At 31.6% G+C, this 55,092-nt stretch overlaps 4 protein-coding genes and 2 pseudogenes across 5 annotated transcripts; 2 read left to right on the top strand and 4 right to left on the bottom strand.

The window, feature by feature from the left end:
- Positions 1–794: 794 nt before the first annotated feature.
- Positions 795–2,650, top strand: LOC140826731 (probable aspartic proteinase GIP2; annotated as a pseudogene).
- A 5,287-nt stretch (positions 2,651–7,937) lies between these two features.
- LOC140826206 (transcription factor DIVARICATA-like) lies at positions 7,938–9,975 on the top strand. Its single transcript, XM_073188392.1, has 2 exons — positions 7,938–8,876; positions 8,965–9,975. Exons 1-2 carry the CDS (start codon positions 8,467–8,469, stop codon positions 9,389–9,391), a joined length of 837 nt encoding a protein of 278 aa, XP_073044493.1. The 5' UTR covers positions 7,938–8,466; the 3' UTR covers positions 9,392–9,975.
- Positions 9,976–12,958: 2,983 nt separating this feature from the next.
- Positions 12,959–14,870, bottom strand: LOC140828207 (cation-dependent phenylpropanoid and flavonoid 8-O-methyltransferase 1-like). Of its 2 annotated transcripts, none has more exons than XM_073191189.1 (6): positions 14,732–14,870; positions 14,495–14,566; positions 14,306–14,385; positions 14,071–14,215; positions 13,580–13,711; positions 12,959–13,480 (listed from the first exon to the last, which is right to left on the bottom strand). In XM_073191189.1, the coding sequence occupies exons 2-6, from the start codon at positions 14,552–14,554 to the stop codon at positions 13,193–13,195; spliced, it is 705 nt and encodes a 234-aa protein (XP_073047290.1). In that variant the 5' UTR covers positions 14,555–14,566; positions 14,732–14,870; the 3' UTR covers positions 12,959–13,192. The 2 variants fall into 2 exon arrangements, with proteins under 2 accessions (XP_073047290.1, XP_073047289.1); XM_073191188.1 differs by having other exon boundaries at positions 14,495–14,585.
- Positions 14,871–23,630: 8,760 nt separating this feature from the next.
- LOC140826207 (protein NRT1/ PTR FAMILY 5.5-like) lies at positions 23,631–25,994 on the bottom strand. Its single transcript, XM_073188394.1, has 4 exons — positions 25,730–25,994; positions 25,410–25,624; positions 24,785–25,320; positions 23,631–24,703 (listed from the first exon to the last, which is right to left on the bottom strand). The coding sequence occupies exons 1-4, from the start codon at positions 25,752–25,754 to the stop codon at positions 23,803–23,805; spliced, it is 1,677 nt and encodes a 558-aa protein (XP_073044495.1). The 5' UTR covers positions 25,755–25,994; the 3' UTR covers positions 23,631–23,802.
- Positions 25,995–29,299: 3,305 nt separating this feature from the next.
- LOC140826732 (protein NRT1/ PTR FAMILY 5.5-like) lies at positions 29,300–30,781 on the bottom strand (annotated as a pseudogene).
- A 1,216-nt stretch (positions 30,782–31,997) lies between these two features.
- On the bottom strand, positions 31,998–33,839 carry LOC140826208 (glycerol-3-phosphate 2-O-acyltransferase 6-like). Its single transcript, XM_073188395.1, has 2 exons — positions 33,103–33,839; positions 31,998–33,031 (listed from the first exon to the last, which is right to left on the bottom strand). Exons 1-2 carry the CDS (start codon positions 33,721–33,723, stop codon positions 32,147–32,149), a joined length of 1,506 nt encoding a protein of 501 aa, XP_073044496.1. The 5' UTR covers positions 33,724–33,839; the 3' UTR covers positions 31,998–32,146.
- Positions 33,840–55,092: the final 21,253 nt, after the last annotated feature.

The raw sequence follows: 55,092 nt of genomic DNA on the forward strand, positions 1-55,092 counted from the left end.
ATAATATTATTTTGGGAAAAAAATCAAATTTACACAAACTAAAATTAAAGCATCAATGCATGAGATTTAAATTAGGACACTCAGTTAATAAAATAAACTGACTAATTTACCGTGTGAGAAATTTATAACACAAGGTATTTCAAATTTTCTTTTATTACTTCCGATTTTACGCAAGTTTTTCTTTCGAATCATAGAAACTATGTTCTATGTTGATGATGATTTCAAGCTACAAGTTTGAGAAATTATGAAGCGTGAAGATACCTTGACCGACTCATATATTGATCATTTGGATATTATTATTAAAAGTTAAGAGTATGAATATTCCATACATAATTTAATTTTAGCAACAGTACATATTAATAAATTATTTAATTAAATCTTTGAAAAAAAAATTAATACATAAAAAATGACAATTGGACGAATGGAACCCACGTTATAAAGGTTATTAATTGTTTGGCCTAGGTAGGTGATGACCAATAATAAATATAGTCATGCCCCGTATATTTTTTTATATTTTGGATCCAGAATCCAGAACTATAGAAAAATTGATATGATTTGCAAGATGTTTCGTTTAGTCCGAAAATTCATTCAAGGCAAGGTCCAAGGATGGCGACCGCCAGTTCCGGCAAAAAAAAAATAAAGCCAGCTAAGTACTTTTTGGTGAAGCAGCCACATACGACCCTCAACTTTTATCTCAAAAATTATTACATTCTAAAAACTCTATAAATTCTCGGTCCCACAGTCACTTGACTCACTTCTCGTCCAAAAAACACAATCCAATTTTGTTATATATAATGGGTTCTCTCCATTACTCATTTCTTGTCGTGCTCGCCTTTCTCGTTTCTTCTACAAATGCTCAAAATGGCCTACACCTTCCCGTTCGGAAGGACTCGAAAACGCTGCAACACTACACCACCTTCCAAATGGGCAGCAATCGGGCCGATATAAACAAGGTCATCGACCAGGCGCCGAGTTCTTGTGGTTCGGGTGCGACAATTACACCTCGAACTCGTACTCCCCGATCCCTTGTTACTCGAGCAAATGCGAGCTGGCCAAGGGGTTAGGATGCATAGTCGAGTTCTATCGTTCAGACCCGAGCCCGGGCTGCACCAACGACACTTGTAGCTCCTCCAATTCCAACCCATTCGAGGACACGATCTCCGGCTAGGGATACTATGAGGACACATTGTATACTAAGGATAATGGACAAGTGCCGCACTTCATCTTCTCTTGTTCGAGCAAGTATTACTTGCGCGGCCTGGCGAGTGGTACTATTGGCATGGTGGTCACGCCAGGGGATTATTTCATCCTACCCGCACTGTCTGCAGGGGTACATCCAAAGGCCAGAATTTTTTGTGACCCAATTTTATTTTTTTTTAATTTTTTTTTTCCCCATGAGATGGAATCTCAACCACTTTGGTGTGGACACTGCCCACACACCCATAATCGAACTAACCCACGCCAGGACCCAAATTTCTATGCATAAACAGGTTCCAGGGAAGCTGAATTTGACTGATAAGTTCTCTCTTTGCCTCCCCTCGTCGGGACTGGGTAAATTGTCCATAGGGGACGTTTCCTCGTCGAGTAAATCTGCCATATCCCCTTTGATCAAGTCCACGCCTCTGATCATAAACCAAAACAGCACGTTGCCGGTTTACGCTGTTCGGTGATGCTTCGGTAGAATTTTTATCGACGTGAAATCCATTAGGGTAAATGGAGAGACCCTGTCCGTAAAAGATTCTTATAACTTCTCCTTCGACAAAAACGGAAATGGTGGCACTAAAATCAGCACAATACAAAACTACACCTCTCTTCACACGTCTATTTACAAACCCTAAACGCGTGCTTTCGTCAAAGCTATCTCGGACATGAAGATCAGAAGCGTGGCTGCCGTGGCGCCGTTCAGAGCTTGTTTCAGCTCGAGCTCTATTCCTATGACAGCAGCAGGGCCTGCGGTTCCCTCAATCGACCTGGGTTTGCCCGGAACTGCTCCCGCATTTAAGAGTACAAAACATTATCTATCATGCATGTTCTGTTGTTATTTATTTCAAAACAATAATTGAATATGTAATATCAGTATGTTCAAAATTTAATAAAGGACTTTTGTTTTATTAAGAAAAACGAATCCAAAAGGTTTTTTGGTCGATTTGGTTGCTGATTAAATTTAATCGTGCAATACTTTTAATAAACCAGAATTTGTTTTCGAGCAAACCGAATTGGCATATCAGGTTCGCTTTTGGCATCCCTAAGCTTAGATGAAGCTACGATCAAACATTTCTCTCGAATCGCAAACCAAGTAGAACATGAATTGGTTAGAAAAAGCTTACAATCTTGATAAAACTTTGTTTTTCAATGTGATTCTTTTCTCTCTCAGTTTTTTTTTAAAACAATGATTTGTTGGTTATTTAATGATATTGGTTTATATTCAAAAAAGGGAAAAAAATACATCGCATATATTTTATTCTCTTGCTTTCAATTAATTAACTTTTTTTATTCATTATATATAAATTTATATAACTTTTAAATATCAACTAATTATAATCTATTGTCCTAATAATTTTTTTTTCAGTTATATAACAATATATGTGATTTGTATAATTTCTATTATTTTTGTTGGAATGGGCAGGCCAATGGTAATGGACCTGTTTGAAGGAGTTGGCCCATATTATAGACCAATGTGAGTGCTATCCGTTCATACAAATATTAATAAGATTCAAACGCTGAGTTTCGTTTTTAGGATTAGGTAGGTTTATTTTTTTTAAACCTATCTAATCACTTGTTTGATTCGTTTTTTATTTAATCAAGCCAATCCCTTCTATGAATGATTAGGTTATATTAGATAGGTTAAAATAATATCTCCTCACCCTCTAGGATTATTTATCCCACTCTTAATACATCCTATTTTTCCAATTTTACCCTTTTCCTAAATTCAAACTCACCACCACTTCTTTCTACCGACCGCCCACCGACAACCCCGCCAAAAGCCGACCACCGCCCGGCCACCGGCCGACCACCGTCGGCCATCTCCGTCGGCTACCGGTCGCTGACCACCGCCGTTTCCGACAACCACCTCTGCTTCCGACCGACCACCGTCGGCATCTCCCGTCGGCCGCCGGCCGTCGCTTTCGGCCGACCGCCGCCTCTGCCGGATTGGCGTCGTCGGAGTGGAAGAAAGAAAAAAAGAGGAAAAGACAATTTACTACTTTCATCAAAAAATTTAAAATTATCCCACACTTAAAAATTTTACCAAACAAAATACTATTTTACATCATATATTAAATTTCTACGACAATCATTTTCTTTATCATTTACATACTAATCATTAGTTTATTTTATCTTCTAAACCAAACGCTGCCAAAGAGTGTTATCGAGAATTACGATTAATTTATTTAGAGTTTATTTGGCTGCTTTAAACTATATTTAATAGTTCTAAGATTATTAATTATTTATAAGATATATGAAAGTGAGGAAGATTTCTTTAAGAAAATAAAGATCTTATAATATTTAAAAATAAGCTACTAAGGTATTTCCAAAAAAAAAAAGTAACATCATTCCAATTTGTTTTCAAGATCTCACAATGCTTATCCAAATAAAGAAAATAATCCAACACTCTACCATTTTTCCTCACTGTTTTCATAATATTTTGATAATTTAATTTATTAATCTCATATCTCTGTTTCTTTTAGTATTAATGAGAAAATATACAATAGAATCAAGTCTTTGTCATTTTTATTAAAAGTTATAAATATTGATATTAAAGTACCAACAATTTTTGAAATCATACATTAACTCAAGAATTACGTGTCGATCAATAATTCTACCGATGACAAATAGTGCTGTGAAATGAACCGACCCGTCCCACCAGCCTACGCCAGAGAGAAAATGGCATGAGGCGGGCCACCAACGTGGCGGTTTGAAAAAACCTCAACCCAACCCGTCATGGGTTGTGTGTGAGGAGGATCAACCCACCAACAAAAATAAAAAAAAAAAAAAAAACTTCATTTTTTTAAAAAAAATAATTATAATAAATTATTATAAATAACATTAATCTTTCAATATTAATCAATAGATAATCCTACATAAACCATTATAAATCTTTCAAATTTGATCAAATATAATAAAACATTATAAATAACATTTTAAAAACTATCTACCATAGAATCTGGCAGGACGGGCAGGTCCAATAGGCCTGATATGTTTGATGGCTATACAGGAAATTACTGAATTTCTCTTCTAATAATTATACTTTTGATAATAATGAGAATAAAAAATGTGATATTGAATTCTTGATTAAACGTTTATAACTAGTGATAATGATACATTTCAAGTCTTTCAAACCATAAAGTAGCTCGTATCAATATCTCAGAAAGTGAATGATTGCACCCATCATATATTAACCAAACATTTGGAGTGTCAGGCATCGACAAATATAATGTCCTCACTGAGTTGTTGAGAGCAGGACCATACAAGAAATCAATTTTAATAATTTCAATAGAGAGATAGAGATATTAGATTTTGGATGGATATATATTTTGTTAAATAACAGAACAATTTTCAAAAACTAAACGGACCATTCCCAGCTTAATTAATATTGATGCATATGTTTAATTGGAAAAGTTGGAAATAACATAAAACTACCTCGTAAACCACTTACAAAAACTGTCCGAAACAATAGGCCAGCGCACAACGGCTTTCCACTTTTTTTGACAATAATTTTTCCACTTTTGGAAAGTGCGAGTCAATTAAATATTATTTGAAATGTTACTAATTACCATCCACCAAAGACGAACAGACACGAGAAACTCTTCAACTCTCTTGGGTGGGCCCATAAATTTTTATCGTTATTTAAATGTCCGCGTAATTATTGAATTTTTTGCGATTAATAAATATTCATATAATAATATGAAAAACGAGTTTTAATAAAATTCTCTGAATAATTTCAACAACAATTTAAAAGTTTAATCATCAACATGATAAATATAATATCAAGAAAGGAATAGAATATGAATAAAGCTAGATTCGAGACGTAAAGAGCTCAAAGTTTTTGAATAAATCTCAAGTTCCGAGTCTTATAATATATTCAACCGGACCCCGATTCATTCATGCCTAGTATGGATGTATGGTCTCATATCAAGAATCGATAAATCTAGAAATTAAATGATCAATACATATTACATTATGCATCCATCGTCAGAATTTCAATCATAACTCATAAAATATTATAATAAAATTGAACAATACAAGCATCTAAAAGAACAGACAAGTAATAATAATAATAATTCAAATATGCCACTCTCATATAATATAAATATATATATATATATATACACACTTATACGCACCTTCAATAATTGAGCGATTCTTTAGTTCACATTCATGCATGCACACACAGTACACGAAGTTATAAAATCGTCCAATTATTCTGACTTTTGCGTCGTACAAATAAGTGCATTGAACCTTTCATCACGAATTTAAATTGTTCTAATAATTTGGTTACAAATATAATATATTTAGTGAAATTATGGAAAAGGATAGGACTTTAGAGAAATAATAGTTGGAGTTATCATACTTCAAAATCATTGATGTCTCTTTACGCATTCGGACAAGCCAAATATGTACAAAACAACACGTACTGTTCACTATCCACGATTATGCATAATAGTGTCTTAACTTTTTATCAAGAGTTTTTGAATCATATTAATATATAAAGGTGAATCTATCATAAAATCGCATGATTTAAAGTTTCTGATATCACGAGGTGAATTAAACTCTACGAAGGATAATCTAAAGAAGCATGATAACAGATATGACATCACACACCAGGGTCCAAAATGCATAATAGGAACTAATTTAAGTGTTTTTATATGAATATATTATAGTTAAATCTTGTTTGGCAGTACTAATCCTTAATTAATTGGCATGATAAAAAAGGACTATTCAAAATTTGCAATTTTTGGCTCTGTATATTTGTTTACGTTGATTTTGATAATTTTCGGTTTCCATTTTCACTATAAGTCATGCATTTTTTAATTTTAACAATTTCAATAATTGTTCTGTAAGAGTGTTGATGTAACCATGTACATGTCGAGGTTGTCTCAAAGTCGCATCTTCGTTATATCATAAATTTGACTAAATAAAAGCAGACTAAAATATAAATTTTCAATATATTGAGGACCATTAATGTGACACTTGAGGTTGACAAGAAGTTGTACAGACAGAGAGTGACTTCTGACAGAGTAGTAGGAAGAAAAAACATGAATGAACCAATCTCACACTCGAATTGAGTGAGATTCCAAAACTGTGCATATATGATATTGTACAATGAACATGGCTCAAAAGACTAAAAAACTATAAAGTCGAGCGCACTTGACTCCGAACAATTCTGATATGAGTGATCAGGGACGGAGCCACGTTAAAGGCTGTGGTGGGCTTCAGCCCAGGCTAGAATTTAGGATTAGCGACGGTTTTACCGCTTCCGTCGCTACAATTTTTGAATCTGTTAAAAATTTTAGCCCATAGCCCACTACAAAAAACGGATGGATTAGCGACAGTTTTTCTACATCCGTCGCTAAAATTACGACGGTTTTGTTCTAACCGTCGCTATATAGCGACGGTTTTGTACAAACCGTCGCTGATTTGCGACGAATTAATAAAATCCGTCGCCGATTAAGATCGGCGACGGTGTTTTGAAGAGCCGTCGCTAGTAGGGCTATCATTCAGCCCAGTCTCCGTTTAATTCCTGGCTACGTCCCTGTGAGTGATCATTTGAGAAGTTTCTCATAGTACGTTTTAGTGAATATGATGTACACGCCGGAAAAGATTTACAAATATTAACACTTTTGTATCGGGACATTACAAATTAAGAGACGAATTGGAATGAATAATTAGGTATATATATTTGTGTGGAGTTAGTCTATCTTCCAACGAGAGTTATTATTTCAATAACCTAAAATGATTAGATTATGTAAGTTCTCCTATGTAAAAAAGAAATAGTTGCCATTTACTTGTTAATCAATTATTTCTTTTAAAGGACTTCGTTAATTGATTTTGATTTAAAATAACAAATAAATGAGTTTCTCATGTGATGTAATTAGGGTGACCAAAATTAACTAATAATTCATATTAGAGAAATTATATTATTAAGTACATATACTATTAATTTTTTTAAAAAAATATTAATTTATTAGATTTCTTTATACAATTTGTATATATATCAAATTGAATTACAAAAAATCGACTATACAATTTTTCTTAACAAAATCGAATCCATAAATATTTTTTTGAAATTTAAACAAACCGAAAAATCGGTTATTTTGATCTATATTCAAAATTAACTATTATTCTTAGAAAAATATCGAAATAATAAAGAAAAAGCATATGGAATTAGAAAATAAACCAAATTTGAATTACATCTCTAATAACAATTTCTTAAAAAAATTTGAATGTTGGTTATACACATTTTTCAATATTTCTGAAAATTCCTTTATAAAACTTTTTTTGGTGATTTTTTTTTTAATTCGCTTTAACATTTTTTTAAAAATTTTCCAAAGATAAGTCTAGTGATTTAATATGGATATATCTAATTTTTTTTAAAAAAATTATGTTTTCCATAATTACAACGATAGATAATCATATCACTAAAGAGCATCTCCAAACACACAAACACACACACACACACACACACATATATACACAAACTTACACATACATATGAAAAATTTTATGATACACAAATAAAATGAAATAGTACAATTAAATAGTTGAATTACATAAAAAAATGTATTCTAAAAAACAAAAATTACATAAAATAATAAAAATAAAAATTGTTCAAATAAAATATATAAATTTTCACATGACATGTATAGGCACAGTTGTCCTTTTCTTCATTTGATTGGCCACCACTTTCTGTTTCCATCTCTTCTCAAAAACAATATAATAAATAAAATCAAGTCAGCTGCGGCCCCTCCTCCACCGCTCTGTCCAATCATTCACCAACACCGTTCATCTCTCTTCTTCTACAAGAAACCATTAATCACTGTGTTTTCCACACTGAAAAATCCCAACTTTCCCGAAAGTTCAAGTGTTCCCGGTTTTCTTTCTCGGTTTAAATTCCGAATCTGGATTATAAGTGTGTCTTATTGTCCAATTTTTTTTCCATTTTCTTTCAATTTCCTCCATTGTTGAGCAGACAAAATGACAGCTTTATACAGAGTTTTGTAGTAGGTTGGTTATCTGTGTGTCTCTTATACTTGGTAATCATCAATGTTTTTCTGCCTTGTGTTAATTCCCAAGCAATATCTGCCTTTTTTCAACAACTCTCTTGCAAAATCTTCTTGGGTTTTGCAAAGTTAGAGGGGGTCTTCTCCTTTCGCAGATTCCTACAAAAAGAATCCCTCTATATATCTCCCTTCACCTCTGAACTCTGTTTCCCTACTTTGATCGACCCTTTTGGAAAAACCAGAAGAGATGAACAGGGAATTGGCAATCATGTCTCCTGCACCGAATATCAAGAACTCAAGCTGGTTATTTGAGGAAAACAAGGTAATCCAGTACTGGACCCCTGAGGAGAACAAGAAATTCGAGGATGCCCTTGCGATATACGACAGAGATACGCCGGACCGGTGGGACAATGTTGCGGCCATGATCCCTGGGAAAACAGTGAACGATGTGATTAAACAGTACAAGGAATTGGTGGAAGATGTCAGCGATATAGAAGCGGGCTTGATTCCAGTTCCGGGATACTGCGCCAATTCATTCACATTGGAATGGGTCGGTAAACAAATGTATTCCCCTGTCGGGAAAAGGAACGCCGCCGGGATTCGGTGTTCCGTCCATGAAAGAAAGAAAGGGGTGCCCTGGACTGAGGAAGAACACAGGTAAACTAAATCTTGTTCTGAACTTTGTACTGATCTTGAGCTCGGGAATTATTAAATTTTTAATTAAGTTCTTGTTTTTTATCCACAGGCAGTTTCTTTTGGGACTGAAGAAGTATGGTAAAGGGGATTGGAGGAATATTTCTCGCAATTTCGTGACAACCAGGACTCCGACACAGGTCGCTAGCCATGCGCAAAAGTATTTCATCAGGCAACTTTCGGGAGGGAAAGACAAGAGAAGGTCGAGTATACACGATATCACGACTGTGAATCTTCAAGAAACTAATCAATCGGATTCACCGGGAAAAGATACGTGCGGTTCACCGGAGAATTCGACCTCGACGAAACAACAGCAATTTAGTTCGGGCATGAATCCAGGAGCAATGATGCGTTTTCAAGGGGCTCCTTCTTTTGGACTGAATCTGCAAGAACATAGTATACAGATGAGTAAATTGCCGGGAATCGGGTTGGAACATCACGGTACAATGTTTCATATGCAGTCCACCCGGTATTGTTAGATCCAGGGGCGGATCTAGGATCTTGGGATTGGGGGGGCCGATTAGTATATTTTGCGACGGTTTTCTCAAAAACCGTCGCTATATTTTGCGACGGTTTTATCTAAAACCGTCGCTAAAAAATGTTTTAAAATTTTTGGGGGGGCCGTGGCTGCCATATAGCGACGGTTGTTGATAAAACCGTCGCAGATTTTGCGACGGTTTCCGTCACAACCGTCGCTAAAATTTTTTTTTAAATTTTTTGGGGGGGCCGTGGCCCCCGTTCGCCCTACACTAAATCCGCCCCTGGTTAGATCGAGCATGCTAACGAGGTCTTGAATTTCTTGGACTTCCAGCATTTCAATGCTTGATGCCGAAGAAGCTAGCTAGTATGCCATTCATCTGTTACAGTTTTTCTAAAACTTGGCACGAAACGATGGAAGCATCAAAGATTGACAGAGAGAGCAAGAAAATTGTTCTTTCCAGTTGATAGGGCGATCACGATTCTTGAGATGCTAGTTTAGACCATTGGAAATGTGTAATGCTTGTGGATACTATTCTTTTCCTCTTAAATTTCGAGTAAATAAATGAATTCTAAATTTTATGAATCATATATTTCAATAAAGTATGATTTTGCCTTGATTAAAAATTTTCTAACTTAAACAATCTCCACGGTAATAAAAAATCTTTGCTATGCCAGCATCGTGTGTTGCTCAAATGAAATCGTGGGCACAAGAAAAGCTTGTCCTTATATCTGATTCAACTGCTTGTTCCATTATCTGATAAGCTCCTTTCTCTGATTCTTTTCCAATTTGTAATAAACTTTATTCTATGTTGCACACGGTGAATTTCTCCTTTAGCTCAAGAGTTGACCCTCAAAAAATATAGGGGCCTACACAATCTAATTGGTCGATGCCATTCGATGTAAAATTCTGGGTGTAGCATATCATATATATATATTTTAATAAAAAAACTCATCTCGGCTTACAAAGAAATGTTTATGGAATTAAATACCAAGGGAAATTGACATTCAACAAGATCTCTCAAAATTTTCCCCTTAATAAAGTGGGATATGGACATGTACGTCTAATAATTAAATAATTAATTACATCTGTACAAAATAACGCTATTGTTTAACATGTCATGTTCGTAAATTTAATGACACTATCTTTGAACTTAGTCAGTGTATCTAATAGAATCATTTCAATTCAATCTAATGTGGGCCAAGAGTATTTACGAGCATCTAGAAATTCAAGACGTTACTCTTCAAGTTTAGATAAGAATTTCTTGATGTTTCATTAATTGTTGCTTATTCGGCTCTCCTTTTCGTCAGTCAAGGGAGTCGAGCTCACTACTTGATGCTCCAAAAATGGGGTACTCAAAACTACTGGAATCAAGTTCAAGCTCAAATCGTTCAACTTCGAGTTTTTTCTCTCGAACGTGACTAAATAAGCCATTGCCCAGCCATGCTAATTCTAGACTAAATCTTGAAAAGTTTATACAGTTGATAAAAAAAACCTTTTTGAATATGTTAAGGTCACCCCCCACCGCACCCACTAGACAACAAAAGATCAGAATAACCATTTCAACGAGCCCTTTTGGTGGAATGACAAACTAACCCCACTCCTGTCAAAAAAGGATTCGAATTTTTGCAAGCTTGACCATTAAAAAAGTTTATTACTTTATTCTGATGTGACCATATTACCCTCGGTATATTTAGACCATAAACCTAATCTCACAACCTATATACTTTTTAAAAAAATTTAGATGGTGCTGTATCGATGAATTTGAAATTCTTTTATCTTGTTTGGATAGACCAGATTCAAGTGCACTTAAATAAACTTTATATGAAATTACGTAATTTAAACATTAATTGTAATTGAGTTCGAACATATCTTAGATGAATGTCATTTGAAATTCATCTCTGAATCACTCTATAAATCAAGTCTTTCATTCCAAATCAAATTTATCAATCCAAGCGTGACCATAATGTTAGTGTTATTTATTTATTCTAGTTGTCATTTGATTCAGATACCTTGCTTCATAATGATCTAAAAATTGATTCAAACATTAATGATGATTAAAAAAGAAGGAATGAAGAAAGCACCCTGAATAGATCCTGTGGCATAAAGTAATATCTCTCAATCGTGGTTCTTCAAGGTACCCCACGAAAGATATATGCACCAGCTAGCAACAAAATTTGGTAAGAAAAAAATAAAGAAATGATGACGACCCACTAAATCATTGAGCTATTGGTTATATTTATATAAGGTGGGTGTGGCTTGAATGTGAGAAGGAAAATGTGCAAGAACAAGAGCCTAATCTTCATGGCGTTCTTAGAATTGTGTTCAGATCGAAGATTTGAATTTGAGATATTATTTTAGAGGATGATTTTAAATGTCTCCATGTCATCGCAATGAATCGAAAAATAATTATTTAAGCTTTGAAATATATTATTTCCAACTAGATTTTTCCGAACAAACCAATGAATTTGTTATTATAGATTTGAAATTCCTAACTTCAAATCCATCCGTCGTAATATAATCTAAGATTTTCTTATCTATATATAGTTTTTGGTTATTTATCAATAATGCAGTGCCGGAAAGTTGTCAAGAGACCTACTATCATATTATATATGGCGAATAGAGAAAATAATAAACATATAAAACTAATGTGAGCCAAATAGCTAATCAATCGATATATCATACTGGTTCGATAAATCTATATTATATAAAGTTAATTTCGAATTCGTTCGATTTTAACTTATAACTTATATTTTTAGAAAAAATCAAAATCCAATTTCTCTTATTCATTGTTTGAATCGATATAATTGTTTAAATGATGCACGAAACTTTTGTTTTTTATTGATGTCCATCTTATTCATTGATATTTGTCAATGTCTAAATCTATGCATTAATTTTTTTTAAATTGTTGGCCTTAAAAAATAATGTGAATCGATTTTGTATTTGACATGAATGATTCCTTATAGTTAAAAAAGTTGAAAACTTTGGACTCAAAATAAGGACAAATACAATTCAGCCTAAGAGTGATCAAAATATCACTTTCAACAAAAATAATCAGTTGAACTGGATTAATTTGAAAAATTAGTTCGATTTATTTTGAAGTTCAATTTTAGTTTTTTAAAACATCGATTAGTTCAATTCGGTTCGGTTTCGGATTTTAATATAAAACTTCGCTTAACATAACAATCAAACTTTTATAAAAAAAATTTAATATATTGTTAAATAAGATATACATATTATAAATTTCTAATAAAATTTTATATATAATAGAACTAGACTTAAAAATATATATTTTTAATAAATAAAAATTAATTTATTTAATTTGATTTTTATATTGATTATTTGAAAAACTTGATTTTAAAAAAAAATAATCTTAACAGTTCAGTTAATGTAGTTATCAACCAACATAACCATTTTTTGGTTTCGTTTATTCGATTTTCGTAGTAAAGTACGTTCAATTTGGTTTGTCGAAAAAATTTCAATTAATTTGATTTTAGAAAATTCGGTATCATTTTAACCGAAAAACTAAAAGAGACCAACAAAGACGACGATATTATTACGTAAAATGTATCGTTTGTCAATTTCTTACTAAACCAAAGAGTCATCCTGCCAACTATAGAAATATAAAACGCTACCAACATTTTGATAGCTTACGAAACAAAGCAAACATCCAATGTTTAAAACATAAAATGTGGTACCAACAAATTGATACCTTATTGTGAAAATGGTAGGAACCTCACTTTATTTGCGCTTGAATGTATAAAATTATCCATATGAAATTAGGATCATGCGCCAGAATGATTTAGAGACGCCGGCAAATAGTAACCCCATCACCTACAGGAACTTGAGAAATCTGCACACGAGTATCTGCTGCCAAAAGTTCATTAAACTCGATGGCGTATTTTCTCATTCCTATCCTGTTCGCTGTGACGGAATCCTCGGCCATGGCCACCGATCCGCCCCAAAGCGTGTTATCGTATATGACTATGGCACCGGGTTTCAAAAGCTTCAACAACTTTTCATGGTAATTTGTATAATTGTTTTTATCAGCATCTACGAAGGCGAAGTCGAAAGCCTCATGATTCTCAGGCTGCATAAAAGAAGACGAGAAGTCAATGAAGGAAGAAATTTTCCGATTAAGCGTTTGTCATAAAAAACTAACATGTTTCCAGGTAAATAAGACCCTTACGTCTTGTAACAACTTATCAAGAACTGGAAGAGCTTCGGACTCGATATAATTTATCTTGTGCTCCACGCCAGCCTTTTGAATAACAGGCAATCCCATCTCGTAAGTGCTCCGGTTGTGGTCAATGGCTATGATCTGCATCACCACTTTTAATTATCGAACACGATAAACGGCTATACTAAAAGTAGGTAAAATGATTTTTTTAGACCATTAACTTGTCTAAATTTTGGGTTTTGTTCAATAAAGTTTTCAAGGTTTGATTTTATTACATTGACTTTTAATTTTCAACTATTTTGTTCAAATTGATATTGCTGACATGACATTTTAACAAGTCAACACTATCGGCGTCGCATCAACATTTTCAATGTCATATTAACAATTGTACGGAAATAGCTTAAAATCAAAAGTTATTGTAAATAAAATGAACACCCGTCAATGGAAAAAAAAAAAAAAAAAAAACTCTTTTCCCCTAAAATTATACAGAAACACTTGACCTTTCCATCCTCAGGAATGTTGAGTGCAGTTAGAAGCGCAGAATACCCGGTGAAGACGCCAATTTCAATCGTCTTTTTCGGGTTAATCAGCTTTAAGATCAAAGTCATCAACTGTCCTACATCCGGTGATGTGCCCATGATGGCCCTGATACGGTAAAAACCGAGGCTGTATAAGGTGCAGCTCATATATTGCAAATTTGCAATAGAGCGTACAAAATTGGCAGTGTAGATATACCTTGGAAGAGTAGAAGTGATGGTCCTTATCTGTTTGAGTGAATCCGGTTCGCGTGGATACACACTAGTCTTCAGTAAATACTTTAATTCCGTGCAAGAAAATATCCAAAGTGGTTCATTAATATGGTAAAAATTGCGAAAAAAGACAATGTTAATCTAAATTTATAAGCGTTGAAATGAAGGATACTACCTGGTACAAATCACCGGTTTGCAACAAACCTCTGTGTACAACATTTCCATGGCTTTCCATCACTAAAGAGCTCTGAACAAACAACTGGAATCTTGAGAATGCAATAGGAAAATGGTTATAATTTAATGTGCAGTAAAGAGCGATCAAAATTCCAGAAGAACTAGATGATATCGAGGCGAAAAGATGACTAGAATTGCTAAAGAAACAACGACGAAAATCAAAATGAGATCAACTTACTGGCTTTGAAGAGACGAGCCTGTGAATTGTGGTGAGAGGGATATTGGACTGCGTGGCTTATATAGAGCCTTTTTATAAATATCAGATACAAGATTTTAGATGCATGTAGCCACTTCCAAATTCAAACGGCATTCATTGCTGCGTTCTTCATTCGGTGCAAGAATAATGCAAATTCTAAGAGGCATGCTGCACCATGCCTCCTATATATATCGATTGCACTAGAATATATATAGTCAATTAACATGTTAATGATATTTATGTAATTTGTTCATTTTGAATTTTGGTCTATTAAAATTTCAAAGTTTAGTTTCGATACACTAATTTTAAATTTAATTATATTTTTGTCAAGTTGCTGACGTGCATCAGAAAATACTGACTGACACTTAAAAATGTTGGCGTACCATCGAAATTTGTTGATTTATCAGACGTGTGTCAGGAATTAGATAAAAATACACGAAAAATAACAAATGAAAAGGAATAGATCTTTTAAGAGTTGGTCTCATAGATCTACATTTATGAGACGAGTCGACCTTGTCTATACATACAATAAAAAGTAATATTTTTAAAATAAAAATTAAATTTTTCATTTGTTGGATTGGGTTGGGTTAGTTTAGTAGGATCTGAGATCCGTCTCACAAGATTTAAGATAATTTTACATGAGTTTTTGTGAATGAAAAATTTAAAATTTACCCATATTACACAAATTTAACATATAATTTTCTCATTAGTCATTAATTATATTAAAAACAATAAAAGTTACGAAGTGTGCTGTTCAACAAAATACTATTTTTTTCCATAAAAATGGGAAAATTGCAAAATTAGCTCCAGAGTTGAGTTATTTTGATTTTTAGTCAAGTAACTTGTAAAAAATTAGCTTTGATGTTCTAATTTGGATTTTTTTTTTTTTTTTTTTATCCTTTTTAGCTGGGTGCTTAGTTTCCATTGAAGCATGCTTAATGACACTAAAAGTGGAGGTGATCATAGGTCTAAGTGGATGCCAAGTGTCCATGGACATTGTATTATATATTTTATATTTTCGTCTTATAACTTGTTAAATTTTGAATTTTGGTCTATTAAAATTTCAATGTTTAGTTTCGATACACTAAATTTAAATTTAATTATATTTTGGTGAAGTTGCTGACATGACATCAGAAAATACTGACGTGATACTGAAAAATGTTGGTATACCATCGAAATTTGTTGATTTTTCAAACGCATGTCAGGAATTAGATAAAAATATACGAAAAATAACAAATGAAAAGGAATAGATTTCTTGCGAGTTGGTCTCATTAATCTACATTTATGAGACGAGTCGACCTTATCCATACATATTTTTATTTTTTTGCCACAATATCCTCTACAGTGAGGATATTTATAGTAGAGGATCCATTTCTGGTAGGCTATTTCCCAGCAGGATTTGGTCCAAACTTTAATTACTAGCCTATTTAAGTTTGTGGGTTCTAACAATTTAATATTCTTCAAAATTTCAGGCTAATTGTTTGACTTAACACAATTCACTAACCATACTCATTCGAAATCTTTTGTAATTTGATATATTAAACCTAAAATAAAAAATTCCATGCAACTCAACTATTTGGGCGTGATAATTGCCCCAAATGGTAGCGATCGACATATGGTAGTTTGATTGACATACAATTTTAAAGATTAGAAATCATATAATAGTAAAAAGATTAATAAGAAGGTTGCAAATTCTAAACGGGTGAGTCTACAAATGGAGTGAGTCTCATGTGAGACCGTCTCACGGATCATAATCTGTGAGATGAGTCAACAATACACATATTCAGAATAAAAAATAGTACTCTTAGCATAAAAGTAATACTCTTTTATGGGTGACCCAAATAAGAGATCCGTCTCACAAATAATACCCGTGAGACCGTCTCACATAAGTTTTTGTCCTACAGATGTTATTGAACGTAGTACAAATTTAAAAATTGCAGATGTTAAACAGACTTAGTATGAACTTGTATCTATCTAAATATAATCAGTTAGTTCCTGCGTTTGGGATTTTATTTTAACAACTTCTGTTCACAGGAATTCTTTCAAAAACAATTATCGTTAAAATGATTGAATTTGTTTTTTGTTTTTATCAATTTATTATTATTGGAATATAATTCATTGTTCTTTTTATAGAATTTTTAGTATGATCGTGCCTAAATACATATAGGAAAAATAATTTTTTTTACCTTTAAATTTTTTTTATTTTAATTTGATCTATTAAATTTTCAAAATTTGTTTTTTGATGCACTAACTTAATTTGAAGTTTTTTTTTTTGGGTCTCAGTCCTACTTCGTCAGAGTGCTGACGTAACACTGGAAAACATTGATGTGATACAATAAAATATTGACGTGATATCGAAAATTACTAATTTGTTTGATAACACGTAATCAATTGGATTAAAATAGTCAGAAATTAAAAGTTACTGTACCAAAGTCAAAATTTAAAAATTAGTGAAATTATCAAAAATTGGACAAGTTAATGTACTAAAAATATTGTTTCACATATAACTATATAAACTTGTACTGGAAATTTTTTAAAATGCAAAAATATTTATCGTAACCCCAAAATTAGGATTTGATATATTATATGTCCACATTATTATAATGTTATATATCCAACTCAATATCTTAACTGACTCTATAGTTGAATATCAAGAGATCTTGACTTATGAGTTTTTGCAACCTCAAAAAAAATTATTATTCGTTTTTCTTTCACAATTTTGTTAATGAAAAATCAATAATCATGATTTTTAAAGTTGCAAACGCTCCTAAAGAAACCATTCAATTTGAAATACTCGAGATCCTGAGTTGGAATAGCTGACCAGTTTCAAAACTTTAAAGATTTTAAAGTTTTTTGATACATTTTTTTTCTATTTTGTTGAACTTTTGAGCAAAGCTGCAATCGCTCTGTTTTTTCCAAATGTTCAAATTAGATTAATAGATTGAGTTAAATTGCGAACTATATGGAAGTACCCAAATTAATCACTCAAATAAAAGTAACAAATTTCACGTAGTTAAATATGAACTAGTCATTTTATTTTATATATGTACAAATATATATCTTGTATATGTTGCAATGTTGTCAAAGATTGTAAAAACTGTTCTGTGTACTTCTTTTGGTAAAGATTAATACAACAAATGTTATTCGTACATTAGTTGATCAAGTTGTAAACAGAAATCATGATAAAAGGTCCCGGTCTTGGAAGAGACGCTGCATTACGTGCTATTCGTCGGGCCTTTGTTGCAGCCGGTGTTAGTAAATCAGCTTTATTTTTATTTATTTTTTTACCAACAATTAAGAATTATTTTCCCTGCTGCATCACAAATAAGGAATGAAAGGTTTACGTACAGAAGTTTGAAGGTCACTTTGGTTGATACTTGTGCTAATTTTTTCTCGGTCGAAGAATTTCACTAAGTAATCTTTGATACAACCCAATATGTCATTTCCTAAATTACAAGAATAGTACAATTTTGGATTTCTTCTATGCAGATATAAGTTTTCATCTCGCAATATTTTTCGTTAAGAAATAAATTAAACACTACCAATTCGTTGATAAGATGAAATATCAAAATCTTAGTCATGCACTAGTAAATTTTGAAAACAAACATGTGGCGTGTGTAGGATCGATTGTTTGTCTTTTTATAAAAATTATAGTCGATGATAATAATGCAACTTAAATATTTTAAATCGTACAAAAGTCAACACACAACAGTTCGATCGCTTACCTCATTGTAATTAATAAGAATACAACTCGTGATATTGGCTTTGATATCAATTATAAGACTGAAGGTTTTTCGTTTTACCAAAATTTATTTCTAATAATAACAATGCAAATCAAGTTTTTTTAACTTTGCAACAGTCCAAACAACAAGGTTTAATCGCTCTCTTAGCAGAGACGATTATTACACCTCAACAATCGTCATTTCAATAATTACAATTCTTACGATCCAACCAATATATAAAATTACAATTATCATTAAAATGATTGAGTTTGAAATAAAACACAAATCTACTAAACTTTATGCAATTAATGAGATGACATATTAATGAATAATTGCACTGATTTGGGGATGTGTATACCACTATTTATAGATGTTATCTAACCATCATATATAAACTGGTTTATTTCATCCTACCTATGCGGGCATTGCCCCCATAATAGGATGGATGGTCAAGATTTGTCCATGCATATGTAGGACCCACTTTTTTTTTCATATAAACTAGAGATTTGACAACTTCATCACAGATATGATAAATCAAATATAAAGATATTTATCTTATTAATCCAGTTATTATTCTTAATTTATTTATCTTATTTCATATTTAAATTAATGAAATATATTGATCATAATTAAATTATTTACAAACTTAAATAAAATAAAATAATCTAACATGGTTCTTATGTATAAGACAATATATGTGTTCTAATTTGATATTATATCGTGTACTCTTTTACAAATTATATAGAGTAAGTCTCATGTGAGACCGTCTCACGGATCATAATCTATGAGACGGGTCAACCCTACTCATATTCACAATAAAAAGTAATACTCTTAGGGTGTGTTTGGTTGAGTGGATTAAATAAGGATAGATTAATAGTCAAATATATATCGTTAAAATTTTAAGATGTTTTAATAATCATTTTAACTCGGTTTAAGATCCAATTTTATTAATCAAATAGTTATCCATAAAATTGAATCTTAAACCGGGTCAAAATGATTATTAAAACAACTTAAAATTTTAACGATAAATATTGGACTATTAATCTATCCTTATTTAATCCACTCAACCAAACACACCTTAGCATAAAAAGTAATACTTTTTCATGGGTGACCCAAATAAAAGATCCGTCTAACAAATACGACCCGTGAGACCGTCTCACACAAATTTTTGTCAATTATATATATAAAATCCTTTATAAGATCCCATATGCTTTGACTGTCTGATTTAAAACACGATCAAACTATTTACGGGAGTTTCCCAAGTTAATTATCGAGGCAAGAGTGCCCGAGAAGAGACGTGTTGGAGAAAACCAAATTCAGGGAGTAAGGACTTTGTGAAGATTAGGGTCAATGGTTTTTTCATATTTTATAAAGTCAATGACGCGTAACAATTATGCCATTAATCAACTATGATCCTTTTTTTAATTGTTTCAAAGTCGTTTATTATTGTTATTAGTGTGCCAAAAAGTAGGGATGTAAATGATCCAAACCAAGTCGAACAATATCAGGCTTGAGCTTGGCTCGGTTAAGATTAATTCAAGCTCAAGCTCGAACTCGAGCTTGATTCGAGTTTTTATCATCTGGCTTGAGTTTGGTTCGTTTAAGATTGATAGAGCTCGAGCTTTATTCGAGCTTTTATCATCAGGCTATAATTCGACTTGTCTTGAAATTTCTAAGCTTGTGAAAAGCTCGAGTTCGAGCTCGCGAGCCTATTAACGAACATATTTGCGAGCTCACGAGTCAAATACGCTTAGGCTTGAGCTTGGTTTGATTAAGTTGTCGAGCTCAAAATCGAGCTTGAGCTTGGTTTGATATGATTAACAAACGAACTCAAACAAGCTTTTTATCGAGCCGAGCTCCGAATAGTTCGCGAACAGTTTGGTCTGTTTACATCCCTACCAAAAAGTCTTTTATTATAATTCTAATTAATTTTTTTTAAAAGAAACTGCAGACAAACAACATTTGAACCAGTAGAAAGCTCGTTTCAAATTCAATGCACAATAATATTTATAAAAATTTAATATTAACTAAATAATAAAATAATAATTCATACCTCACAGAAATTGAACGCCCGTAACAAAAAAATATTTAAAATTTACTCTTGATAAGGGATCCATTTTATTATACCCAAGCTTCAAATTTGATAATTTTTCACCTTCTGTATAATATCTTGAATACCATTTCCGTACGAAAAAGTTCGTTTTAACAACTTATATTTATAAGAACTCTTTAAAAAATAATTTAAACATATATTTATTGAAATTCTTAAAAAAAAAAATTTCAACTTTTCACATTCAAAAGCTTTTCACAACATAATTATGGAACATTTATGCTCTGTTACCACTTCTGCCATACCTAGAGAGGGGAAAAAATACCAAAATATCGAAATACCGTACCGAAAAAAATACCGAACTTACCAAAAAAATCGGTATACCGAACATTTCGGTACGGTATCATACCGTACCGAAATTTTCGGTATCGATATCGGTACGAAATATTTTTTTTTCGGTATTTGCTATATCGGTATATACCGAAAATAATTTTTTATTATTATTTTTAAAAATTTAAGTTCGGTATACCGAAATATACCGACATTTTTTCGATATACCGACAAAATTTTCGATGTCGGTACGGTACCGGTACGAACTTTTTCCATACCGAAAATTCGGTATACCGAATTTTAGGTATAGATATCGGTATGGAAAAATTTCATACCGATATTTTCGGTATCGTAGTTCGGTACAGTATACCGTACCGTACCCACCCCTAGCCATACCCCATGACCAAAAATATAGAATATGTAGAGATGAGAAAACCGAGTCCAATATTTTAGCAAACAATTAAACAACATTCCTAAATAGTAATTATGATTGATTTCCATGTAAAATACTTACATATAAACATTTCTTCAAAATACTACCATTTGATTATTAAAATAATTGAATGGCCTTTTCAAAAAAAAAAAAAAAAAAATTGAACGGCCCAAAAAAATATAATCGAATTTTATAGTTATAAATTTAAGAAAAAAAAGGAATGATTAATTGGGTAATGATGTTTTTATATATATTAGTTACTATGCACGCATGATGCGTGTGTACAATCTTTTTTGTCATTATCGATGGATTATAGTGAAATTTGAAAAATTATGGAGGGACTAAATTGATATTTGAATTGTTGAAATAAAAATAAAAAATAAAAGTGCGTTGAAATTTTTTTAAAAACAAATAAAAAAAATATAATATTAGTATCATATAAGGGTAAAGTTGGAAGAAAAAATCGGTGTCCTTCCTAGGTGGTTACTATCACAGCCTCAACTTTAATAAAATAAAGACAAAAACTTGTGTGAGACGGTCTCATGGGTTGTATTTGTGAGATGTATATATTATTTGGGTTATCCATGAAAAAGTATTATTTTTTATGCTAAGAGTATTACTTTTTATTGTGAATATTGGTAGGGTTGACATGTCTTACAGATTAAGATCCGTTAGACGGTCTCACATGAGACTCACTATAAAATAAAATAGATATATATTTAAACTAATTATTGGAAATATTGATATGACTTTTAGATATCAACCAATTGTCGGAAGATTAAGATGATAATTTGAGTTGAAGTATTAAAAAAGTTTTTCAAGAGAATAAAAAATGTGAAACTTAAGAAATCGGGAGTTGTTTGGAAGTTACGATATTTTTTAGTAGTTTATATTTTAAGACAAATATAAATGAAGAATATACTATTTTATCATTATTAAATTAAAATCATCAAATTATGCGGCGTGGTCAGTGAATTTTTTTCCCCAAATTGCCACCAAACCACTATGCACGATACGATTAAAAAACCAACTTCTCTATCTTTTGATAGAACTTGACCACCTTTTCATATAGATGGACCTCCATAAATTTTAATTAGTAATATAGATTCAAATTATTTTGGTAATTTTTTTTACAAAAACTAAATATCATTCTACGAAATAACGTATTTCTATGTAAAATTTTTAGAGTTTTATATAAAAAAATTATATTTAAATAATTTTATAAGGTAGTTGAGAGAATTTTATGTTTTTCCTGATAATTATTGTTTTTTTTCCTATTTGTTAATATATCTTTATTGAAAGATAATCAATTCTCTGTATTAGCAAAGGAAATATTTTTGGGGAGCGATGAGCTATTTGTTTACGTCCGTTATTAAACTTTGATAATATATATATTATCTATTTTTGAGTCAGACAAGAATTTATTATAATTAGGAATGTACACGTGCGATGCACGTAGGTGACACATAATAAAAAATATAATAACGGGAATTAGATAATGTTTAAAACCGTTTGAATAACATTATGTTTATAAGTATTTATCATTCTAAATATATCGAAACACAATACATAAAAATACATCATGACAATAAATCATATATATTCACTTTTTATTTGATATTTTTCAATCCGCGATATCATACAGCTCTCTTAAATGATAAATCAGCAAAAATATTTTTCATTCAAATATCATTCAAAATGAAAAAAAAAACAATAAAAATAAAATTAACAGAATAGTGAATTTTACCAAAATCAAAACTAAAATTTACTTAAATAGAGTACACATAGACAAACGTCAAATAAAATGATCTTAATTTACTAAATTATCATAATAATGTTAAAATAAAATCATTAAACTTGTTATTAAGTTAAATATCAATTTTACTTTTGTTAACTTTTAACACATTGCGGATTTTATTTAATTTCTATGTTTTTTTAGAATAACAAAAATTGAATAAGATGAACAATGAATTACAAAAAAAAAAAAAAAAAAAAAAACTCTTAAGATAACCTAATAATTTAATTGGCCAACTAAAATAAGGAAGGACATATAAGAAAATTCACAATTGAATTGATATATTTATATGTAAAATAATAATAATGTTAGATTATGTCCAAATTCATTTAAGATGGACAATGAATTAAAAAAAAAAACCTTTAAGATAATATAATAATTTAATTGGCCAACTTAAATAAAGAAGGACATATAAGAAAATTTATAATTGAAGTGATATATTTATATGTAATAAAATAGACACTTTACGTACTTGAAACATAATATATGTCAAATGAAGTCATCAAAATCACATTGATTTTGTGGAAATAATGGAATTTGATATCCAACACAGGAATTTAGTAGAGCCAAAATATACAAGTTGGTTCTACATTTACATTGTTCACCTTCATCAAATCATGAGAAAAAAAACACAGAACTTTACTTACAAGAAATAAGGTAAGAAAAATCAATGTTTTATTTAATTTTCGAATTCCTTTTTTTTTTAAATAAAACCATGAAAATTTAACAGCAGCAGCACCAACATCTGGAGTTGTCATCATAAGGCTCCTCAATCCCACCGAACTCCGGAGCCTCTCGTTCTTCTTCCAGCTCCGACTCCTTGTACCGATAGAACAACGCAACCACTATATACACCACAAGATTTATACCCATCAGCCAAGCCAATGTCCAGTAATACTTATCGACTCTACTTGCATTCAGATTCTTCTGAAACCAGTTCATTTTCCCACCCCTTTCACTCACTTTTCCCACCAAAAAAACAGAAAGAACACTGCCAAGAATCCCCACACCGAACACGGCGCTAATGAATACGGGCAAGTATCTTTGCGTCGAAACGGGGGACTGATCGACAAAGAAGGTAATTGCGCTGCAGTTGAAGATACCTTCAAAGAGTCCAAGAAGAACAAACTGCGGAAGCAACCAGAACATGGTCATTGGGATTCTTTCGTCTGGTTTGTCGACTAAACCATGCTTTTGAACCACTTCGAGCCTATGTTTCTCCACTTTTGCCGCGGTTATGCAGCAGAGTATTGCTATTATCATCGATATGGCAATCCCGATGAAAGGAGTAAACTTTCCTAGCCCTGATTTGGCTAAGTAGTTTGCGAATTTGATATAGAATTTGGCTAACTGATTCTGAGCTTGTTCGAAAAACCATAAGAGAACTACAGTGGGGACTTTGAGACGTCCCACTTTCGGATTGAGGTGCTCCAATTGCGCGATGAAGAAGGTGAATCCGAGGGCTGAGACAACGCCACATAAGATGAAAGTCATCCAGACAGGGATCATACGTATGATGACTTTTGTCTCTTCGATTTCTGTCACAGTGCAAAGTCTCCATATGTTGTTTTCTTGTTCCACTCGAGGTTGTGTTGGTATCACAATGGCTGCCTTATCCAAGCACCTGCATTTATGTCAAGAATCAGTCTGATGAACTACATGGTTTTAACAGATGAGTACTTATGTATGGCAAAAAGAGAGAAACCTTAAACTTCTTGTATGAGGAGCATTGTACAATCTTGGATCATGAATCTCATACAGGTTCCCCGGATCTTTCGGGGATCGATGAAATAGTTTCAAAGTTGCAGCAACAAACACTCGGAAGAACATTGTTATCGGGCTTCCCTGCGGCCTAAAGTATGAATAAGAACACGAACCACTAAAAAACAGGATAGTGGCGACCAGAGTACATATGGCTGGAATCCCAAATCGAAGCGACCACGGCTTGATATAAGGGAATCCCAGTACTGCAACAAAGGTGACGATTATAACCGCTAAAACACTGAAAAAGAATCTCCAAAAGGTGCTCTCATCTAAACCGTTCTCGTCTCCCGCCATTTGTTCGGCTAAAAATGTATTAAAAGAAGTCAAATGGCCAGCCATTCCAAAAGCAATCAAAGACATTGCCGTGTAGAACAGCACTTCTTGGCCATGGCCGACGCACTCAGGCTTGTATTCTTTGCAGTTGCCCAGAGAATTCGCCAGCACTGGCGGCGTGGACATCGTCAATAGTCCCAATCCCTGAATTCAATAATCATGCACAATTCCTTTCAAATGAATCCCCAAAAAAAAAAAAACGCAAAGATTTGATTGAAATATATTATACTTACCACACTGTAAGCAACGCTGGAGGTCAAAAGCATCCAGTAATTTCCCAATATGGTGTCAACTATGAATGTCAAAAACAATGGCGATACCGTAACTAAACCCCAAAATATGTTCACAATTGCCGCGGCTTTGGTGAAGCTAATATCCCAAACGTTGGTTAAATACGCCATCATTACGTACATCGCGTACATGGCTAAAATATCCACCCATAACAGAACTGTAAATCATGGAAGCAATTAACCAATATCAGATCAAGTAGAAAGAAAGAAAGAATTATAGAGCAAAAACTGGGTTCTGATTTTTAGAATGAGCTTGTTCCTACCTATTACTCTCCCAACTGTAGCCATTGAGATGGCCTCCAAGATTTGTGTAACTCGGCGCTTCTGTAAAGTGTATGTATGAACTTTGTATCTATTTCTTCTTGCTGAATGAATGATATTCAAATGAAAAGAAAGCTCGAGGATTCTTAATATAGAACAGTTTCTGGATTTGGTGAATCTGGCTAATTCAGTTAGGTGCAGAGTTTGGGATTTTATAAGCAAAATGGATGCCGTATAGAACTCATTGCTGCGCGTAAACCAGAGACTGCCGAAAACACGTTGAATTTCATGAATTTGGCCAGTTTTTAATTTGTTTCGAGTCAACTCCAACAGGAGACGTAAACAAAGCCAAAATCGGCCATCAATTTGGTTTTATTCTATTTAGAACAAGAAAGAAAAACAAATTAACATTTTTTTCAATATTGGGTTCGAAATTACGCAGCACTAGTAACTTTTGTGTAATTATCCACACATATAATATTTTTTTTTTTATTTGTAATAAGAGATATCTTATCCGTATATTATTGTCATATCATACATTATGAGTTACGTAAATACTTTATCCTATTTAGTTGGGTGATAAATTTAAGAATTTGATTTTGGATGACAGCCATAACTATTAGATTTGTATCTCAATAGGCGGGTCACGGATTAGCCAAAGATGGATGATCGTCCCCCACTTTAGAAAAAATATATATTCAATTCTAGCTTGATAATTATATTGTTGCACCCCTCTTGAAAACTATAAAATAATTAATCAAACATTTTAGTACTGAACAAGTTCTCAAATCTAAGATAATACTCGAACTCGACTCGAGATAGTAGTACTTTAACTACTTGGATTGGATCAATGGCGAACTCAATCATATAGTATGAAAGTGTTTTATGAAAGTACCAAAAATAACGTTACTATCTCTTCATTAGCTAGCTAATTGATCAGTAGCACGCCCCTGATTTAACACGCCTCTCTTAGGTCAACTCTTTAGGCAAGTGTGTCGGAATATTAACATTCTTGGTGAAAAGCGTGGGAAATTAGTCGATATTAATATTTATACGATTAATAATATCTTTGATTTTGTGAAATATGGTTTGTGTCCTCTCATTATTTTCTTCCCAACCTTAATTTTACAAAATTTATCTGTCATAATCGTTTGATTTAAAAATTGGAAAGGGAAAAAATTACTTTTAAATGATAAAATAGTGTAATTGCATTTTTAATTTTGAAGGGAGAAAGTGATATTTACTTTCCAAGCAACCAAAATATTCAAGGTTTTTGTATATATAATTAAAAGTTTGATGCTCATAAAATCACATAGGAAGCGGCGACGTTGACTTGCAAGTCTTTTACGCGTTGCGATAAAAATATATGCTGCCGCCGACTTCGCAATAAGTCTTCTTCAACATGCTTTGTTGCATGCGATTCGATTTTCTCTAAAATATAAAATGTACCAAGCAAATTATTGTGTAAATAAATAATTGGTGTAACGGGAAATTGTTTCTTTTTTCACTTAGGATTATTAGACAATAAATTTTTAGCATTAAATCAATTGTTATATCACCAAATACTCATCTGAGATCGGACGAATCATCCAGCTAGCCGCCGACGGTTGGTTCAAGAAAGTAACCTTGTACGTGGGCCTATAATTCTTGAAAACAAAGTACCGGTCCAACAACTTGTGCCCACGAGATTGGATCCATTAAACACGCTTTGTTTAGTGTCGATCGCCGCAGGCACGATTCTATCGCTCAGTTCACCAAAAAAAAAAAAAAAAGGCGCGCTAAACCTCAACAAGAAACCCTTCCTACAAGTAGTCAAGTAAGAACTTTTATATTTTCTGCATCCTTTTTCTCTTTCTCTTGTTAAAGCAATGGATTTTATGGGAGAAATTAACTCCGAATATTTATTTATGCTATATTTGGCAACATATATAACGTATTTTCCGGCCAAGACAATAGGGTCGAGGACTGTTTGGTGGTTGCAGATGAAGTGGACCGAGGTGGCGGTGGAGGAGCGCCCTTTCGAGTTTGTTTCTTAACGAACTGAACCCTATAGCCCGTCCTGAGTTCGTCACTTCCCGAAAACCTTATCCACACCCAAATGATTATTGACAAAATGTTCCAATCCTAAGTCACTATATATCTCTTGCCACACGATTTGAACACTTCCTCTTAGAATCTAGGCAGCTTGGACCTAGAAACGATTCCGTTTCAATTTTCACTTTTTATTAAAACTGAAACTAATCGAATTTTTAAAATGTGATCAAACGATTGACTTTAAATACAAGAACTGGCTAAGAATTAAAACCACATCAAATTTGAATGTGATAGGATAAACGTGTTTTAATATTTTATAAATCTAGCGATGTAATAGTTTTAAGTATTTTCTTCATGTCACGCAACAATTATACCATATTTGAAGTATGATCCTTTAATATTGTTTAAAAGTCTTCTTTGTTTAATTTTTTTAACTAAAAAAATCTTACATTATTCCTAATTAATTTTTTTAAAAAAAATTGTAGAGAAACAACATTTGAACCAATAATATATAGGCTGCTGAGTTCACAATAAATCTTTACTCAATCTGCTGCTTTATTCCATGCAACTGATTCTGTGTAGTATATAAAATATGTAAAATATAAAATCAAAACAAATGTGATATATATCACGGAGTCATACTGATACATTTTAGGCAAAATTTAAAAATTAGCACTTAGCAGTACCCCTCATTAATAAAATGTGGTCAATTTTTTCTTATTAGTGAGATTTTTTATACAAAACATGTAGAATATATATAAAGTAAAAAATCAAAATTAATGTAATCCAAAAAGTATGACAATAATAATAATTATCATTATTATTATGTTTATTCTCTCAAATAATTATGCATAACTATTACTCTTTCAGACTTTCACCCATATATAACCATCTTTTTCTACAAAAATATTATATATTTATTATTATGTATATTCTCTAAAATAATTACGAATAACTATTACTTTTCACCATTATATAACCATTTTTTTACAAAAAATATGGGAAGAATTTATTAATCCATAAATTTATTGCTCTCAAAAGAAAAATCAATTTTTCTATGATTTAATAAAATACCATGAAAAGTATTTAGCAGCAGCAGTTCGAATCGTCCCCATAAGGCTCCTCTGTTGTTCCAGTTTCGATTCCTTGAACTGATATACACCACAAGACTTATAGCCATCAACCAAGCCAATGTCCAGTAATACTTATTGATAAGATCTCGTTGAAATAGGTGAACCGGATACGAGGCTCCAACGGACCAAATCAATAATTTATAGTGTTTTGGGAATTTGAGTGAAGATAATAGCTTAGGTCAACACCTGCAAAACAAGAGAGTAACTCGTGAATGGGCGTCGGAGGGATGTCCGACGTGGCCACTCCGATGCTTAAATCAGCATGCTTTTTTAGATGAACACAAGCAATATTTGGGGGAAAATATGTAAGTGTTTTTTGTTCAAAGATTTCAGGATCATTTACCTGCTATTTATAGTGGAAGAACGGGTAGTTATCTCGGCTTTCGTGCCTTCTACTAAGTCGGTTTATAATACTAGCTTCTGATGACTTCTCGAAAACTCCAAACCCAAGTTGTTCTGACAAATTAGGGTACTACCAAGAATTCCCGCACCAAGCACGGCGCCAATGAATAGGGGCAAGTATCTTCTTGTTGACACGGGGACCTGATATAAGAAGAAGGAAATCGCACTGCTGTTGAAGATCCCATCAAAGAGTCCAAGAAGAATAAATTGTGGAAACAACCAGAGCATGGTCATTGGGATTCTTTCTCTGGTTTGTTGACTAAACCATGCTTTTGAACCACTTGGAGTCTTCGTTTCTCGAATTTTATCGCTGTTATGCAGCAGATTATTGCGAGCACCATAGACATAGCAACCCCTATGAAAGGAGCAAACTTTCCTCGCCCTGATTTGGCAAGATAGTTTTCAAATTTGGCGTAGAGTTTAGTTACTTGATTCTGGGCTTGTTGGAAGAACCATAAGAGAACTATGGTGGGAATCTTGAGGCTCCACACTTTCTGATCGAGATTCTCCAACTGCTCGACGAAGAAGGTAAATCTAAGCGCTGAAACCAACGCCACATAAGATGAAAGTCATCCAGACAGGAATCATACGAACGATGACTTTTGTCTCTTCGTCTTCTGTCACCGTGCAAAGTCTCCATACCTTGTTTTCTTGTTCCTCTCCAAGTTGTGTTGGTATTACAGTGGCTGCCTTATCCAAGCATCTGCATTTATGTCAAGAACCAATCAGATGAACTTAAATTTAAAAGGGGCTAACTCATTAAGACAAGCAGGTTTCAAATGCTTTCAAGACCTTAGGCTCTTGGATCATTAATCTCATAGAGATCCTCAGGCTCTCTAGGGGGTCGATTGACTCACCAACTTTCATTTTGATGTTATATATGAAACAATTTCAAAATCTCAGCAACAAACACTCTGAAGGAATATTTTATGGGACTTCCTTGTGGCCCAAAATATGCGTAAGAACGCGAACCACTGAAAAACAGAAGATTCGGCCAGAGTACATATGGCCGGAATCCCAAATCGGATTGACCATGGTTTGATAAAACGGAATCCAAATACCATGACGGTGTTGAAGATTATAGACGCTAAAACACTGAAAAAGAAGCTCCAAAACGTGCCGTCATCGAAGTAATTGTCCCCATCCTCCACAAACTGTTCGGCTAAAAACAATAAAACATGTTAAAAGAAGTCAAATGGCCAGCCATTCCGATAGCAAACAAAGGCATTGATGTGTAGAACAGTATTTCTTGGCCATGGTTGATGCACTCAGGCTTGTATTCTTTGCAGTTGCCCATTGAATTTGCCTGCACTGGTGGCGTCGACATCTTTAAAAGTCCCAATCCCTGAATTCAATAACCATGCACAATAGCCCACACAAATATGCAAGATTTGATTCAAATATATTTAACTTACCACGCTGCCTGTAAGCAACGCTGGAGGTCAAAAGCATCCAGTAATTTCCCAATACGATGTATGATGGAATAAAATATGTGGCGCATTACGCATAAACTAATTAAGTAAAATATGTTAATCATTTTTTAATCATTTATTTATACTAGCGACTTAAGCACACCCGTTACGTGTAATATAATATTATATATTTGAAATATTATTTAATCAATTTATAGAATGAATATTAGATATTTGTAACAAAAAATCTATGTTTCTATTAAACTTAATTTCAATTAAAAAATATAATAATATTATGATAGAAAGAAGATAGGTTTTTTCACGTTGAAGAGTAGGTAAATAAGAAAGAAATTTTGGTATCCTCGTCAAACAATATTTCTAACCCTCTCAACTATTATAATATAGAATAAACACATTGATCGAATAAGTGAAGCCTCATTTCAAAAAAAAAAAAAAAGTGAAGCCTATATTTTAGTATCTCACGTTAAATCCATTCTTGATTTCAAAATATAGCTTAGCCACATACGAAGGTGTAACAGACTAGTCAAGAAATTGATGAACAAAGTTGTACAAGATATTAAAACCACAAGCAAGTTCTCTTCGTCTTCCTAGCTATAAATAAATAAACCATGAAGATCAATCCCTCTCCCTATATATAGCTACCTCTCTATCCATCATTCAATCATATACCGTCCAGTAAACTACGTAAATACTTCTCGGTTTGCCCTCTGTACCCATTGCTAATTACACGGAAGCCCACATTTGCCAGTGCTTGAGCCGCCCGCCGTGAATCCGTCGTAACAATCGATGGAGACCGGCGGAAAACTGGAATGCAGTTCGTGGAGGGAGTTTTGGGGTTTGGCCAATGGGCTTCTGCTACTCGGCCTTGCAGTAAGTTACTGAATTTTTTTATTTTGAATATATTTAATAGTTAAATTAGGTACTTACTTGTAAAATTACACACGAAGCGACGACGTTGACTTGCAAGTCTTTACGCCATGCAATAAAATTATATATACACTGCTGACTTAGCAAAATATCCTCATTGCATGTGATTGATTTTGTGAAAAGCCTTGTCCAATTAAATAAGTTTGGAGATTTGGATTAAAAAAACAGAAACTTATAAAAAAAATCGCATTTTTTCAGAAATTATTTTTCTTATTCTAATGTGAAATATAAAAGAAAAATTAATTATTTGATATTGTTAAAATTGAGACTCGAACATATCTCAACTATAGTTCAAAAAGAAAAAATGTCCAAATTCATGTATTTATATATAAAAAAATATTTTAAAAGCGTCCCTTCGTTTAAATTGTGTATGCAGCGTATGTGCTCGAGATGCTATTACTATAAGCTTCATCATTTAATTACAACATATAATTCTTCGATTATGTGCACGAATAATACAAAACCATGAGCAAACCCCGTTGATACAAATTTACTTCTTTTCTTCGCTATCTTTTTCGTTGCTCGAATAGACACGACCGTCGGTTCCAGCCATCATCAAATACTTATCCTTTCTCGTCAGATTCGTACATTCGAATCCAAGGGTACCCGCCAAAATCTTCTGAATATAATTAGCAATCTCGATCGACGACTTCCCCCCGCTAGCCGTGAGCTCCGTCGGCAGCTGATTCAAGAAAGTAACCTCGTACGTCGGCCTCGGATTCATGAAAACAAAATACGGGTCCAACAACTTGTGCCCACGAGTCGTGGTCCCATAAAATACGCTTGGTTTAGTGTCGATCGCCACAGGCACGATTCTATCACTCAGTTCAGCAAAAAGCGCACTAAACCTCAACAAGAAACCCTCCCTACAAGTAGTCCCCTCGGGACATATAACTAAATCCCCTTCTTCGAGTAAGCACTTTATATTTTGTGCATCCTTTTCTCTCTCTCTTGTTAAAGCAATGGCTTTGATAGGAGAAATTAACTCCGAGTACTTACTTATACTATATGTAACGCAACTTATTTTGCGGCCAAGCGCCACCGCCAAGATAATCGGGTCGAGAACTGTCCGGTGGTTGCAGACAAAGAGGACGCCACCTTGGCCAGGCCGAGGCGGGGGCGGAGGAGTGCCTTTTATGACTAGCTTGATTCCGAGTATCTTGTAGGTGTAACGCACGATTCTTTCGGGTAAAGGGATGTTGAAAAAGATTCTGATCAAGGATAAAACGATTCCGATTGGCATCCATAAAAAAGTAACCAATGCCACAAGGGGTGTTGGCCTTTGTACTAAACGGCCCTCGTGGAATATGATCGGGCGCAGAAGGTTGTTTCTTGGGATTGGTGTGATGCTTGTTTTTGGTACTATGTATCCCTCCTGTAATAAAATTAAGGATCTAGTTCAATATAAAGTTTAACTAGCCAAGAAAAGGAAACATTGAACAATACCTTGCATATGGACATGAATTCATGATCAGACTCTCTATCACCAAGCCCTATATCAGGAACATTTGTGCCAAATTCTCTCAATATTGCCATCCTCTTATGTTCACCAACAAGCACGCCTGGTTTCTTAACAAACCCCGTAGCCCGTCCCGAGTTCGTCAGTTCTAACTCCGTCCCGAAAACCTTATCCACACCCAACTGATTCTTCACAAAATGCTCAACCATAATCCTTGGATTTGCTGTCACTATATATCTCTTCCCACACGATTTGAACAATTCCCATGTCACCGGATGCACGTCTTCTGCATAGAATTTAGGAAGCACAGACCTAGAAACGAGCTCGATTTCACGAACTTTGAGCCCGGCCATGGCTATGAAGATTAAACTTTTGATTGCCAATGTTTCGGAGACGAATACGTAGATAAGGTACACGAACGGTGCGGACCCTAGAAGGAGCAAGGCACGTAAAAGGCTACCGGCCTCAAAAGCAACGAGCATAAAGTAAGGAAACGAATTCCTGGACACCAAGAGAGTGCCATCTAGGTCGGCAGCCACTGTTTGATTCGATCGCCCCTCGATGTTACATTCCGATATCAACTTGAAACCCCGATTACTAGCTCCCATAATTGTCTTTAGCTAGAAGAAATGTTCGAGAGAGATGATATTTTGTATCTTAATGTGAGATATTTATGTAACAAGAAGTGGAGAGGAGAAATTACAAGATTTTTAATTTTGCTCATTTGATTGACGCCAAAGAATTTATAATCTACTTGATAGCGAAAATATATATTATTTTACCCCTTTCCGTAATATACAAGTTTCAAAGAATTAGGTGCCCGTTTCAACTACCAAAATTAGGCGTTAAATATTCGACCAAATAATGCTTTTCAAGAAACACAAAGTTTAAGTAGTGAAATATATATGTGGTTGAGGTTAGGAAAGATTTTAATTAATTATCATCATATATGGTGGCCGATTTACATTTTGGTCTGACCTACTTAGACGGCTCCTTTCTCAGCCACATTTTGACGTTTGATTTTTGTTGAGTCCTACCCTTTGCATAAATACATCCCTACCACGTGTTAAATCGTTGTGGATCGAATCAAATTTGACACTAATTTTGAATGGGATTGGGTTACAAATAACTTAAATCGATCTCAATTCAGTTCCGATCTTGTTCAATCCAGATCAGTTTGGTTATGTTTTTGAATTGAATTATACTCTCAATTTAGAAATCCACCCTGATCGATATAATCCGGTATCCTATAAGTCATGTCGATCGGTCCCTACAATCCAGAACCGATTTAATCTTTTGGAATCAATCTGATCCGGTCCGGCAACATCCCTTATATGTATGTTATACATTATACTGTGTGTGCGTGACGTGAGAAAGGGTCCGTGTTCAATTTATTTACCTATTAAACATGTCAATGTTGAATCTAATCAAACATTGTATTGGATAATAAGTAGCACATATGTTGTTGGTAGTGTTGGCCCAATTGATTTGAAACATTGGAAATGCCCATATAAATGGGCCGATTATTATTTTAAAGGTGAGAGGCCCAAGCAAATCTTACTAATACAGAATGTCTCAAAACCTTGGAAGCAATAGAAAAACAAACAATTTTTTCTCACTCAGAGGCCAAAATATGGGAGATAATGAAATCCTTGATTATGAGTCTCATTAATTTTTCACCTTATGAGATATTGTTTTTATTTAATTTAACTTGGATAATAAGTAATATATCAATAATTTAAGTTGAAATTATTTTCCACATATATCCTTGTCATGTAATTTTTTTTACAAATATACCCATTTGATGTCTTTTGATTTATACATACGATTACACGAAGGGTTCAAAATAGATTTCATATAAGGGAAAGTGGTTTTCTCCCCCTCATTAGTTCTGCAAGAACAACTCCAAAGCTATAGACATTGCTTTTGTCGGTTAACTCACCTGTGTGGAAGTAAGTACTCAGGGTCCAAGTATCCCAAGGTCCTTGTACTAGAGTGCTCACTTGTGTTTGATTGATTGTAAGTAATCTTGAACCCCCGAAATCTGATATTTTTGCGTTTAGTATTCTTCTAGGAGTATATTTGGCGACTTTACGTCTCTGTGGATTACCGGCATTGCTGTTGAAGAATGAAGATAGGACAATGCACCAGCAGATTCAATGGCAATTCTGAAACGATTTTCCCATGAGAACCAAGGCATCCCCCGTTGTAATGGATATGATGAAACGATGTCCCATTTGTTATACATGTTCGTGCACTAATGAAGGGACATCGGTCTCAAAACCACCACCCAAAAGTTTTACTACGTTTGGGCCTGTGGCGGAGGCCCAAAAGTGCTCCCTTAAGTGCACCCGCGTGTGCAAGCACAATTGTACATGTCATTTTAAATACGTTATGTAAACCCTACTCAAATCAATCTCTTCATCTAAATCAAATTTTTATGTGCAACTGTAATCTTAAATTCCATCAACCATGCATATATAAAAACTATTTATCTATCAAAAAATACAAATTAATTTATAAATCCATAAAACTCCAATTTTCAGTCGTATAATTTATTACTATATATATATATATATATATATATATATATATATATATATAAAGATCCAATTTTGAATCATAGGAAAGAAACCATGCACATATTAATTAATATGTTTAAACTATTGAAATTTTAATTTTATTTATAAAGTATCTCTTATTTGGGTTATCCATGAAAAAGTACTACTTTTTATGCTAAGAGTATTATTTTTTATTGTGAATATCTATATGATTGACCCGTCTCACATATTAAAATCCGTGAAACGTCTCACATGAGACCCACTCTATTACCTAATGGGAATGCAGCATAAGTCATATGAAATATAATATAATTTGCCCTTTATTTAAATATATTTCCAATGGGGTATATTACTTGATGGTTATATTCTCTTTAGATTATGAAATATAATATAATTGTTTCATATAAGTTAAATTTAGTTCCGATTTTTATTTCTTAAGCCAGAACCTTACCATAAGTCATCGATTCTGATTCAAGTCCTATTTTTGTAAACTTCGATTTTTGGTTGATATATATTATTTGTTTTCCCTCACGATTGAAAGAGGAACATGGTCAGATCTACCTTCAACCCCATATTCCAGGGACAAAGGTGATATAAAATATGAAAACATATCCCACCATCGAACGAAGCAAGAAAAGGACAACGCTACTCCAAGGGAGGAAGTTCGATCCCACCTTTATTTTTTTTGGGTAGCAATAGAAGTAGGGTGAATGGCACCGGTTTCCTTATATGACTACTATTTCACATGCTTTTGCACCAACAAAATTTATGGCTTCTCAACTTTAGTAGTCCAACTTAAAATGGTATTTAAATAAGTTGAACTTTTTAAATTGCATTTATTTAAAAAATTATAAGTGTTTTGGTGTTTGAATAAATGTTGAAATGTGCTTTTGTTTTTATTTTTAAATATAGAGTTGAGTTAAACGTGGATGGGTGAGAGAAGTAATGAGATTGATGACCTTCTGGGAAGTTATTGTGCGTCAAGCTGTTGACGTTGTGCCGTTTGATCTGGTTGGCTTGGTGGACTTTAAAAGAGTGACGTCAGATCTTAACTGGTAATACTTTCTCTATCGAGGACAAAGCCGACGATAAAGAAATGGTAAGACCGTTTTCTAACAGATATTAGGGCACCCACATTGGTTGGTTAATGGGTGTTATAACACCCATTAATTTTCGCCCACCAATGTCCCAATCAATTCGAGAAGATCTTGTAACTTCGTCTAGTGGGGTGACTTTTTTTGTCTAGGGGTCTTTCATGGTGCATGAATAGGCTCCAACCCCATTGGCGAGACAACGAATTTTGGAGGCAAATTTTTTTTATTGTGCGTGATCAAATTATGAGGTACTATTTTGAATCACATTGCGGGATATATGAATTTTTTTCATGGGATTGGAAACCATAAAAATGAGTAGGATATGTTTTAATCAAGTTTTTAACTTACAAGAAATGCTACAATCAAATTTCAAACTGTAAAATCTTAAGCGAGTTTAATACACGAAATTAAAAATGAAAAATGTTTTAGGTTTAAAAATATACAAAATGTCAAGATCAAGTTTCAGAGTTTAAAATTTTAAGCGAGTTTAATACGAAATTAAGCATGAAAATGTTTTTAGTTTTTGTTATGTTTTAATTATATTAAATCAATCAGTAGATTAAATAACATATAAACATGTCAATTTTATAAATAAATGCCTAATATTTCAAGTTATTTTATTGAGATAAGCCTTCCCCATTTCTCACTCGGAAGAAGTGGAAATCATTGAGGTTCAAGTCCACAAACTTTGAGGTTTAGGATTTGTTGGGCAGCTGTCTTTTTTGTCTCAGGAAGGCACGTGACATGCACGAGGGTCCCTCCCCTCCTTCGTATGTCTGTCTGTCTTTATTGTTGTCATCCAAGTCCCGTACCCAACTCATTATATCTACTACGTATAGTTTCATTACAAGTCACTAATCAAAATAAATGCTTGTCCATTCTTCAATAAAAAAATTCAATATCTATAATCATTTAAAACGTTGACATATATATTTTTTTTTAAAAAAAACATATATTATACAAAACATTCTGTTTTATATAAAATAATGAATGAAATAATAGAATGTTTGTAATCTATTTCAATTTCAATCATCTAAAGATGATGAGAGAAACAAACTTCTATTTTATTTTACAAAAACAAAAAGAAAAAGTACCATTATATCCATCGTTTTGGAGCATTGATTACCCTTACTAAGAAAACCAACCTCGCGAGTTTGGATTTGTAGATGCTTTCGCGTCAAGCATTCGACTGTCTGTTGATACCGATGTCAATGTCTGCAAGTTGGTCTAATTATTGTTTACAAAGAGGGGATCCGAATAAGATCTTTGAGTTGTCTTGTAATTGGCAGAAACTTGTGTGAGACGGTCTCACGGGTCGTATTTTGTGAGACGGATCTTTATTTGGATAATCCATGGAAAAGTATTACTTTTTATGCTAAGAGTATTACTTTTTATTGTGAATATGGGTAGGGTTGACCCGTCTCACATGAGACCTACTTCTTGTAATTTATATATTTTTTTAATTATATCGTGATTATCGATTATAATAATCTTTCTAAGGTAAAATTCTGGTTCTTACCTCCACTAGATAAGTAATTATTGATATATATTAATATATCGATGCATACGATGCGTGCTTGTGCAATGATTTTTATAATTGATTAGATTTATATTTGAATGAGGATCAAAATGTAATTATAAAAAATAGAGAGAGACTACACTATCATTTTGATATATAAATTAAAAACAAATAGAAAAAAAAAAAAGACGAATAGAGCATGCAACTTAATACTTAGAAAATAAAATTTCTATCTACTGAACTATATTAACTTAAATCAAAGTTTTTAACACTTGATAATATATATATATATATATATATATATATATATATATATATATATATATATATATTATCAAAAATTATTTATTTTAAATGTTTCAAATTAATAATATAAATAGATATATGTAAAAGGTTGGGTGGGCCATTACAGCTATGCAAGCAGTGAAACAGAAGAGCGTTTGGGCTGAATGTTACAGTATTAGGGAGCATTGAATCCAAGCCTTGATGGGCCCATGTTTCTTATCTGGTTATTTGGCTTTAATTTTTTTGGTCCAAAGGCCCCGAACTTCCAACCTAGACTATATGGTTGCCATATGCTGAAGAACGAGAGAACTTGTAAACACCACTCATTCTTTGGCTTCAAAATTAGCTTCTCTTTCAATCAATCAAGCATCTTCTAATTGTCTAGGACCACTTGATAAATTCTCAATCATCGATTTAATTAAAATCCGTTCAATTATTTAAATAAAAAAACGATAGATAAAGACAGGCAAGAATCCATCATTTCAAATCTCTCGCGACTCTTTCAGCTACATCGGTTGCCGAGACGCAATGCCTTCAGGAGGTAAAATGGGAATTTTTGCAGGAAAAATGCGTGAAAAAATCTCAAAATTTGATGTGGTAGGAGTGCCGATAACCGAAAATTAGGGAAATTTATATAAGTTTCAAGCATGCATGCATAATGAACAATATGAATGTGGTATAAGGTGGAGAGTGAATGAAATGATTGATAAGAAATGAATGTGGGTGTGTTGTGAGTATGATTGATGAAGCAGTATAGCTGGATTCATTGGCATCTTAGCCATCTATCAATTAATGGTGGTTCCACCACGAAGACACAAAATTCCCTCATATTTAAGTGTGTCGATGTTATGTACTATACATTCACCATAATTTTTTTTGTGAATTTTATGTGTTGTATACATTAATTTATAGAATTTTGATATGTTCGAGTTCGAAAATGGCTTGCAAAAGAAATCTTCTTTAAGGGTTAAAATAAAATATGTAGATTCTAATATGTGATATTTTAAAAACTGTGGAAAAATTCGTAAAATTCCCCTACACTGCATTTTGCACAATCACAAAAACTCAGGTGAAATGGTTTTACAGATCAATTTTGTGAAACGAATATTCTCTATGAGTCACCCACGAAAAAATAGTATTTTTATGTCAAATATATTAATTTTTATTGTAAATATGGACATGATTAATTCGTCTTACAAATAAATATTCGTGAGACCTTCTTATGAAAGACATGCTCTTTCTCAATTGCTAATTAAAGAAGATTCCAAAGGACAATTTAAAAAAATAAATATTCCTCGTTAATTAATAAATGGGCAAAATATTACTAAATAGACCACTAAATGTACTTTTCGTACTAATTTTTTTAATAAAAAAATTAGAAAATATCATTTATTTCTTATGTAGATTTTATCCATCAGAAAGTATACTTTTCAAGTATAATATATGAAAAGAAAATATTATATCATTCCTTAAACTTTAGTTGAGTTTTTACATAAAATTTTTTTCCGTTGAAATTTATGACCCTATATTCGAGGTGTGAGATTTAAAAAAATGTATTAGTTGGCCATTTGAATTGACAGAATCGGTGGTTCCGACCGATATTGAATGCTTTTCTGCAACCGTGGTCGATGAAGACTTGAGATTTGTGGTTTTTCTTGATTTGTAAATCTATTTCTGCGCAAATTCTTGAAATATTTAAGTGTTTGATTTGTACCCCTAAAATTCAATGAGAAAGGGATGGTCTCCTACTGAATTCATTGATGTGCAATAGACATACATTTAATACATTAGTTTCTTGAAATTTTGGGATGCTACTTAAATTCCAGTAGTACAAGTGGTGGAAATTAATAAAAATGATTCTGGTGAAGGTTTAAGGATAATATGGATTGAGGTTTGTGGCTCTACTTAATATATTTGTCTCGAATGATTTTTTTCGAAAACGAGGGCTTGAAAACACGAACAATCGGGAACAATTAGTTACGACGAGCCGGTCGACTGTCGGAAAATTATGTAGTCGTCGTCTTTTAAAATGTTTTATTATACGGCTATCACGAAATGATCTTCGTGAATATTATTGGTATAAGCAGTTCAAGATCGAGTGTATTGTTTTCACTTATATTGCATGCAATCTTTTGTGTGTGTAAATTGAGATTCAGTTAATATGCGATGGAAAATTTAAAAAAAATCAACGACCATAAATTATATATATTAAACATGTATTAGTTTGTCTGATTATTTAATATAAGCTGGCAAATGTAAATCCTTTAATTGTTAGATGGATAGGAATCCATGCACGTCAGTTTCCACAAGTTGGAGAGAAGCAATAGAGTCAAAGAGTTCAGGGTTATAAATAATTAATTAATTGTGTGCAGAATTGGCATCATAAGACAAATATATATTATTTAATTATAATTATTTCTGGGGTTAGGTTAATCTTTAGATTATGATAAATTTGTATTGAAAATACTTGTAGTTCTTTTATTATAATTTATAAAACTATTGTGTGGATAATGTGTTGTTTCAAAAAAATGATGATATAGTTTTTTTTTTGTAAGATTAGAGTAGTATTGTTTCAAAAAAAAAAAAATCGGGTTTTTAGTGAGATAAATGTGCTATTGTCATTTTAAAAAAAAATATCATACCAAGTCTAGCTTAGTTCGTATTAAAGGTAGATTCTTCATATAATATTAAAGATATCATGATATCTCATTTCATGGTGTTATAGTTTATACACACAAACACGCGCGCGCGCGCGCGCACACACACACACACATATATATATGATGTATATATATATATATAAGATTGTTAGACTTAAAAATTACATGAAAATTCGAATGAATATTTATGTTCTGAAATATTTCATTTATTTTTCAATCATTAGTTCAGCTAATTTAAAAAAATTTGTATGAAGACAAGCATCCAATGGGACCTCGTCTTATATATTATAGGCAAAAATCTCCAATTTCTTAGACTTCTTTGGACCCGGCAATCAATTATTAAGATTCTAAAGGGTACCTTAAAGAAAATAAAAAAAAGAATAAAAATAAAGTGGCATATTAAGTCCAACTAGAGGTTTAGCCCTTCACTTTTATTTTAATAATATAATATAGTAATATTAATACTTAATAATTATTATTATACATTTATTTACTAATTAATCTCATGACGTATCCAAACCATGCTTTGCATTATGTTATGTTTCGTTATAATTCCATTTTATTTAAATTAATCCTCTTTTTCAAGATATGAAAGCCCACATTGCACCTTTCAATATGTAAGGGGAATTTTTACAATTTTATTTTGTAACTTGCATTTAATTTTTTGTGTTCAATTCTCAGATTAGTCTATAAACTTGCAAATTTTTTTAAACCGATTTTAACTATTTTTCATGAGAGTGCTGATATTGTATCAGAAAACGATGATATGGTACCAAAAAACGATGACATAATACTAAAATGTTCTAATGTGTTTGATGTAACGTATCATATTACATGCTAAGCAGTAAAAAAACATTAAATATTTTTATCACACCATGGGACAATTTTTTTAAATTACTCCAATTATTTAATCTTTCTTGCAAATAAGATTTTCATCAATCTGCTTGTTAGTTCATTAAATAATTAATCTCCAAAATAATGTGGACTTAGGTGTCTCATGTGAAATGCTTGTCGCATCAAGTCAACAAATATAAGCTTATTTAGGCTAAAATAATTATTTTATCCACATAAATGAATGTGTAAATTAAAGCTAGAATAATGTGTGGGAAATATCATCTTTGTCACCCAATTATTAGATTCAATCAATCACCAAGTTCTAATTTTATTATTATCCTTTTACTATACATATTTATGGAGTCGTCTCTCAAATTTATGATCTAATTTTGGCTAAAAAAATGTTTTTAGCAACTTATAAGTAATACAATGGATTGAAATTTTGGTTTAATACATTTATTCTCTCAATTAGATGTGAACTTTAATTAATATTCTCATGTAAATGAATGTAGCTAGTTGCTTGTTACTCGTTCGTGATTCAATAATTTATTTATGTGGTTTACAACTTTTGAAGAATATATTCTCAGGAATTCTATATTGGGTTTCGTAACAACGAATAATCATCGTATGAATTATGACCATTTATCAGTTGATGATACTTGAAATCTTCGATAATGGAAAATGAATCATGCAGCGATGACTGACGAGTTGAGACAAGTATTAAACAATTTTTTAAAAAATAATTTATGTCGTTCTAGTGCTTCGTTTGAGACAATCATATCCCAAGATACAATTCTTTCTTGAAATAATAGTACGGTAAATCGTGATAACAATAACTCGAAAATATAATAAACTTTCTGTGTAGAAAGAAGAAGAATGAACGATATGAGTGCATAATTTCTGATGCAAAAGTTGTCTTTGATCGAGTTTTTATATCCTATTTAATTTTTTCAGTCTGAAAGGATATGTTGATTTATCAAAGTGAATGTCTCTTGATTCATAAAACTGAATTTAAACATCACTGGACACCGATCCAATGAAAAAATATCAAAAAAACTCGAAAAAACATCTAACTCTTCGTGAAAACAGAGCAACAGTCGCAGAGAAACAATTTTGGAGTGTCCTCGTTCTCTACAGCCTCGTCCAGGAAAATCTGGACATAAGATCAGCAGGGCAGGGGCGCCTCGTTTGGGTGTTCCTACGTTACCTAGAAAATCTAAGCAGCACTTGGCCAGTGCACAATTTTTTCTCCTTTTATATTTTTTTGAGTCTTTCTAGCATTCATTGCTTAATTTCAATTCATTAAGCTAAACAAATTCCAACACCATTTACAAAAAATAACGAGTAATTAGCTGTATAGTAGATTTATATTTAAAACAATAAATTATTATTTTTATTTTAGTTATTTTTAATAGTTGTAATAGTAGTATTTGTCGTTGTAATAAGTTGAATTTTATTTGTATATATTATTGTTGTTATTATATTCTGAGATATACATATTTGAAGTATATTTATAAAAAATTTTACAAGTATTTTGGGGACCTTCGGATGCTATTCAGTTTTTTAACATATAATTCAACATTTTTAATTGATATAATGGGAAGAATATTTTTCTTTCAAATAATTAACGTGGCTTATTTGAGATTATGATTATTATTCACAATAGTGAAAATGATATAAATATATATATATATATAATATTCAAAAAAATCGTGTCATGCAATTTCGACAGAGCTACTCATCCACTCGGGGATCCACACAGTTTCAGCATTTAAGTTTAAGCGTCAATGCCATGCTCCAACTGTTGTTGAATATGTAATAACATGGAACAAAAACGACATTCCTCATCGATGAATACGTATAATTAAATATTTATCGGTTGCCAAAAATCATATGTTTATAGCTAATAGTAATTGTGTAACTTCAATCTCTTTAAATTATACAACAACATAACATCATGTATCGATTGTTTTCCTAAAATTAACAATTATTACATCTTAATATAATGAAAAGTCAACCTAATACAATACAGTACAATGACAAATAACGTATAAAGCTGGATATGGACATGAATACAATGAGGTGCAAGTTTGAACAATTACATGTCAAAATGAACTAGTACTGATGATGGCAACATGAACAACAACGGCGGCATCCGAAGCGATAACCTCAAATAAATACATAAATGTGATTCGCGGCGAATGAGTCAGTATCCACTATTATACCCTCTCAATCAAGAAGGGAAAATAAATTTTTCGTCTATTAAATTTTCATATTTTGGATTTTGGTCTACAAAGTTTTCAAAATTTGATGTTGGTACATTAAATTTTATATTTTTGACTTTCGATATTAATTTGTCAGAGTGCTGACATGACACCAAAAAATACATCAATGTGACATAAAAATGTTGATGTTTTGTCGATTTGTGCAATATCACGTCATCAACCAAAACAGCCATAAATTAAAAATTAATCTACCAAACCAAACTTTGAAAACATAATATACCAAAACTCAAAATTAAATAAGTTAATTAGACAAAAAAAATTAATTTCCAATATAGACTGTGATATATGAGTCATCATTGTATTCATTGGTGAACTTATATTACGTCCTTTTAAATTTCTTAATTAAGTTATTGATTTTTGGTACTCGTGTTTGTTGAGTTGACAAATTCCCTCTCTCAAGAAATATTGTGGTGCTTCAAATGCTATATATATTCAACAAGTCGAGTAAAGTATCTCAACTCAAATTGGATTCAAACTACTGTTACAAGAAAATATATTTCAAAGATCACAATCAAAGTATGAATGGATTTATTCCTACAGTCGAACTTTATTAATGGTAGCAACTAGCTAGCAATTTTTCGGCTTGACGTTTACACTTTCATCAAAAAATATTTATTTTGATAATATATACAATTTAATTATTATTAAAAAATAGAGATTGAAACGTTATATAATTAGACTTGACAGTGGTGCCAAAATTATTCGGACCATATAGGAATGTCCATTTCATTCGAGGGGTCGAAATCCACCACTGCTTGACTAACTTATCCCATTTCACTTTATCCGACAAGTCCTTTTTTCACCAATAATCCAACTGTAAGCACGCTTCTTTGTTTGCCAAGCAAGTCCACGATAAATGCTTGAAAATAACTCTTTAGCTCCCAAATTTTGAACTTCATATTTATCTAACACGTAAAATTACCAAAATCATCTTATAAGTTGGTTTACTATGGACTTCGGTCTTTTAATTAGTCAAAATTCGTTCTTAGTCGAAAAAAAAAAAATTTATTGGAGTGCTAACAAGGTGTTACTGGAATTAGATAAAATTTTAACTATTTAAAAACTAAAACTAAATTTCAAATACTGCTTTGTTTAGTGACGTCCCCTCTACCATTTTTGAAAAAACTTTTCCGATATTAAATATTTTATATGTTTATCTTAATTTTTGCACTATATTAACTTGACATTCACGACAAGTCTCTCGCTGCAAAAATATATTCCTTTTTTCAACAAGATTTAAATTAAATATAAAGTCGGAGAATAATATAAGAATAAGTTATGGGATTAATGGGGTCTCATTCCAACCATTAATTCATACACCTACTGTAATAAGGACACTGTACATTGAACCAATCATTGCTGGATAACAAATGTGCCTTAATTGCTTATCCTTTAACAGCCACGAAATGGTTATCCATATATTCCTCGTCTCTTGTACGAAATTTTAGTTGTAATGTGGATCATTTGAAATTTAATAGAGAGTTGCATGAAATCAGCATTTTAAATAAACTATTAGAGAAATTGGCCCTAAACTGCATTTTCGACCTTTGTGAAATGTAAAAAGAACACAAAAATCGCGTAAAATCGATCGTCGTTTAAAAAGCATATGTTTGATTTTATGTTAAAACCTTTGAAACATAAGATTTAAAAGGCCAGCTATTGAGTTTGTGAGGAGGGTAGAGAATATTGCCCCAACTTATGGATTAATGGTATTTCTTTCTTATGTATGACACAATTAAATCAAATTACATTGTTTAATTTATTGTGTACTTTTTAAATGATTTGGATGGCTGGTGCATATTTTCATGATGTAAAGATATAATTGTCAATGATTAATGGTGGTAATAGAGGGACAATGCTAGAGATAAGCATACGAGAATAATTGTCTACCTACACATAATAGTTATTAATGCATGTGAAATGATACAAAATTTCAAGACCTGACTAATTTTTTATTTTATTTTAATAATAGGATACCTTCGCATGCATATAGTCTTCACCTACCCAAAAATGCCCAAATAAAATAAGCATGCGTCAAGAAAATAATAATGGAAAACACAAAAGGAATCTAAAACGGATAAAAAATGAAAATTTAGAATATTAATCCTATTAAAACGAATCAACAAAAGTCTTGGATTTTTTAAACCGGGGTTGATATAACTAGGTAGCAAAGGCTAGGAGCCAAGAATTCAAAATAAATGAACGAAAACTAAAATATTCAATTAGTAAAAATATTATCTTAGAGTAATACTATTTTTTTTTAAAAAAAAATATTTATTATATTTAACATTTGTTAAAAAGTAAACACCCGGCAACATTAACTTTGTGTGCTATGAAATCTTGAAGAAGAATAATTTATATATAGTGACGCACTAAAAAAGCCTCGCGAAGGCAATCGCTTTTATTTCAACTTTTTCTTAGTCATATACTCGATTTGGGATTTCTTGGGCAAAATATCTTGAATTTAGTGAAAAATTAGCACGTAGAGATATCATTTTTAAATTTTTAAATATTTAGGTACACTAACAGTCTTATACTGCAGGTTATAACTCAATTCATTAAAAGATTCCTTCTTCTTTTTTTTTTTTTTGCTATTATTAATTGTGCACGTTGATGAACAAAAAGCATTCTCCATAATTATGAGGTAACATTTTGTGTAGGATGCCACCAAGTTTTTGATGTTTGATCATTGGAATTGATGATTGCATAACCTTGCTCGGATGCTTTTAATTATTAAAATACAATTTTTGAGCCTCTAAGCCTTTGTAAGATGTCAAAATAAAATGGGGATACAAGAACCTGATGTGCATGTAGAGTTTTTAATATATATACATTAGAGAAAATTGCATTTTTGTCGTAAATATCTGCTTATTTATGATTTTTATCCTCTATGCAGTTATCGAATTTCAATCTTGTTCATGTATCTTCTAGTTTTTCAAAATTTTAATGATTTGCATCAGAAGTACTGATATGTTACACACGTCATCGCCACATTAGAGTCGCATTGATGACACATCCACACAATTTTTAAAAAAATGAATAATATTGTTAAAAAAACAAAGATAATATAATAAGACTGAAATTTGACAACATAGAAGATCGAAATTGCAAAAAAAAACAAATGTATAAGACTAAAAATTCAGTTTTCTAAAAATACTATTTAAGAATTTTAAAGATAAGAAACTGGTTTGAACTTAAATAAATTATCTATGAATTCTCGTAATTTTTAATCATTATATAACAAATAAAAATGAAAATAATATTCAAAACACTTGATTCAACGACGAATCATAATCATAGATTCACAAGTTGCATAATTAACCCCAACTCCGCAACCCCTTAACTAATCTACCCAATTGACCGGATCCTTGGTCAGGTCTATTACGAGAAACATCGATAATTTTTACTCAACAATCACTCTCTTAATATAATTAATCACAAAAACTTACATTTCATAGTAATCAAATGTAAACATGATTTCAGAACAAATTCTAAAATCAATTGTATGCATAAAACTGTATCTATTGATAATTATGTAATTTAAATATTTTAAATTTCTCAGTCGAGCTTGTAGTGCAAGCTCAACGTTCATTATCTCTCTCATCAAACATTATTTCCCCAACTATGCAAGTAAAATGCCTAGTATATAAAATGATTTTTTGTTTTTTTTTTCCTTTTTTAAAAAAAAAATAGTCTATGGACTAATCTCTTTGTCACCCTGAAAAGATTATGTCCACCACTCCTTTTGATAGCATCATATATATGAAATTTCCAAAATCAAATTTGTCATAATTAAGTTTTATAAGATACATAGACAATTTTTCTTTATTGTGAATGGCATGAAGGGCACACCAATAAGTTGAGTGTGAAATTTATTAGGAGCATTTGATTATGGGTGGTAAAAAGGGGTAATTGGCGGACCCATTTGACCAGCAACCACGGAACACAATTCCGTAGTTTGATCCTCACTCGTGCCATAAAATCTATTTTCTTGATCATTGCTCCTCCCACTAATCTCCATTCACACTTCCCATTATTATTATTTATGATACTGCGAATTTATAATTAAATAAAAAAAAAATTAGTCTTTAGTAATTAGGAACCGTTGATAACTTAAAATTAGTTTAGTAAATAAAAAATATCTAGTGTGATTATGGAAAGAAAAATATAGAGTAAGTTTTGGGTTGACGAAATATAGACTACTTCTTTCTTTCATTGGCTTCCATAATATGTGTGCTCTTTCACTTCAGTAGTCAACACAATTTATTGGACTCGCTGTTGCATATGATATTTATATGGATATTGCACTCATTCATTCAAAATATGAAATGTGTGTTGGATGATGAATCATAGTAACTCGTTTATATATTATAGTTGAATGAGTGATCGTGATTTATTCACTCAGTATATGTGTCGTGTATTTAGTGAATAAGAACACTACTCATGTGGATTTAATGATCTCATTATGTATCCGTTTTACTTATATTATTAGAGAAAATAATATTTTTGGTTATGTTATAAGTTAGTCAATTCACGTTCTTAGTCTATTAATTTATATCTTTTCAAATTTGTTTATTGAAGTGCTGTTAGATTTGATACGTCAACAATATTTGACGTTACGTCGATAATTTTTAAAGTAGCATCATCATTTTGTAAAGCGATATCATAAATCCGATAAAAATACAATAAATTGAAAATGATGCAAATGAATTGGCTCAAACCACAAATTAACATGCAAATACATAAAAAAAAAAAAAAAAAAAAAAACGTACAAAGTACACATTAATATAATCTTTTGTTTGTGTAAAAATTCCAATAAACAGAAGATGATCACTATTTTTTTCTCGAGGTCATTTTTATAATATGGTCTATTTAATATGGGTACCACTCCCACTAACAAAAAAAATAAGGATGTACAAAGATTTCAACACAAAATACTCCTTCGAACTTTTACCAGAAGTGGGTATATATTTTACTGCCAATACATCATTTTATTTCGTAATTAATGATATCTAATTATGATTATATATTTGAATACATTATCAAATTTAAAACCGGAAAGATGGTGGGCACCGGGAGATTTTGAGCCGTCGGAACGGGCCAAGCCGGCCGACAGATCCCGTTTAAACGGGGACAACTTGGAATGTTTTTTAAGCAACCTTTAACCAGCCTTCCCCTTTTCTTTTCGTTTTATTTTTAAATTCATTTTTTTAAAATAAAGTCCTTAAAAATAAAATTAGGCACTCATAATTGATACCACAGCATGCCAGCGTGGGAGGCGCCTCCGGCTCCAGCCGTCACTATAGCCACCACTGTTTGCCGGTGATTCCAGGGAATTACTCTCATCATTTTTGTGTACTTTTAAATTTCATTTTGATGGTATATTTTTTTGGTTTGTTAAAAAAGAACGATGGTCGAATGCAATAGAATGATATCGTACATTTAAAATATTAAAATTGTATTGTTTTTGTCCACTTTAAATTCTAATAAAATGTAAAATGCTTGGTCCATTCAATAATCTTCTATTTGAATAATATTTATAAATTTATTTTATTTTGTATAACTTCAAGTGGACATTTGTTAATGTCATTAGCTCGTACTCCCACTTGATCCACCATTTGTCCTCCACTTATTGCATCTTCTTTCTTTATTCTTTGCCATCTTAAAGATTAAGCTAGAAAATTACATTTACAATTGGATGCAAGTTTTTTTTTAAAAAAAAAATCAAAGGTTTCAGTTAATTAAAGTAATGCATATATTTACAATTGGATGCAAGTTTTTTCACCATGTGAAATATTGTGGGTATCAGAAGATAATTTTAAAATTTTGTTTAGCCCGGTTGATGTCATCTCCGCGTATTCTTTAAAGCCGTTTTTATAAACAAAATCATAATTATTTTATATAAAAAAAATAATAGAATACAGCATAAATAATAATTTTATTTTATTATATAAATATATCAGAAAGATCAAATCTATAAGCAGCGGCGGACCACGTGTGGGCCTAACGCCGTTACTGGGACCTAAAAAGGTCTAGAGGAGTGGGCCTCACGCCGTTACTCGTTTCATTGTGCCTTTGAATTAGCGACTCAATCTAGCAGTCTAGTTTTTTTAATATATATTTATATTATTAGTTAAAATCAAAACTATGTGTTCCGATACAAGGATTATGGATAAGGAAATATGTATTATATATAGAGATACTGAGATCTTTATCCCAAATCAATCCCCACTCGTTTTTAGTGTTTCTATTCAACTTGTAAGATTGGAGAGATAATATCTATCTTGAAACTCATTTACGCAATTGGTTGCGTGGAGCGTGGCACACACCAAATCGCATAAAAATGTTATCATGGTGCGAAATATAACTTCCACCTAGATATTGTGAGTCTCGATTTAATTATCAGTTCTAACATTTTGTATTTAGATTTAACTTAATCAAAATTAAACAAATTTAATGTAAGAACAAAGGAAACAAAATTTTAGAATGACATGAATACAAGATTATGCTGATGATATTTTTTTATTCACAGATGAAATAAAGTTGGAAGATAAAGAAAATGTTTGACAGAACTTATAAATTCTCTCAAACATCTTATAAGATCTAAAATTTTGTATGGTTATATTTTAAAAAATCTTATGAACTATCAAAATAAATTGTTTGACAACTTATAAGCTGTTTTGAAAAAAAAAATAATTCTTTTTTTATTATATTATTCGAATGTCTTTTAAAAACCAATTTATTTTCATATATCTATAACATCTCAAACTATTGGGTAGCGAAAATGTTAAAAATTTGATTTTGAAAATTATAAAATTTGGATTTATCTAACATATTTTCCTTTCTTTTGAATAAAAAATGATTGATTTTTAAAACAAATTAAACACAAAGATTATTCCCTTAAATATTTAATTAAATATTCCCTTTAAAATTATAATTAATTTTCCCGCTATAATTTTTAAAGTTTGAAAATCAACACAAACGGAGATATAATCCAAATGATGCACAATAACAGCACAAGCGTGAAATTTACAACTCAATCTAAATATATTTTATTTATGTAACATATTCAACACGTAAATACATAAATTGATCAAATAATTTTCAACAACGATAGAAAATTAAACCCAAATTTGTAGCAACACAAATCAAGAAATGTTTGTCAGCCCAATATTCGTTAAACATTCATTGATTGTATCTCATGTGAGACCGTCTCACAGATTATGTATCTCATGTGAGACCGTCTCACGGATTATAATCTGTGAGACGGGTCAACCATACTCATATTCACAATAAAAAGTAATACTCTTAGTATAAAAAGTAATACTTTTTCATGGGTGACCCAAATAAGAGATCGGTCTCACAAATACGACCTGTTAGACCGTCTGACACAAGTTTTTGCCACATTTAATTTCAAGAGGTTCTTTTATTAGTCTTTAAGAAAAATCACAATTGTAAGAGAATCGCTAAGCATGTTAAGAAACATACAAAGCCATGAAAACGAAATAGAATATCATATCGACAACAAACTTAAGTATTTTTTGTAAATGAATATAAATTTTTTTGAACAAGTGTATGGAGCTTTCTTAATAACTTGTACAACGACGCACGCGTTGCGTGCTTGTACGATATGTTTTTATAATTTATTTGATTTATATTTAAATGAGGATCAAAATATATTTATAAGAAATAATGAGTGGCTAAATTATAATTTTGATATATGAACTAAAAAATAACTTAAAAAAGAATAAAAAAAACCCAAGCAAAAATTGAACCTACAACCTCATGATTAAGAAACATAGGCTTCATCCACTAAACTACATGTGACTTGCTTTTAATTTTTAACACTTTATTAATATATATAATTAGTAATGTAGAGAGTGGGGGTGAAAGATATTTTAGGTATTTTAAAAAACAGACAAAGGAAGTTACTCTAACCTACTCAGCCTTAATAAATAGTAAGAGATGGATGACTCAAATGTGAATATATTTGTCATTTCCATTGTCAAATGCAACATCCTTGGTTCCTTTGACAAAAAAAGAGAAATGGTTGGTTTGTAGAAATACCACCAATCTTGATTTTGATGATAACAAATTTGTTATTGTGTTGCAAACATATTTCATCAAATATGTAGTTGGTAAATCAAATTTTGAAGTTATGAGAAACTAAAACTCAAATTCAACATATCTTGAAAATTAAGCATAACAGCAAATGCAGTATAGCAAGCCTCCGCTTGTTTCAGCAGACCAAACAAGCAGACCAAGCATATATGCACTAGTAATTAATCATTAATATCATCATACTATTATAATATTATTAAAAGTTAAAACTATATATTATGTATATATGTAAAAAACAATCATATGTATCAATTTCATAATGTTATGTAGTTTTGGTAATCATCATAACAAAAATATTATACAATTCTAAGTACATCATCGACTTTAAACTTTGCTATTTTATTTATTCAAAGATTTAACAGTTTATTTTGGCTCGCGTCTACGTGACTATACAATGGACCCTTATAACAACTACTTCGTATTTGTCTTTTTTTTACGAAAATGATTAACCTAAGTTGTTTAGAAGTCTATTGTAAGCCTATTATAAACTCATTTTAAATCTTTAATTTTTAAGATGTAAAACAAGAATATCACATATAAGACATCTTATAAGCTCATAAAACAATGTATAAGACGTGAAAATTTATAATTTACTTTAGAAAAACAGCTAATTGCTCGAAAATATTAATAATCTAAAAACATTTGAGAAAAAACAACAAAAATAAGCTGAAAAATTAGTTAAATCCACCATGATTTAAAATTATCTCCCATTTTGCAAAAAGGGCAAAAAATCCAAGTAAAAAAGATTATATATAGATGCAAATTTCCCATGGTTTAAAAATGTCAAAAAATACTGTTATTCTAACGACTTAGATGTTTTTTACGATATCTAATTACAGAATTATAGATAATGTTTTTCCTTTTTGGAACCATATTACAGAAGATTTTGCTTTTTTTTTTTACAAAAGATTTTTTTATTCCTTTTCTATGTAAAACAAAGGGAGGAAAAATATAATTTTCCTCATAATTACGTCTTAGTCACCCATCCCCTCCAAAAAAGTTTGGTACAAAAATGAATAATGGGCGTAAAAGCAGCCAAAAAATGGTTTGGTTGGAAGGGACATATGATAATTACATTCTTTCACGTTTTGCACTTGCCGCCCTCAATAGCCTCAATAGCCTTATTCGTGTTTTTTTTAGCACACTTTACTTTACTACCTTTTTAATATATATATATATATATATATATATATATATATATATATATATATATATATATATATATTTCTGGGATTTCGATTTAGGACGGTTACGAGCAATTGATTTACTCTTTTTTTTTTTCGTATGTACATTCTTGTAATTAATTTAGTTGTCTCGAGCACGAATTAAATAAAGTTAAAATAGAGAAATTGTTTGTATATTTGTCTTTTCCATGAGAGTAATTCAATTATTTGAATATCATATAATAATTGAAAATAAAAATCTGGAAAGAAGAGTGGGAAATAAAGCAAGGGTTTCATCAAAAAATTAATGTGTATGATTTTGTGTGCCTCATTGAATGATCAAATTCCAAACCATCGAACTTATGGTGAATTGATTTGATTGATATACATGACATAGCCAGTCATTCTTCATATTTCGATTCGATGCTATAAATAAATGACTCATCCATTAATTTTTCAGGATATTATTATTCATGATATCGAATCATGAAGTATCTCGACAAATTTAATTTTGATACAATTTTTTAATATAAAAATTTGAATTTTATACATATATTATATCAAAAAAAGTACCCAATCCGAAAGCTGAAAAACCGGTAAATCAACAAGGATTTATTGTATCGAGTTATATTGAATCATGCATGGTTTCATTAGTTCGATCAGTTTCCAGTTTAAATTTAGAGGGTACTTAGCTTAGTTTAAAAACTTTTAAAATAATATAAGTATTTGAGTTTACAAGAATATTTGTAACTTTTTTTTTTTACAAAAAATTAATAAAATTCCAAAATAAATTGTGTGACAATTTTTAAACTAATTTAAAATTGGTTATCATAAATTATTTTTCGAGATCTTATTTTCATAATTTGAAAAATCAGAATATACTCATAGATATTATTATATCCAAAATACACACGACCAAGATTCAGTGACATAGATATCAAGTTACACCTAAAAATATTTATTTGCATTATTTTTATAGAGATCAATCTCACATAAAACAGATCGACTCAGTACATAACTGTAGTGACAAATAATACATTTGACGCAAAAGTGATATTTTTTCACTAAAATCAGAGTATATTACACAATATACTTTTGACATAAAAGTAACTCAAATAATAAATGATTTTTTTTTGTAGTGGAAATAAATACTTTTGACATACAAAAATAATACTTCCTATGAGTCAAATTTTTGTCACTCAAATTAGCATATATTACACAATATTTATTTATAACATAATAAAAATATATGATATTTTTAAAATAAAAAAATAATATTTTAGACGGAAAAATAATATTTTCATGTGTCAATTAAGTCAAATCCTATCTCACAAATTTGAGCAAGACATTTTCCGCCACTCTCTTTTTTGAATGAATAACGGGTAGGAGTATTTTTTTTTAACGGTTAGTATACCAAACATATTAATTTAAGCAATATTCAAACAAAATTAATAT

Source organism: Primulina eburnea, chromosome 3, assembly GCF_022965805.1.
Source record: "Primulina eburnea isolate SZY01 chromosome 3, ASM2296580v1, whole genome shotgun sequence".
Taxonomy (NCBI): Eukaryota; Viridiplantae; Streptophyta; class Magnoliopsida; order Lamiales; family Gesneriaceae; genus Primulina; species Primulina eburnea.

Coding starts and splice junctions, on each gene's coding strand:
- LOC140826206 (XM_073188392.1), top strand. CDS start 8,467: ATGAACAGGGAATTGGCAATCATGTCTCCTGCACCGAATATCAAGAAC. Junction 8,877..8,964: donor TGGACTGAGGAAGAACACAG/GTAAACTAAATC, acceptor TTTTATCCACAG/GCAGTTTCTTTTGGGACTGA.
- LOC140828207 (XM_073191189.1), bottom strand. CDS start 14,554: ATGGAAAGCCATGGAAATGTTGTACACAGAGGTTTGTTGCAAACCGGT. Junction 14,386..14,494: donor AAACCGGTGATTTGTACCAG/GTAGTATCCTTC, acceptor ACGGAATTAAAG/TATTTACTGAAGACTAGTGT. Junction 13,481..13,579: donor TTGATAAGTTGTTACAAGAC/GTAAGGGTCTTA, acceptor TCTTTTATGCAG/CCTGAGAATCATGAGGCTTT.
- LOC140826207 (XM_073188394.1), bottom strand. CDS start 25,754: ATGGCTACAGTTGGGAGAGTAATAG. Junction 25,625..25,729: donor TACAGTTGGGAGAGTAATAG/GTAGGAACAAGC, acceptor CATGATTTACAG/TTCTGTTATGGGTGGATATT. Junction 25,321..25,409: donor CCAGCGTTGCTTACAGTGTG/GTAAGTATAATA, acceptor TATTGAATTCAG/GGATTGGGACTATTGACGAT.
- LOC140826208 (XM_073188395.1), bottom strand. CDS start 33,723: ATGGGAGCTAGTAATCGGGGTTTCAAGTTGATATCGGAATGTAACATC. Junction 33,032..33,102: donor AATTCATGTCCATATGCAAG/GTATTGTTCAAT, acceptor ATTTTATTACAG/GAGGGATACATAGTACCAAA.